Source organism: Trichosurus vulpecula, chromosome X, assembly GCF_011100635.1.
Source record: "Trichosurus vulpecula isolate mTriVul1 chromosome X, mTriVul1.pri, whole genome shotgun sequence".
Taxonomy (NCBI): domain Eukaryota; kingdom Metazoa; phylum Chordata; class Mammalia; order Diprotodontia; family Phalangeridae; genus Trichosurus; species Trichosurus vulpecula.
In genome coordinates, this window is record NC_050582.1 from 45217979 (window position 1) to 45280898 (window position 62920).

At 43.1% G+C, this 62920-nt stretch overlaps 2 protein-coding genes across 2 annotated transcripts in view; one reads left to right on the plus strand and one right to left on the minus strand.

Annotated features, from left to right (window-relative positions):
* Window positions 1-11467, minus strand: part of RAB33A (RAB33A, member RAS oncogene family) — a 13020-nt gene extending 1553 nt beyond the window's left edge. Inside the window, exon 1 of the mRNA XM_036740220.1 lies at window positions 11028-11467. Within this exon, the coding sequence (XP_036596115.1) occupies window positions 11028-11294 (267 nt within the window). The 5' untranslated portion in view covers window positions 11295-11467. The remainder of the gene's footprint in view (window positions 1-11027) is intronic.
* A 17367-nt stretch (window positions 11468-28834) lies between these two features.
* AIFM1 (apoptosis inducing factor mitochondria associated 1) lies at window positions 28835-54828 on the plus strand. The gene is made up of 16 exons (XM_036740101.1): window positions 28835-29080; window positions 36668-36810; window positions 41840-41939; window positions 42676-42800; window positions 42912-43042; window positions 43971-44061; window positions 45514-45598; window positions 46241-46317; window positions 46958-47066; window positions 48051-48158; window positions 49059-49147; window positions 49778-49918; window positions 50376-50518; window positions 52245-52369; window positions 53694-53890; window positions 54553-54828. Exons 1-16 carry the CDS (start codon window positions 28987-28989, stop codon window positions 54622-54624), a joined length of 1830 nt encoding a protein of 609 aa, XP_036595996.1. The 5' UTR covers window positions 28835-28986; the 3' UTR covers window positions 54625-54828.
* The last annotated feature ends 8092 nt before the right edge of the window (window positions 54829-62920 follow it).

Below are 62920 nucleotides of genomic sequence, written 5' to 3' on the forward strand. Positions count from 1 at the left end.
CTTCCTTTGCAGGGTGGATGGTCCACAGAATGGCAGATTTTTTAAAGTATTGATTGGTTTTGCTGGATTATTTTTTTGTCTTTTAAAAAATTATTTGTTATAAGATTCTATGGAAGGGGGGAAATTTAGGTGATGTAAAAACAAGATGTCAATAAAATTTATTTTTTAAAAAATGATTGACTTACTGTTAGCTAATGAAAAAGTGAGATTACCCTAGAATTCCCTCCTTCCCTCCCACCTGCCACCCATTCCCTGGGGAGATCAGTTCACCAAAGTTTCCCTCTATTTTACTTTAAAATCACCTTAAGGTGGATAAGGGAATAACAAGATGCAGGAAATGACTGAAGGTACATGGGTGCTTACTCTAGACTGTGAGCTCCAGGAGGGCAGGAACCAAGTCCCTTCCCTGTCTGGGCCTCAGTTTCTTCTTCTGTAAAATGAGAGAGCTGGACTCAATTATCTCTAAGGTTCCTTTCTGCTCTGACATTTTTGCTTTCTAGAAGCTTATGATCAGCATAAATACATACAGAAAAATACCATTTAGCTGGCTAGATGGTTGGACAGTTCCTAAGACACCCCTCGGAAGTATTTTTTTTCTCTTTTTCTTGACTCTGTGACTTAATCTTGTTTTTTCCTTTTACCTTTTTCTCCTAAAAACTGAGAACTGTGGGTTCATTGAGGGCACTGGTTAATCTGGGTTCTACTCTATGAAGAAATTGTGATTCAGTGGATATGGCCTCAGAAGGATTTTGTTCCTTAGCAATGGTGTCTGAAAATTAGGTCTCTCCCTCCTGGGCCCAAAGGAAGAACCCCCTAGCTGTCCATAAATCTGTATGGAAAAGGGTGAATAGATAAAAGAGTACATTTGTCTGAAAGTACCTTTGGGGGGGTGAAGGAAGTGTGGATCAACCGAATTCTTCTGAATGTGCACTGGACAAGCGTGAGCCAGAAAAGGGTGTGGGCTGAAAGGAGGGGAAAACAAGAGAGCCACCATTCCAGGAAACTGGCAAACCAGTAGCTCTACTCAGGATCTAGAAACCATTCCACTAAATGGGCTTCTCATGTTTACCTGGCACATATTGAATGTTTAAATAAATGCTTTTAGACATTTATACACATAGACGATGTGTTGCTGGGAATATACAGATGTGATCCACTTAAAGCAAATCTGCCATATGAAAATCAGTATTTAGTGAAAACCTCAATTAGGCAGTGATCATTTGCTTTCCAAACGGACTGTTAAATTCCCAGCTTTCCTGCTAAGTATGCAATGGAGTGGAGAGAGTTTAAGATTCGGAATCAGAAGACCTGCCTTTGCTATTTACTTCCTATAGGACCTAAGAGGAGTAACCTTTTGTTTCAGGACTGGAGTCTCCCTATCTGTTAAATACAGGGTTTGGATTAGGGGCCTCTCCACCTCTGAGTCAGCCCTATGATCCAAGTATGACCTCATACCTGGTGCAAAAACACTTTCCCTCTCTAGCATCCCTGAAGGCTTCTGTTTGAATATTCCATGACCCTTACAGATCACCTAGCACCAAGCACCCAATGGGTGCTTAACAAACATGTGGTTAACGAGGAGTCCAGTGCAAATATCCCCAGGGGAAGTCATCCAGCCTCGGTAGTCGATTTGCTTATGACAGCCAGCAGAAGAAAGATTGTGGTCTCTTCCCAGTGGAAGGCCCCACCCACCCCCTCAGCAGTGGGAAAGGCCAAGGGAAGCCCAAATCAGGCTGGGGAGCAGGAAGAGGTTAGCATGTACAATTCTCAAGTAGAAATCTGTGACCCCATTACTTTTTATACTCCAGGAGGCTGAATCCCGAAAAGCCTGAAGGTATAAAGCAGATGCATTAACACTAAGGCTCTAAAAATATCTGGCAAAGGTGGTAAGGGGGGTGGTGTGGAAAGGGAGGGGGAGAAGTATTTGGTTTTCTCATCGTGATACTCTAATTGTGTCAGGGCAGGAAGGACCCCCCTTTCTGGAAGCCTGCTTTGCTTCTTCCAAAATGGCTAGACCCCCCTTGGGGTAGTTGACTGAGAGCACAAGCTTGGGATTCATCAGACCTGAGTTCTGGTCTCACTTCTTATACTGACTAGCCATGATTAAAGACCAAGCAATGTCCCCAACAGGCCTCAGTTTCCTCATATGCCAAATGAATATAACAATAGTTGTACAACCTACCTCACAGGGCTGTGGCATGGAAACTGCTTTCTAGGTTCAAAGTGTTATAGATACACAAGTCACTGTTGTTGCTGTTTGTAAGTCCAGCATGCCAACTTGGACCCTGCCCTGACCCCCAGTTACTTGTACCATCCCAATCCATACAGCAGACACATATATATACAAAAGCACCTGACCAGGAGGCAAGAATCTGAGGGCGTAAAAGAGTATTACATTTCTCTCCACATTTGAAAGTGGGAGGGAACAAGCATTGATTGAGTGCCAACTGTGTGCTAGGCACTGCTCTCATGATACAAAGCCATATGACACAGGATCATCTAGTCTCTCCCCTTCCCAGTTAACCCTTCACACAGCTGCTGCCAAAGTCACAGTCACACACACATACACACACACACACCACTTCCAACGAGATCAGGAAATTTATATCCAGATAGGGGAAACTTTGATTTGCCCAAAGTCATGGCTACCTGCTTGAGGGAGCCAGGATTGGAGCCTGGCAGTTTGAGGAGGGCAGCTTCAAGTCCCCAGGCTCTCCCTTTACCCAGGATGGAGAAGCTCTCCCTGAGCCAACTTGACCCATACCCAGCAGGCTGGGCCATTCCTTATCCCTTCCCTGCTTGGCAAAGACCAACAGGGGAACTTTGCTTTCTAGGTTTCTCCCTGGCGGGGGGGGGGGGGGGAGCCTTCGGATAATGTCCTGGCATCCTGGAGGGCTTGGTTTAGTCCTTGTAAATTATCTTCCAGGCCAGGCTAAGATGCCCCTTTCTTTCCATAGCTTTTCAACAAACATTTATTAGGCACCAGCTGTGTATAGAACCCTGTGCTGGGCACCAAGGACTATACAAATTTAGGTGGAGATCCAGTCCTTGTCCTCACAGTCTAGCAAGGGACTAAGACACAGACACACTAACTAGAAGGCCTAATGTTACATGAGAGTGGAGGGGCAGTATAAAGTTTACTAGACTCGAAGTCAAAGATCCTGGGTTCGAATCCTAGCTCTGTAACTGCCTGTACATCTTGGGGCAAGGCACAGAACCCCTCTGGTCCTCAGTTTCCCCATATGTAAAATGAGACAGCTGGACAAGATGACCTCTAAGGTCCCTTCCAACTCTAAAACTAGGGACTGGTTTTTTTGTATCTTCACATCCACAGTGTCTAGCACAGGGTCTGGAACATAATCAGACATTTAATAGATGCTTGTTGAATCAAATTGACCATCACCAGCTCCCAAATCTCTCTCTCCTCCTGCTGCTGCTAACAATTGTTTCTCTTCATTCTTCACTTTGTCCAGGCTGTAGGAAATGTGAAATGTATTAGATTCACTGGTGTTAACAAGCCTTCTCTTTCAAAAATACAGATAATTTCTGGAGGATTATAGGACTATCAGTCATACTTACCTAAGTATAAATCAGGCCCTTTTCCTCCTAACACTCGGCTGAGATCTGCTTTCCCTCATATAACAGCAGTTCTGATTGGGGTGGAGGTGGGGGAGAAGAAAGGGAGACAATTGCTCCAAGAGCCCTAGAAGACCTACACCAGGAGTACAGACAGTATTGGCTTCTCCTTCAAAGGAAACTAAAGGCTTGGAACGAAGAGAATTATCCAGGGTCACCCAGCTGGTAAGGTCAAACCTAAACCTTCTAAAGCCAAATCCTGTTCACTTTCCACTAACTGAGGGGCATGAGAAGTTAGGCAGGCCTGGGACGCAGGGTGCTCCAGTGGGATGCATAAGGTCACTGGGAGGTTCAATGGGCCATACATACAAAGGGGACGCAGAAAATGAGAACAGCCAAATGCTAATGTCACCTAGCTCCAAATTTTGCCCAGGGCTGGCCTTGAGCCCAAGCAGAATGGAAACTATGTCTTCTTCCTCTTCTTCTCCCTCTTTCTCTATCTTTCCACACCCTCAGTACAGTACAACGAGTACTCCATTTCAGCTACATTGTGGACTAAGTAGGCAGCTGTGGGCTGTCCTGATAATCAAACCAGTCCGTATTACAATGTTTCCATTAAAACAAATGGTTCCAAATTCCAAACGACTGACTTGCAATAAAATTTTCTGGAACATGGATAAGCTGGGGACTACTTGTACTGTGTACAGAATGAAGTATTTCTATTATTTATTGTCAAGGGCAAGTGGAGGTGGGGAGGGGGGAGGAATCTAGAAATTATGAAACAAGGTATAATGCCTACCAAGCTCCTCAACCCACCCCCCAAACCCTCAAAGAAGTGGTATGATGGCCTTGGAATTTCATTTGCAAACCTAACCAGTGTGCCTCCAAGGATATGGCTGGGAAAATGGGCTCTCTAATGCTAGGACTGGGCCCCCTTCTTAAAACACTAATGATGTTGTTTTTGAAGAGTTTCAAGAGCAGCCCTACTTCTCGATGGAAAAACTGATGGAACTGGTTGGCTACCCCGAGAAGTCTTACCGGCTGAATGCTACAAAACCCATGGATGGCTGACCCACGATAGGTTATTATTGGAAACAAAAGTATTTGGGGCACTTCAGATTTATTATTAGCTGGGTGATGTGAGCAAGTCATTTGAGTATTCTGGGCCTTAGTTTCCTCATGTGTAAAGTGGGGAAGCTCTCCCCAGCTCTAAATCCCATAATTCTACTCACAGAAGGACATCCCTGGCCTCCCCCAGTCTTTGTCTGGGTACCCACATCAGAGGTAGAATTCTGGGATGGAAGGGCCAATCTCTTCATTTTACATGAGAAAACTAAGACTCAGTGAAAGGAAGTGTCTTACCTGCCAACAGGAGGCTGATTCAGCATTCAAACCCAGGCCCATTGCCTCTTCCCACTGCACTAGCCTCCCTTCAGACTCCATTTTCAATTCTGGCCACCCAAAGAGTGGAAAGTCCTTAACATCCCTTTCCTGGACCTAAGGACCTCAGGCAGTCGTGGGGGAACAGATGCCCTCTCAGCTCTCAACTTCCAGAGGCATTCTCTCCTAGGAGTGAGCAACAGGACCACTCCTCCCACAAGTCCCCAAGATCTGGGAGAGCAGGCCCCAACCAGGTAGATAGAATGGCAAGGGAGGAGGGGAAAGAGGAGCCTGCCAGGAATCGCTAAAAAAGATGTACACTAGGTTGGAAGAGGGGAGACAATGGGGCTCTTGGTTGCCTAGTAACCATCCCACCCCCTGGCCCTTTTGGGACCCCTCCTCCTCCTTAATACTCCCTTTCCAGACTGCCCCAGGGATTCCTAGCTTAGGTTTCCTAGAGCTCCGAGAGGCATTCGAGATGACTAGGCCAAGGCTTCTCCACCTCACTCTTTGGGCAGTGGCTGCTGAAGCCAATGGCCTCCTTCTCACAATCATGTTTTTCAATGCATAAAAGAAAATACAGAAGATTACAAAGGAAATCAATTTTGTTGAAATACAATGATTAAAATATTTTTGTAAAAAAGTTAAGGGCCCTCAGGTTCAGGACCTTTCTAGTGTACGGTTCCCTCAAATTTTATAGAAAAGGAAATTGAGCTCCAGAGAGGGGATGGGATTGGCCTAAGACCACCCGGTCAGTAAGGGCCAAGACAGGAGTCATTTTACCCAGGTTGCACCTGGCTGAAAACAGTGGGTTGGGCAGGGGTCTGCAGAGGCAGAGGAGGCAGACACCTCCAGTGCCACACCACATAGAGACTGGGTTAAAGACAAAGGACACTTCTTCATATGCTTTTCTGGAAATGCACTCATCTGTAAGGCTGGAAAATCCTGCTCTTTGTGGTCCACTGGGATTTATTTTTTAATAAATCACGTGTGTTTCTCAAAGCCTCCAGGGAACAGTAATACTCAGGGAGCATCATTTTCAAATGTGGAAGGGGATAGTGTATGCATAATTTTCAAACCTTGCCAAGGGCACACAGATGCTGGGTCCAGTCTCGAGGAGGGGGGGAGGGGTCTTCTTCTTGGTTCTGCAGTGCTTCCCTTCCCCCCCCCCCCCCCCCCCCCCCCCCCCGCCATGACCTGGCTGTCAGTCAGGGCTAGGACTCCACCCACTCCAAGAGAAAGCCCAGCATAGCTGAAGGGGGGGGGGTGCGGACTAAGAAAACAATTTCTACAATAACCAGTCTGCTATAAACCAGTCTGATCAATGCTGTGACTGCTCCTGACTTCAGCAGACATCTCTGGGCTCTAACCTCAGTCAGAGAGGTGGAGGACTACAGGTGCAGAATGAGGTGTGCATGGTCAAACATGGCCAACCTGCACATTTGTTTGGCTTGTCTGCCCTTGTCTGTTACATGGAGGGAGGGGTGTCATAGGAAGTGATATTTAGGGGTTTGGTTTGTTTTTTTTAAAGAGCATCAATTAAACAAAAAAAGAAAAGTGGCTTATGTGGCCCCGGGCAGTTGCCTCACCTTCTGCTTCCGGTTTCTCCTCAGCAAAGGGAGGACAATGGACAATGGACTTCCATTCCAAATCTCCCAGGGGTGTTGTCGATCAAAGTGCTTTGTAAACCTTAAAGCCCACAGAAGGGCCATCTATCATCAAATCACTCTTCAACCCTCTACCCCAGATCCCCTAAATGGATGATATACCTGTTATTCTAGAAGGCAGCAGAGGAGAGGCCCAACACCCTGCTCTGGGCTTCAGTGGGAACTGGGACCTCCAGAACTCCTACCCAATTTTCCAATGATAGCCTAGATTTCTTGCTAGCTCTCCCATATTCTGAACTTGTGTCTAGCTCTGTCAAGAGCTCTCCTGAGGCCCAGGATGGCCCTATCCAGCTTTCCTGTGCCCCTCCACCTCCATCCCCTCTTCTGTGAGTTCCCTGCCATGACCCTCAGACTTCTGTTCATTTCTCCATGCCTAGACTTTGATTCCCAACATTCCTATGATTCCTTAATATTGAGGCTCCAGCTATAGTAAACAGGGCCTTATACTCTGGTCCAGGGGTGGGGAACCTGCAGCCTCAAGGCCAAGGCCCCAGGTTCCCCACCCCTGCATCTGGTCTCTCTTGTAGGACTGTCAGCATGGCTTAAGAAGCAGCCAGTAGTATCTCTTACAAAGGAGGAAGCCTTTGGCAGTCACCACCTAGCTGGGTGGTTTTGGCACTCCTTCCTTGAGAAGTTCCAAAGTAGGAGAGTAAGGGGGTAGGGGGAGGGATGGCCAAGGGAATCTCTTCTCCAAACTTCAGAGTACTCTAGCTTGTCTGTTCTCTGCCACCTTCACTCATACATCCTGGCCTTTTAAAGGCCCAGCTCCCCAAGAGGCAAGGTCACAGACTCCACCCCCAGCTCCTTCGGGGACTATGCTTCGGGCATGGGACCCTTTCTCCCCTTATGTACAGATGTGTCCTGCTTACCATCTCAGGCCAAATCCCTGCAATTCCTTAGCATATACAAGCTTTGATGAAGCATCCATGCGCATGTGATTCGATGCTGAACTAGCTTTGTGCCTGGTGACTCGTGCCAGACCTAGGCCCATGCCTTCTGGGGAAAAGGTTGAAAAACTTGGCACAAACCCCACTAAAGTACTTCCTTAGGGCCCTGGGACTGGTTTCCTCCCCCTCTCTGATGGGGGCCTCTCTCTCCTCCCGTGCCAATGTCTCCTGCCTGCCAGTGCCCCCTACTGGCCAGCTGCTGGTACTCAAAGCTAATGAAGACTGAAAGGAGACCAGGACCAGGCCAGACCTTCCAATCACTGATCAGCAACCCTGATATGGAAGTCTCCCCAATTCTAATCACTCTTTAGAGCTCGTTGTAGAACAGGACATGGGCTAGACTTGGAGGCAGTCCAAATTCCTACTCTGACACTAGCTCTGGCCCCACAGTGATGCGACCATTGGCAAATTGTATCTTGTCCTTAAGCCTCAGTTTCCTTTTCTGTAAAATGGGAAAAATAATCCTTGTACACCTTCCTAGGGCTATGTACGTGTGTATGTGTATACACACACACACACACACAAAAGACACTCACGTACACATGATTCAGTTTTTTAAAACATCACTGTCACTTTCCAATGACTCATTCCCCTCCCCATATACACACATACCACCACCACCACCACCACTCTAGAGCCTTCCCTTATAAGAAGGAAGTAACCATTAAACAAAGCACATTAACACACCAGCCTGGTCTGGCAATAGATGCCTCACTGAGCACCTTCAGTCCACCACCCCTCTGCCATCGAGGGCACACTTCACTGTCAGGCCTCCGAGGTCACAGTTGGTCACTGCATTGATCAGAGTTCCTCACAGGGCTATTGTCCAGGAACGGGCTTTGTAAATGTCAGAACCCTGGAGAAACAGAAGCTGCTTGTGCTTTGAGCCACTATGGGAGGTCTGAAATCCTTCTCCTGTGCATGTGTCAGATTCTCCCAAATCACCAGACTGGCTTTGGGAAGAACAATGCCCTGCACTGAGCGATGGGCTTGGAGAACTATCACCATAGTTTCAGCTATAGCAATTGGAACCGTAAGAACAACTCCTATTTCTCCATTGTTTTCAGGCTGACAAAGAATTTCCCTCACAAGCCTTCAGAGGAGTGAGTGCAAAGACAAGTCACCCCCGTTATGGAGAAGAGGAAATTTGAGTCCCAGAGAAGGAAGTGACTTGCTCAGGGTCACACAACTAGGAAGCAGCAAAGCAAAATGAAATGAGCCCCGCCATCCCAAGGAAGTCGAATACAGCAAGGTGCCATATATACATATAGAGCAGGCAAAGTAGCACTTTTTGTAGCAGCAAACAATCAAAAGGAAAATAGGTGTCCATTAGTTGGGAAATGGCCTGACAAAAAGAAATGTAAGAAGGTTATTGCTCTATGGGAAAAAAATGAATGTGAGGAATCCAGAGTAACATGGACTGGTGCAGGTCAAAACAAGCAAAACTAGGAGGACAAGAAACACAATTAACAACAATAAAAAACCCCCACTAAAATGAAAGCTTTGTTATTGTAATGATCAAAGAGGTGGGGGCTTACAGGAGCTGAGTGTTAGATCTGATTCAGATGTGCTGGCTGCTGCGCCGGAGGTTTGTACTTAACTGCTTTTCTTTGTTACAAGTGAAGCCTCAGCTGGGTGGTGGGTGGGGTGGTATGTCCAGAAATGACTATAATGTAAAAATCAAAGTCATCAATAAAACATTGATTTTTAAAGGGGGGAATGGGTTGTCTTGGGAGGTGAGCTCCCCATTAGCGAAGATCTTTAAAAAAGGGTAGGATTTTGTTTGAACAGAGGAAATGTTGTAGAGATTCCTGTTCACAGACAGAACTACCTCTGAGGTCCCTTTGAATTCTTCAGTTTGATAATTCCTTTACCTTGGGTCTGTTTCCTGCTTCCCCTGACCCCCGTTCTAGTCTTGTTTTCACCTTCTCCCACAAGCAGACACACTCAGGGTTCCCCAATATCTCCACAAAACATACCCATTCTCAGTGCTCACTCCCTACCAAGCCACAAACCCTGGAACATCCCTAACCTGGAGTTCATCTCAGATAGATCTCATCTATGAGCTACCTAATGGAAATTCTTTTGGGGAGCCTCCTTCTGCAGAGCCTATGAAACAATACCTTAATCCAAAAGAATGCAACACTGGGAAGCAAGTTGGGGATCAGGAAAAGTTTGGGCACTCAGGGTTGAGGAGCCTCTCAAATGACCACATAAGGCTCCCTCTCTGCTTTGTCTCGGCACAGCAATAGCCGTGGCCCGATACTCTCCAAGAGATACTCTCCAAGAGCCCTCGTGGTTCTTTAAGCATCTCTCAGCCCAGCTAAGCTTCATTCAATTACAATACAAAATCAGGTGGCCTTCTTTGCTGATGTCTCCCATTCTTTCCCACCTGCCCTCCACTCCAACACTGCTTTGCCAAATTGGCTTGTAGCTTAATGGCAGCCAAGGTACAGAAGGAAACCTGCACATCATCTACAAAGTGCTTTGGGATCCATTCCACAGACTGAAAAATACCCTTTGATAGATATGTGCACAAATATGTACCTTAAAAGGACCACACTGTTTGGATTTGTGGTCCTCCCCTTTTCCTTTCAAGAACAATGTATTTTATATCGTTCCCTAATAATGGGGTCTTCGTTCCAGTAAAGCTCAGAGAATCAGTTGTCTACATCTGTCAGGGGCACCGGCTCTAGAGGGGGAGGGGGACAGCTGGCATCACTATCTATGGGGACGGAGAATAGACAGCAGGACCTCTTGTTCGCTGGGCTGGAGACTCTTGGGAGTCCAGAGTGATTTAGGGAGTACAAAGAGTTTTTCTCTTAGGGAAACACCCTTTCTCTGGTGCTGGACAGCGGCTGCACTGTCAGACTAGGGAGTCACTAGCTGAAAGTGAGGCCAGTGCGAGGACCTGAAATCAGGGCTGTGAAATCTCTAGTTGGGTGATTTGGGACAGACTCCTTCCCCTTTCTGGGCCTCAGTTTCCCGACTCTAAAAATGACGAGGTTTGACTAAGATGGTCTCTAAGGCGTCTGCAGTTTTGGATCTTAGGAAGTGGGCTCACGAACCACTACCCCCCTCCTCTAGGGCACTTGCACCAGCCCCCAGGCAGACCTTCGATCTCCATCCCGCCCCACCCCACCCTACCCCCGGGGCAAGTCCGGCCCGCTAGGGGTCGGAGGTCAAGGGCGGAGTCAAGCATCTTTCCAGGCATTCCCTTGGGATCGGGTTGTCCGGACAAGAAAGAATTGGATCCCGAAAACTAACCACTCCCCGAGGAGCCCTAAAATGGGTTGGGGGGGCAGGAAAGGGAGATGGCAAGGGTGGGTGCGGGAACGGTGTGGCTCGGCAAGCTGGCGAGCTGGCACCGTCCCGGTCCCCAAGCCCGAGGTGCAGAACGGTGGTCCCGAGATTCGGCCAGTCGGCCCGGGCCCAGCGCCCTCCCTGCCCCCATCACCTTGATCTTCTCCCCCTCGATATCCACCGTCTTCTCCTTGAAGTCCACGCCGATGGTGGCTTCGGTCTTGTCGGGGAAGGTGCCGCCGCAGAAGCGGAATGTCAGGCACGTCTTGCCCACGTTGGAGTCGCCGATCACGATGATCTTGAAGATGCGGACCTGCACGTAGTGCTCCATGGCCGCCGAGTCGAGCTCCAGGGAGGCCAGGCTAGTGCCGGCCGTGTCCGAGGAGGAGGCGGTAGCGGTGGCGGCAGCGCGATGCGGCATGGCCCCGCGCGCCGGGCCCGAGGGCGGCCTTGGCCGGCCGGCCGGCGGCCGCCACACAAAGGAGAGGGGTCCGCTGCGGCTGCTCGCCGGCGCCTCGGGTCAGAGGGTGTGGGAGTCGGCCCGGGCTTGTGCTGTGCGGGGCTGGCTGTGCGTGTGCGGGTACGCGCGAGTGTGTGTGCGGGGAGCGCGCGCGGCACAAAAGGCGGACGGCGGGAGGCGGCGGCGGCGCGTGGGCAGTGCCGAGTGGGCAGGTCTAACAATCAGGTGGCGCTCACGGCGGCCGCCGCCGCCGCCGCCGAGGCTGCTGCTACCGTCTAAGGCAGCCCTTGCCTCCCTAGGGGCTCGCCGAGAGGGGAGGGGCCAGCGACCGCCTCACCAGATGTCAGGCTCCTCGTGCCAGGCTCCGGCCTCCCCCCTTCCCCCCAGTCACACCGAGAGTTCCCCTCGCCCACGGTGCCCAGGACAGTGCTCCCATTGGATACTCCAGTCGGTTGCCTCCGGCTAGCCAATGGGGGCAAGGCCTCGCACGCGGAGGAAGGGGCAGGGGCGGGGTGTAAGGGAAAGCGGCTCGGACCTTAGAGTCAAGAGTTGCAGGGTCCAACAAGGCGCTACCGCTAGGTTGCTGTAGTACATCAGCCATGAACCTTCACCAGCCTAAGCCTCAGCTTCCTCCAGGACTAGGACCCAGATGTCAGATTCAGATCTGGAAGTAGCCTTCAATTTCATCTGGTCCGAGGCTCACCCTAGAGAAGACTGAGGTGAAGTGGCTTGCCCAGGGTCACCCAGGTAGGGTAGAACAGGGATTTCCAAGTGGGTGAGCTGACTTCAAAGCTAGCAATCTCTTCACTGGCCGTGAGCGCCACATTAGGGATAGCTCATTCGGCTGCCCACTGGGCTAGTGAAGGCTGCGGTACTCAGCTCGTGCCATATAAAGAGTGGGTGAAAATGCAGCCTAGACACTTCTTTGAAGACCAGCCCCCGGCCAGACCTCCAATTTCTATCCTGCCCCACCCCACCGCCGGGGCAAGTCCGGCCCGCTAGGGGCTACATCTCCAATCTCTTGGCACCCAGGTGAATTTCCTTCCACTTTTCCAGGCGCCTTTCCTTTCTTGAACACATTTAACAACTCCGGCTTTAAAAGGTAGTTAGGGAGATAAGATCATGATGGGACCTGTAGACCTCACTTCCTTCAAAGAAGGCCATGAAATCGGTATAAAGGACAGCCTTTATCCTCCCCTTCAGTATCCTCCAAACTCAAACACTAGCAAAGCTTTGTCACTTCCACGTCCCCAATCTCTTAGCTTCTCTTATCCCTCTTCTCCCCTCCTCTTCAGCTACACAGCGCAGCCTCCCCCCCCCCATTCAGACCCTCATCAATTGTCACCGTCTCCCCACAGCTAAAACAGAAAAGGGCAGGCACGTGAAAGTGGGATTCGAGTTCCTTCTTTTTGCCCAAAGAGCTGCAGAGAGGATAATTTAGGCTCAATATGACTCAATTTAAAATTCACTGAACACCTTAGCAAGGCACAAAGCAGGAGAAACTAATCAAACTCTCCCAATCAAACTCTAAGATAGGTTCTCTTGGAAAGCGGGGAGCTCCCTATCACCAGACAAGGAAACTCTCGATACTGATTTAACGGAAATGTTGTCAGGTGAATGCCTATTCGAGTATATTTTGGATTTGATGGTTTCTGAAGTCCCTTCATACTCTGAAATTCTATAAGAAGATAATTTGGAAGGGCCCTGCCAGCTTGGAGAGTAATCTCCGTTCTCTCCAAGGGGGAAGCTGGCATTTGCTGCTCCACCAAAGGAGAACTTTGTTCTCCAGGAATCATTCCTAGGACTCTACTGTATCTCCCAACAAGGGACCCTGTATACTACAGTAGCAAATCCTCTAAAGGAGGGGATGGGGAGGGGGGGTGCAGCTGGGGAGAGAAGGTCCCTTAAGCAGTGTGTTTAATGTAAGAAATTTTAATGTAAGAAATAATGTAAGAAAATTAAATGTAAGAAAACTTTTTTAAATTTTCATAACGAAAACTTTAGTACATAAATTTTTCCACTAATACTACTACTTTTTGGAATATTCTAACAGGTCAATGCAATCATTTATCAACTATTCCTCATACACCCTTCACAAACTTCTCATATAACTCTTGGCGGTACATGCACCCCAGTTTGGCTACTGTGCTCTAACAACAGACAAGGAGAGCACGTGGCTCTTTGTCGCCTTACCTGAACACATAGCCAAAAGCCAATCTCTCTTCTAACAAAGAGATAGAACTGAATTTTAAAAGCCTGTCTCTGCCACCAATTCAGTGTGTGGCCTTAGTCAAATCATTTCCCCCTCGCCACAACTGCAAAATGAAGATGACTGGCTCATCTTTAAGGTGCCTTCCAACTATAGATCCCATGACCTTAGTGTCAGAGCCTCAATTTCCAGGAACTCATATTATCCTTGGAAGACAGTGAATGGGAGCAGCTTTCACTAGGGCAAGTGGCCAAAGCTTCTGGCTACATCCTGGCTTCTGGCCAAGTGCAGCTGCCTTCCCACTTGTAGCCCTGGTCCAGCTGCAGCCACTGCTTTGTGGAGAATTTTCTCAAGGTCCATCACCTGCCCACCCCCCCTTTTTGCAAACATACTTTCATTAAGACACAAGGTTATGGATTCAATCTCCCCATGGGCCAGCTAAGTTTATTCTGTTCCTGGGTCACAGGTTGGTCCCCAGGGGGACAGGGTGAAAGTCACATCAACAGAGCAGTACAAATCACCCCCAAGACCAACAGCACATTATAGACAATGCTCCTGGCTCATCTTTGTAGAGAAAGAACCACATTATTGTAAGCACAAAAAAGTCCCATTTAAGCAAAACAGCTGAAGGATGGGGTGCTCTGGTTAATAAGTTATTTAACTGAGAGTTATCCTATATATGCTGATGAAGAGTTACCACAGACACCATACACAGAACATTCAATAAGCAAAGAATTAGAACACAATAAAATGATATAGAAGAGAAGTTAGTCTTGCTTTGAACAAAACTGTTACTACCTGGATTCTAAATAGAGGGAGTTTGCTCTCTCTGAAGACAGTGTTACTGATGGTGATCACACTATGTAAGCACAAGTGTGGTTGCAAAGATTAGGCCACAATCTCATTCAGAAATCTCAAAGGCAAACCTTAGAACTATAACAATCAAAGGTACATTCTTCCTATTCTCTGTGAGTGACCCTAACATGGGCCTACATTCACCTGATCTCAAAGAGGCTGATTCCTGGGCTTCCCTCCTCTCTCTCGCTCTCTCTGTCCATCTGTCTCTCCCTCCTTCTCTTTCCAACTCTCTCTCCCTCTTTCCTTCTCCCACTGGGCCTGGCAGAATGGTAAATGAATGGGCAGTGTACATTTTTTGTTGCCTAGAGTGATAAGATGTTTGAATAAGGAAAGACAGAGCTGCCAGACTGGGGGAAGGGAAGTACAGGTAACATTCTAGCTGGATGGTGTGTCCTGAGAGAAGCCCCAGTGCAAGCCCGAGGTGATAGGGAGAACTCTGGCCTAGGGGCTCAGGAGCCCTCCATTCCATGGCCAGCTATGCCACATGCCAGCCACATTACCTTGGGCAATTCATTCAAACTCTCTGAACCTGAGCTATAAAAACCTAGGGCTAATAGATATAGCAGAGCAAAACAGAACAATGAACCAGAAAACAAGACCCAGCTTAATAGCCCAGCTGGGGGAAATTACAACTTTTTCTGTGCCTCAGTTTCCATCTCTGTAAAAAGATGGGGTTGGATTAGACCAGGGCTTCTTAACCTTTTGTGTTCTGTACCTCTTTAGCAGCCTAATGAAGCCTATGGACCCTCATAATAATATTTTAAATGCATAAAATGAAATATATAGGAATACAAAGGCAACCAATTATATTGAAATACAATCATCAAAGAATTTTACAAATAAGTTCATGGGCCTCAGGTTAAGAAAGATCTATAGCATAGCTTCTAGATCTAAATCCTTGAATCTTAGGAGAGGTCATCTGGGAAAATAACTATGTGATACTTATTTTCTGTTCACACGTATTTGTCGGGAAGAAGTGATGAGGGAAAAGCCCAAGCAGATGCTTTCTTTCCTCCACCTTCCACTTGCTATTACTGAAACTGTCAGAAGGGGGCAGCAGTTAATAGCCACATAGAACTCAAAGATGCCAGGACAAACCCATTCTCACAGGACTTTGGCTTCCTCCCCGCATCGGGACACAGTTAGAAGCTGTAAGCTGTGTAAGTTTTCAGAACGTACTCAAAACAAAGGCAGACACGAATGGATCTGCATCACTGGAAGTCTTATAGCCACATTAGTGAGATCACTAGTCCATTGCAATACACAATGAAGAACCAAACATAAGCACATTTGTCTAGTTCTTACCACAGGTCACCTCCCAGGGCACAGTACATAGGCCTAGTGGTCTTTTTGCCAGCCATGCCCTGAAATTGTTTAGGCTTAGAAAAATGAGCCTGGCATCAGGCGAAAAGAGGCATGGCTGACCGAAAGAGGAACACAGGAAATGAGTCCCCCAGGCCACTCTCATTGGGAAATATCTAAACTGGAAAGTAGATACCAGAGGGATGAATGGTTGGAGCCATGATCCAAAGGCCTGCAGGCATTCTCAGACCACATGGAATTCTGTGGCAAATTGACATGAACCAGCCAGACTTTCCCAGCTCAGTTTCCAAGGAATATTTCTTTGAACAAAAGGACTGATGATCTGCCAGACACCTGGACCTTGTACACTTGGAAGCTCTCCTAATAGGCTTGGAAATGCATGGACAGTCTGTCACTGACCCCATCAGGGTATGCTCCACTAACTGGGCCTGGAGGGGGACTACTTCCACCTCTTTTCCCACTAAGGAAATGGAGTAGAGAAAGGGATGAGGCCCAGCTGGATCTCTAATTTCATCGATGTACAGACCTCCTGGGCAATGCAAGTCGATACCTTCTCTGCAACTTCCAGTCTTACAAAGTTACCCAAGACACAGAGAGGTCTAGTGACCTGCCTAGGGTCACAGAGTCAGTTTGTGTCAATCTTGAAGCCAGGTCTCTGTGACTCTGAGCCTGGCTGTCTATTCACTAAGACACTGCCTCCAGTAGCACTGAGAAAATAGAGAATATCCCCCCAAAAATGGGAAGCTCCCAGGGGTATTCTGGCTAGTTAAGGAGGCATTTGTCAGCTTCACACTGAGCAGCTTGACCACCTTCATGTCACAGTGGTCACAGTCCCAACTGAGGTCTCCAGCAAAAGGTGAAAGTCATCCATAGCATGAAGTCCCAAGTAGTCTCTAAGGCAGGCTACATTTGTACATCTTCTACACTTTTTGTGGGACCTCCCAAAATCCTTTGGGGTACCCAAGGGCAGGTTGTGTAGGCCTGCTCTAAGGGCTCTCAGGCATTAGGCATGTACTATCCAGTGAGAGTGGACATAGATAAACAAAGTAATAAAGGAATGAATGAATGAAAATGTATTTATTAAGCACTTACTGTATGCAAAATATTGAGCTAAGCCCTGGGGATACAGATAGAAACTGAAGACAGTCCCTGCAATTTAGGATCACCTATCACTGTGTAGGTACCAACCAGGGCATCCAGCCTCACAGCCATAATCTGCACTGGGCCCCAGGGAGCAGGGATGCTCCAGGTTACTTACTAAGGAGGCCAAGAGGGCTAGCCAGTCCTTTTCCAGGCACAGAAGGGCAGGATGTCAGAGAAGTCTGGGGCTGACCACAGTGGGGTCAAGACTCAGGGCACTCTCAACCTGGTGGTCAGGATCTGGAATCTTCTACTTGTGTCCAACAGGCCTAGAAGAAAGATGAAAATTAAATATTACCAAGACCTGTTAGAGATGGTTTAGGTTCCAGGAGCAGGTAGATTTAGACATTTTTAAACATGGTCACTGTGTGAAATTATTTGCTTGACTATGCATATTTTTTTAATTGGAGGATATTTTTTTAATTGGAGGAAGAGATTTTGAAGGAAGAGGGGAACTAGAAATAGGGATGCCAAAAAGAGGACTATTATAGCATTTTAAATGCAAAAATTAGAATGAAAGGAGGTTCAGGAGACACAGACAAGAGGACAGTTTTGAAACTAATATGTCTAATTATATTCTTTTTTAAAATGCAGACTGTATATAATAGAAATTCATGGTTTCACATACAATCTTTTGTTCTTCTGTATATATGGAAATGCTCATGCTTAATGTTTGTCAGGTACAGAATAACAAAAAAATTAAAACTGAAATTATAAAAAGAGCTTGACTGATAAAGATTCCAATCTTGTTTCCTCCTCTGTCAAGTAAGGGGGATGGACTAATGGCCTTTGAGGACCCTTTTAGCTCGAAATCTCGAAGCCTTAGATCTCTTGGAGTGCAACACAAGTTCCATGTACAATCACACAGAAATTATTTAGAATTGTACAGAAATAAACTGTTTCGTTCCTCTGTGTGTGTGTGTGTGTGTGTGTGTGTGTGTGTTTCAAACAAAATCAATTTAACACTTTAAGGACTAAGATGTTTAGTCATTTTAAAATGTTGTATTGAAGCCTTTTGTTTTTTATACCACAGATATTTCCTCTTCTATCCTCCTCCCTTCCCTACTCCTCAATTCTCTCTTGAAACAGAGAAATAGCTCAACAAAAGTGATAGACAAAATGACCAGGTCTGACAGTGAAATTGTACTCCTGAAGCGCCCCCTGCCCCAATTCTCTCATGAGAAGAGGGAAATGCATTTCCTTAGTTCTCCTATGGGACCAATATTGCATTTTAACCATTGGTAATAGAGTTTTTAATTACCATAGAATACATACGTCCATATTTCACTAGAGTGTGCTGCAAAGAATTCAGTGTTTGGGTGACTCCAAAGCATCATAGTGGCATGGTACGGTGGCAAGAGACCTCCACTTGGAATGGAGACCTGCACCCTTATCTCCTGATCCCAGCACTTCCTAGCTGGGTGAACATGGCCAATTCACTTCCTATCTCTGAGCTTGTTTCTTCATCTGTAAAATAGGGATACACAACACTTGCCCTACTTAACTCACAGGGCCTTTGCCCTCCAGAAGGGCTTCCTCCCTCTATTGGGAAAACAAGTCCACAGTTAAATCAATGCAAAATTTTATGAAGTAAATAGAAAGTAATTTTAGAGGGAGGGGGAGAGTGCTAATTGGGGGAATAGGGAAAGGCTTTATATAGAATGTAGGTCTTGAAGTGAGCCATGAAGGTAGCTAAAGCTGAAAAGGGAGAGTTCTAGGCATGGAAGACAGCCTGTGCAGAAGATGAAATGTCATAGACGGAGAATAAGTAGGCCAGTTAGCTAGAATATGGAATGAATATAGAAGAATGATATGAAATCACTCCGGAACGATAGACTGGAGCCAGACTGGAAAGGACTTTAAATGCTAAATGAATTTGTATTTTCTTATAGAGGCAAGAGAAAGCCACTGAAGTTTCTTGAGTAGGGGAGCAAAATAATCAGATGTGGGCTTTAGGGATGCCAGATTTGGTAGCTGTGTAGATGATGGATTGGAAAAGAGAGGTAATAGAAGCAGGGAGACCAATTAGAAAGTAGCTACTGCAATAGTCTAGGTGAGCGATGATAAATGCCTGAACTATGTGAGTGGAGAGGAAGGAGCAGATTTAAGAGACGTAGAGGTGGAATCAACAAGGTTTGCCGACTGACTGGATATGGAAGAAGAGGGAGAATGAAGAGTCAAGGATTTGTACCCAGAAGATTAGCAAAGATGACAAAAGACAGAAATGGTATATGTTACAGTTGCTGCGGGAAGACAGGAAGCCTGGTACACTGTTGGCAGAATTGTAAATTGGTTCTACCACTCTGGAAAACAAATTTGGAATCAAGCTAGAAAAAGTCACTAAACTGCGCATACCCACATGCTCAGGCAGCTGGTGATATAAGCCTGGAACTCAGGAGATGAGGGTCTGGATATGTATATATGGAGACCTGGCTGTCATTTGCAAAGAGATGGTCATCTCTGGAAGCTAATGAGATCACTGTTGTAGAGGGACTGTAAACCATGGAGGAACAGAGCAGATAAAAGCTGGATAGAAGGAAAAACTTTCTAACAATTTAAGCTATCCAAAAGTGGAAGAGAGGAGTTAGCGAGTAAGCCCTCCATAGTGATCCTCAAGCAAAGGCTGGCTGACCACTCCTCAGGTATTTATTATTTATATTATATGCTAGAAGGCATTCTTTTTCAGGTTGGACTCTATGGCTCTGAGGTTTCTTCCAGTTCAGGTTCTGTGTTCTGTAAAGTGACTTTAGAGATCATATAAGTATAATCCACCCACTTTGCAGAAGGGAAAATGAAGGTCCTAGAAAGGGAAGTGACTTATCTAGGCCACACATGTGGGTGGCAGAAATGGAGATGGTATGAGACACAGTGTTGTATGGGCACTGATCTCAGCACTAGCCCTTGAACTCGATTTCCTGGAAAAGACTCTTACGCCCAATTTTAAAATAAAAGATTACGGTTAAATATGAAAAGAAAACAAAGTCTCTGTCACCTTGCTTTTTAATTATTTGCTACTTTCTGATAAAGAGAGTTGGAACATGTACAGTGGATGATCTCTTGGATGGTAACAAGGCCATAGTCTATGGGCACAGTGCTTCCGAATATTAAATACTTAGGCAATACAACAAATGTTTATTTTCTGAAAGATTGACAGACCAAAGATAAATTTTTTAATATTCTTTTTTAAATTCTGAATTCTCTCCCTCTCCCGCCCCTTGAGAAGGCAAGTAATATATTGATTACATATGTGAAGTCATGCAAAACATATTTCCATATTAGCCATGTTGCAAAGAAAACACACACACAAAACCCCAAGAAAAATAAAGTTAAAAAGTCTGCTTCAATCTGCACTCAGAATTCATCAGTTCTTTCTGTGGAGGTAGATAGCATTTTTCATCATGAGTCCTTTGGAATTGTCTTGGATCATTGTCTTGATCATAGGAGCCAAGTCTTTTGCAGTTGATCATCATATAATGTTGCTGTTATTGGTTCTGCTCACCTCACTTTTCCTCAGTTTCCAAATTTTTCTAAAACCATGCTGCTCATCATTTTTATAGCACAATAGTATTCCATCACAACCATATACCCAATTTCTTCAGCCATTCCCCAGTTAACAGGTATCCCCTCGATTTCCAATTCTTAGCCACCACAAAAATTGCTGCTACAAATATTTTTCTACAAATAGGTCCTTTTCCCTTTTCTTTGATCTCTTTGGAATACAAACTTAGTAGTGGCATTGCTGGGTCAAAGGGTATGCACAGTCTGATAGTCCTTTGGGTGCCTGCTTACTGCTAAGGATAAAGTTCTAAGACAGTCTAGTGGTAGAGCAGCTTTGCTATAGTAATAGCAAAGAAGCCCTTGACTCTGAAATGATCTTTCACTCAAAGTACAAAAAGATGGCAGGCTGCAGTGGATAGAGCATTGGTTTTGGAATCACGAAGACTCCGTCCACTTCACAAGTTCAAATCTGGCCTCAGACACTTACTAGTTATGTAACCCTAGGCAAATCACTTAACCCTATTTGCCTCAGTTTCCTCAACTGTAAAATGAGCTGGAGAAGGAAATGGCAAACTACTCCAGTAGCTTTGCCAAGAAACCCCCAAATGGGGTCATGGAGACTGAAATGACCAAACAACATATAAGTAACAATATGTGACCTCTTAACAAGCCTGATTACAATTAAAGGTTCCAATCACCAGCAGTCTTATTTCATGGGATTCTAAACCATCAGCACACGAAGGGACTCGGGGCCATCTCCTGTCATCCTGATCTATATCTTGCTACTGGGCCCACATGGCTCCGGAGGAGAAAGTGAAGCTGGTGACTTTGCATGGCCCTCCCTCACTTAAATCCAATTCACTTGCAAGTCATGACATCACCTTCCTGATGCCATGGTCCTCTTCGAGGATGAAGGACAAATAACAATAATATGAAAGGACAGTCAAATTGCCATTCTGCTAAGGACCATGGCCAAATGGACCATACCTCTAGTCATGAGGACAGAAGCTGCCAAACATGACCAACTAGCCCAGCTAGTTTTATTTATACTGAAAAAATTCTGCTCCAGGCATAAACTGTGCTCAGAAATGCACTCTTTGGAAAACCCATAAAAGTGTTCATGGTTTGCTATTTGTATTTTCTAATGGGTAGCATCGGTTTTTCAAAGTGAGACCTAGCATAAGGCTAAATATAACCAAATGAAACACACAGCAGAGTCAACTGCATTTGTTCATTAAATGAAAACAAAAATATTTTGCTTTTTCAATTAACATTGGGCCAAAGATGGGGGCAACCTCTGCCATTTTCCCTGAAACATTCCCTCAAAATAGTCTACTAGTTGGATGCATTGTACAACAGTGCTCAACAGTTTTCCTTGACTTGGTCTACAAAAACTTTTTGACCCAATATATTTTCTTTTTCTAAATTTAATTTTATTTTTGTCACATTTTAAAGTTCCAAATTGTCTCCTTCCCTCCCTATCCCACACTAGAGAAGGTCACCATTTGACACAGATATAGATAGATAGATAGATAGATAGATAGATAGATAGATAGATAGACAGATAATAAAATGTAAAACTATGCATACTTCTATTTATCAGTTCTCTCTCTGGAGGTGGATAGCATCTTCTTTTATAGGTCCTTTGTCATTGATTTGAATATAATCCTCAGAATAACTTAATCGTTCACAGTTATTCTTCGAACAATATTGCTCTTCCTGTATACAATGTTCTCTTGGTTCTGCTCATTTCACTGTTCATCATTACATCCAAGTCTTTCCATGTTTTTCTAAAATCAACCTGCTCATCATTTCTTACAGCACACCCAATATATTTTCTAAGCCTTGATTTCCAACAACATAGATAACCCAATAACTATATTGATCTGAATATTCCTATGCTTGCCTTTTAAGTCATGTGCTGACCACCATTTTCCTTTTAAAGTTAATATAAACACCTGGCTGGGCAACTAAATGCCAGGATATTAGAACTAAATCCTGGGCTTGGTAGCTGTGTCCCAGGGGGACTCAAAGATAAAAGAAAGGCTTAGGCCCATCTTTTAAGGTTGATGAATAACAATCCCTTACATTTACAGAGTACTTGCTTTTCAGTCCATTTCATGTTCCTCAAAACAACTGCAAGAGAAAGTGGTCCGGCTTAGGACATATCCCTTCTCCTCATCTATAAAATTTGGGGAAAGGAGCAAGGAATTAAAAAATCTTTAAGGTCCCTCTGAGTTCTAAAGAGGCTATGGCTCTTCATTCCCCAATTGAGTATGAACAGATAGTTTTCAAAGGATAAAATCCAAGGTTTCAATATGAAAAAAATGCTTCAAATCACCATTAATTAAAGAAACTCTGCAGATCCACCTATTAGACTGGCAAAAATGACAAAATAGGAAAACAACAAAATTTGGAGGGGCTTTGACATGCTAATGTACTGTTGATGGAGCTGTGGCTTGGTCCTCCCATTCTGGAAAGCAATTTGGAACCATGCCCTCAAAGTCACTAAATTATGTGTGTCCTTTGGCCCAACAATACTTCTACTAGGCCTACATCCCAAAAAAGGAAAAGGACCCCATTTCCTAAAATATGTATAGCACCTCTTTTTGTAGTGGCAAAGAACTGGACACTAAAGGGTTATCCATTAAATTGGGAATGGCTGAACAAATTATGATAGCTGAATGACATGACTAATTAAATACTACTGCACCATAAAAAAATGACTAAGGAGGTGGTTTCAGAGGAGCCTGGTAAGATTTGCATGAACTGATATAGAATGAAGTGAGCAGAACCAGAAGAACAATTTGTACCATAACAGTCCATGTACCATGACAGTCTTTCAAAGTGTCTTTTGATCTTTAGATCTCTGATTACTGAAGTGATCAACCATGATTCCAGAGAACCTATGCAGAATAAGGCATACAGTCTGGGCCATAGCCAGCATGGACATTTGTTTTGTTTGATAATGGGAAATTGTTACAAGGGTTTTGTTTTTCTTTTTTTCAATGGGGGAAGGGAAATAGCATTAAATCAAATTTTTAAAAATTAATCATCCATGTCTCTTACCTTCTGCTCTTTACTTTTCAAATAAGTTTAGAATTTCTATAGTAGGATGGCTTCCTCAATACTGCTAGTTCTATTGTACCCTCAGGATCGTAGACAAATAAAACTGGAAGTAATCCAACCGCATTATTTTATAGATGAAGATACTGAGGACTAGACAGGGGAAGAAAAGTGACTCCTCCAAGGTCATACATCTAGTAAGTGGCTTAGCTAGGTAGCTCAATTGATAGAGGACTGGGCCTGTAGTTAGGAAGACCTGAGTTCAAATCTGGCCTCAGATACTTATTAGTTACATGACCCTGGGCAAGTCACTTCATCCTGTGTGCCTCGGTTTCTTCATCTATAAAATGAGCTAGAGAAGGAAATGCAAACCACTCCAGTATTTTTGTCAAGAAAACCCCAAATGGGGTCATAGAGAGTTGGGCATGACTGAAAATGAATGGACAACAACAAATGCCTCTAAGTGCAAACACTCTTTCAAAAATGTCCTGCAAGGAGAAAGAGGATGTCTTAGAAGTACAAGGCACATAAGTATTTTTAGTAGTCGCTGTGACACTTCATGGATATGAATAGAAACCTTTGCACCCAGGCTTTAAGGAAAATAATAATAGCTTCCATCTCTATAACATTTTAAGGTTTATAAAGTGCTTTCCTCATAATAGCCCTGTGAAATAGGTAGTTGTAAGTGTTATCCCCATTTTACAGATCAGGAAACTGAGGCTCGGAGAAATTAAATGACTTACCCATGTTCAAATAGCCACCGTATCAGCTCCCATTTATATAGGCCTTTCAGGTTTACAAAGCACTTTCCCCACAACAGCTTGCAAGTAGTACAAGTATCAGCTCAATTTTACAGATCAGGAAAGTAGAACTCAGAGCCCTTCCCCAAATGATAAAAGATCAAAAGAACAGGCAGTTCCCAACGGACGAAATCCAAGATACCAATAGTCACATAGGGGAAAAAATGCTCCAAATCACTAAGAATTAAATAAATGCAAATTCCAGAAATTCTGGGGTTCTACCTTATACCTATCAGACTGGCAGAGATGACAAAAAGGGAATATAACAAATGTGGGAGGGGCTTTGGGAAAACAGGCACATTAGCACACTGTTGATGAAGCTGTGGCTTGGCCTTCCCATTCTGGAAAGCAATTTGGAACCGTGGGCCAAAAGTCACCAAACCTTACATACCCTTTGGCCCAGCCATACTTATACTGCTAAGACTATACCCCAAAGACATCAAAACAAAGGTGAAAAGAATGAGAGGGATAGTTTCAGAGAAATGTGAGAAGATTTGTGTGAAATGACAGCCAGGGAAATGGGCAGAACCAGAACAATCTATACATTAACAACAATGGAAAAACAAATGACTTTGAAAAACTTAAGAACTCTGGTCAATGCAACGATCAACCATGATTCCAGAGAACCAGTGATGAAGCAAGCTTCCCACCTCCTGACAGAAAGATGATGGCCTCTCAATACAAGACAGGGTACAACCTACACAGGAATTTATTTTGCTTAACTATACACATTTGTTATGAGGGTTTTTTTTGTGTTTTTTTTTTCTTTTAAATGGAAGGAGAGGTAATAAGGGAGAAAATAAAAGCCTGTTAATTGAAAAATAAAAACAATAAAATAAAAATAAAAAATAAAAACAACAAGCTCAGAGGGAAATATCTGCCCATGTTCACAAAGCTACGTACCAGAGCTGGAGTGGTCCTGACTCCAAATTCAGTACCCTTTCTCTGACTCTATCCTTGTGATTGATGCTGTAGCAGATAGAAGTATAAGATGGGTCCCTTCACTTGAGAGATTGGGGGAGGAGGGAATATGCATTTATTATGATCTCATTTGAGCCTCATAACAACCCTGGGAGGTAGGTGCTATTTTTATCCCCATTGTACAGTTGAGGAAACTGAGACAAGTGACAGGGTCACACAGCTAGTGTCTAAGGCCAAATTTGAACTCAGGTCTTACTGCGGCTAAGCCCAGCACTCTAACCACCATACCACCTAGCTGCCTGAGGGGTAGCTTTTGATCTAGTTGGAGAGATCAAGAATAATTATATTGGATTTTGATATGCTCACTAGATAGCTTGTGAAACACATGCTGAAGTCATAATAATGGGCCAGAGTGGCACATTTGATTACTGAATGGGTCTTAGATGAATATCTAGAAGTGGTGGGAAGGCCTAAAGAAGCAGCCTCTGACTGATAGCAGGTCCCTTCTGAGAACCCCACTGTTTTCCTCTCTCTAAAGGGGCAGGACCTGCCTTGTTGATTGTAAGGCCCATAATGCTTATAGAACATGAAGACATACTTCATGAATTCAAGAACCTGGGATCCAGGATCGAAACGGGATTAAAAGGAACTAAGCTCAACAAAATCATGCAAGGTCAATTTCTAATTTCCAGACCAGAATCTAAACTTTAATTTAATTTTTATCCAATTACATCTAAAAACAATTTTTAACTTTTATTTTTTCACAATTTCGAGTTCCAAATTCTCTCCCAACTTCCCTCCTCTCCCCTCCCCCCTCATTGAGAAGGCAATTTGATAAAAGTTATACATGTACAGTGATGCAAAACATTTCCATATTAGTTATCTTGTGAAAGAAAATGCAGACAAAAAAGAAACAAGAAAAATAAAGTTAAAAAAACCCCAGTATGCTTCTATCTGCATTCAGATTCTATCAGTTTCTTCTCTAGTGGTAGATAGCATTTTTCATCATAGGTCCAGAATTATCTTGGATCTTTGTATTGTTGAGAATAACTAAGTCATAAACAGCTGATCACTGCACAATACTGCTGTTATTGTGTACGATGGTCTCCTCATTCACTTCACTTTGCATCAGTTCATGTAAGTCTTTCCAGGTTTTGCAGACCAGGCTCTAATAGAACATAATCTCCAGAGTATATTCAAAGGGTATCCCTCTCTCCCATTCGCATTAAGTTTTTCTGGTCCTTGGCCTCCTCTATATTGATTTTTTGCACATCTATCTCAATGGTTATCCAACTTTTTGGTCTTAGGACCCCTTCACACTCTTAAAAATTATTGAAGCCCTCAAAGAACTTTTGTTTATATGTGTTGTATCTATCAATATTTACCATATTTGAAATAAAAACCGATACATTTTAATTATTTATTAAAAGCCCGTTACATATTTTCATGAAAAATAATATTTTCCAAAAAGAAAAAAGTTAATGAGTGGCATTGTTTTACATATTTTTGCAAGTCTCTGTAATGTCTGGCTTAATAGATGACAGGTAGATTCTCATATCTGTTTCTGCATTCAATGTCATATGATATGTCATTTTAGTTGAAATACATGAAGAAAACCTAGCCTCACACAGATATGTAGTTGAAAAAAGAAATGGTATTTTAATAAGCAAATAACATTTTAGTATTTATTATGAAAATGGTTTTAATCTATTTTTTTGGAGGGGGGAGGGCAGGGCAATTGGGGTTAAGCGACTTACCCATCCTCGAGTGTCTGAGGTCGGATTTGAACTCCTCCTGACTCCAGGGCCAGTTCTCTACTCACTGTGCCACCTAGCTGCCCCTAAATGGTTTTGATCTCAAGGACCCTCTAAAAGTGTTTAGGGGACCACCAGCAGTTGGTGGACCACACTCTGAGAACCACTCTTCTAGTTACTTTGCTTGTATCGAAAAAAAAACATTTCTCAAATCCAGATCATAGAAAAGTAAGCAGTGTCTACTCTCCAAGAACACTGAGATATATCATTCATCTGTGATCCCTTCTCAGGGTGTCAAGGTGATCATTCTCAGTTAAAAAAAAAGTACATGTCACAAATATAATAAGAGTCAGTGTAGAATACTTTGTACAGCAGGCTCTAGGGTAGTGTTAGGGCACATTCCCTATGAACTAGCCTGACAGATACAACCTAGCTGGTAGGATAAACCTTCTTGGTATGTAGAGTCTGTGACTATGGGACAGAGGAAAGAAAGCTACCTGGCCAAAAAGGGAGATAGAATCTATGATCTTGTTGAAAGATATTCTAGCATATCAATTCAAGAAACTGAGCACACACCTATGTACTAGGGACCAGAAGGTACTGTAGCATGGTTTACTTTAATACTGGCTCTATAGTCAGAGAGAACCTGGTTCAAAGACTGCCTTTAATGTTTAGTACCTGTCTCACCTTGGGCAACCTCCCTGGGCCTGTGTCTTCCTCCCTAAAACAAAAGAGTTGGACTAGAATCTAGTCCTTAGGGGTGGCCTTTTGACTGAGTCGAAGTTTTACAGAACAAATCCTTTTATTAAGGGGATTTGTTTAGTGAAGTTTAGATTCAGTCAAAGGGCTGCACTTGAGGACCTAGAAGGCCAGGTGTGGCCTTGAGGCCAAAGGTTCCCCAGCCTTGGACTAGATGGTCTCTAAGGATCGTTCCAACTCTAAGATCTATGTAAAGAACACAAAGATAAAATGCATAGTCCTTGTCCTTAGGATGCTAGAAATCTAATTCTGGAGACATGAAGTCCATTCCTAAAATGCTTAAATAGTGAAACCTACTACTTACTAATAGTATTTGTATTTTTCTTTATTTTCTGTGTAGCTCCAAAGACCAGCTTCCCAATTTTGCTTATATTCCAACTGCTTGGAATATTCATTTCCATTCAGCTCCTCTCATTCTACACTTCTGAAAACAGAGCCAAGGGAAGCCAAGTTATTGTTGCTGGTGCTCCCAACTCCATTGGAGGTCCCAGTGACAGGAGAGGGTTGGAGCATGGGTCCAGAGTCAGGGACCTTGGAGTAATCATAGAGGCCAACCTCATTTGACTTAGAGGGAAACTGAGGTTCAGAGAAAGCAAGGGAGTTGCACAAGGTAATAATAATACAGCCAGTTAGAGGTGCAGCAGGATGACACCTTCATGTAAGGAAAATGGCGGAGGGGAAAGGCTGGGTGCTGCAAAGGCGGAGAGCCGCAGGTCCAGCCTGCCAAGGTCACCAGGGCCTCGGGAGCCCAGGAGGGCCGGCTATGACCTGTGGAGAAGCGGCTCAGAGTTGTTGCTATGGAGCCTGGGCGTCCATCGGCAGAACCAGATGGGCCCCCGGACCTCGGGAAGTCCCGCCACCGCCGCCGCACCTGACCTGGAGTGGGCAGCCGTACTAGAGGGATAAACTGTCAGCCCCAAAACAAAAAGGAAAGTATCGACCTATGCTCCCAAAATGCCACCCTGAAGCATTACCGCCCCGGGCCAGAGTACTGACACGTGCGCGTGCGCGTGCGCGAAGCAGCTCCCCCACCGTCGCTTTCTCAGCCAATGGCTGCGCAGCTCTAGGAACAACGCAGGTCTCACCCTTCCACTATCCAATATCCAATTGGAGGGCAGCGTCTGCGCAGGCGGTTCCATTGGTCCAATGAGAATGCGTCTCTAGGGAGGCCCCGCCCGCGAGGTGGGGTGGGATGGACTAGAGTGGCACTTGGAGGCGGACTGTGGGTAACGGGTCAGTAGCTGTGGAGAGAGCCGAAAAGGGGAGACGGCGGGGCGGCTACAGGCGTACTTGGTGCGGGACTTCCCGTCGTCTTAGTCGCCGACATGTTACGATGTGGAAGCATCGTCGCGGCTAGGTTGGGGCAGAAACTGGCGCCTTTGGTAGTCCGTGGCCCGAAGCAGAAGAGCCGGCTTCCAGGTAAGTTAGTTCCCTGAAGCTCGCGTTGCAGTTTTCTGCCTCTTCTCCTCCCTCCACCCGCCACGACCCTGACCCTCACCCCGGGGAACCCCTGCCCGCCCCCCCCCCCCGTCTCTCCCCACCCCCCCACCCTCGCAGCCCTGTCCTCCGCAGCCAAACCCCTTCCGCACGCTCATTCCCGCCTTCTTTTGGGAGCGCTCCAAACTCTTCAGGCAGGACTCGCCGGCCTGACCTTCAGAGGCATCAGCTTCCACCCCCACCCCCACCCCCCAGCCGACGGCTTGCAAGCTAGGATCCCTCCAACCCAGCCCATGCGGTCCGGGCTGGCGTTCTGGCTGCCGGGATCCTAACACACCCCCACCTCCACCCCCTTCTTTCCCCGCCTCGAAGCGGGATTCTGGAGACCCACGTGCGCTAAATACTATTTAAACCCGGGGGAGACTGGAAGATGAATCAGAAAGAAGTCCTAGCTCCAGCCTTTGGGGAGCCTATCCAGTAGGGGAGATCAGTGAGACTCGACCCCGGAGAATGGATAAGAGAGGGCAGAAAGCAGGAAGTTCCAGGACAAAAAAAGTGGCGCAAAAAAGTACTGAGAGTTTAAAGGAGAGAGGAATGTTTTCTGTTCGGGTGGGAGCTGGGAATACTTAATGGGAGGAGGTGGCGTTTTACCTGAGTCCCAAAGAGAAGGAATGAAATTTCAACTAGGTAACAGGAAGGGAATTTCAGAAATATTGGACTATGAAAGCTGGGAAGTCTAATGGAAAAAACCGTGGATCTCTGCCATTTATTATAGCTGTGACTTAAGCCATGTAATATAGTTTTTCCCTCAGTTTCGTCACCTGTAACAGAGATATCATCTACTTTAGCTGTCTTAAAGTTGAGAACATAGATGTGAAAGCACTTTGAAAATTCAGAAGTCCTAGCTATGTCGAATATCATTGAAACAACTGTAAATATAAGTCATGAGATAAATACAAAAGAGCTGGGAGGGCAAGCAAGCCAAAGGTGAACTGAAAAATATGGTCAGTGTGACTTTGTGGTTGGCTTCAATTCCAGTTTTTAGAGTTGTTTTTTAACCAATGCTGTGTCTTCTATTAGAACGTAAATAATGCCGTATCTATGTTTTGTTTAGCCTAATACTTTGCTCTGATGCTAGCACCTGGGAAAGTAGGATATTTGTCTTTCATGAAGTTGACCTAAAAAAGTTAATAATGGTGACTTATCAAAAGCAGCAGGCTGAGAATTTAAACACCCAGGTTCTAGTCCTGGTTCTGCTACTGATACTAGTTGTATAACCTTAGGTAAGTCATTTCACCTCTGGGTCTCAGTTTCATCTTCTGGAAAATAAAAGATTTGTATTAAATCTATTAAAGTCCCTTCCAACTCAGAATGCTATAATCAAACACCCCTAAATTGTGCCCTTACTAGTCCATTATGCATATGCCATCCATGAGTTTATCAGAACATTTCATGGACTTTACTTATATATGCTCACCCCATGACCTCTTGTACAGCTTGACCTCTTGTGGTAGTAAGTTACCGGTTTTTATGAGATGCAATTAACCTTTCTTTCAGCAGTCTTGAGTTCTTACTAATATCAAAAGTAACATGAAAATGATTCCCTAAGTTTTTGCACTATTTTCCTGGAGCCATTGCCTCAACAGTGCTTCCTGAATGAAGTTTTAGTGTTTAAATATCTTGAGTGATCTTACACTTGGAATCTGAAGGCTTGTCGGGAATTTTAAAAATAGTTTTTTAGGGCAGCTAGGTGGTGCAGTGTATAGAGCACCAGCTTGGAGTCGGGAGGACCTGAGTTGAAATCTGGCCTCAGACACTTGATGTTTATTAGCTTTGTGACTGTTACCTGGCAAGTCACTTAACCTTGACTTCTGGGGGTGGGGTGGGGGTAATAAAAAAAAAGGTTACTTTTTGACAAATAGCCTGGTCTCCAGACATCTGCACGCCAAAATGATGGCAAGTTACACAACAGCTCCTAGACGTAATTTACGTATAACCTTTTTGCCCTTTCGTAACTTTGACCTCCACCTTAAAACATCGTTGCTTCTATCTGTGGAATTAGAGACTCCTTGGAAAATGTCTTCTTAATACTACTTGTTGCTTATGCTGTTATCTTGACTTACACTTGAAAGCGTTTAGTGATGTTAATGCTAAAAAGAATTGGCTAGTTTTATTTTGCCTCCATTAATAACTTGTTCAGAGATAGGCTGCTATATTACTACTTCTGGTCTCTTGACTATTTGCTCCTTCTTCATAGATTTATATAATTCATAGGATCTCTGAGGTGGAAGTGATCTCCAACACCCTGTGATTTAACCCATACCTAAGAAGAATCCCCTCTAAAACATACTCCATAAATGGCCATCCAACCTTTAAGCCCTCTAGTAAAAGAGAACTTTATTTTTTTTTTCAGTTTTTTTAATTAATTAATTTTTTTAGTTTACAGCACTCAGTTCCACAAGTTTTTGAGTTCCAAATTTTCTCCCCCTTCCTCTCCTCCCCCTTCCCCCTCCCAAGATGGCATGTAATCTGATACAGGTTCTACATATACCTTATGTATATTTAATTTTTTAATTTAAGTTTAATATACATTAAACTTATTTTCCCAATAATCAAGTTGTAAAGAAAAATTATACTCAATCAAATGAACCATGACAAAGATGTAACAAAACCTAAAATAAAATAACAAAAGAAAAAAAAGTGAGAGCAAATAGTTCGCCTCAATCTGCATTTAGATTCCATAATTCTTTATCTGGATGTGGATGGCTTTTTCCATCATGAGTCTTTTGTAGCTGTCTTAGAACCTTGCATTGTTGAGAAGAGCCAAGTCTATCAAAGTTAGTCATCATAGAAGCAATGTGTGAAAGAGCTTTCCAAGGCAGCTCATCTCCCATTTGGACATACCTCTGATAGGAAGCTTTCCTTTACATTAGAAGGGAGTGACTTCCCAAGTAAGAGAAATCTGACCCAGCCTTTCACACGGCAGCCTTTCTGATAAATACTTGAAGGCCGGTTCTGCTCCCACCCCAGTCATCTTTTCTCCAAGCCAAACAGCTCCTTCACCTGACCCTTACTTTCATCGCATAATCCCCCAAATGGCACAGGCTTTCTTGGTCCCCTTCATCTGTATAAGCTTGAGCTTTTCTGTGACCTTCCTGAAATATGGGGCTCCAGACTGAACACAGTACCCCAGATCTCCCCTCTTCTTCTGGACACTCTTCTCTGCATTTGGCTCAAGATTGATCTCATTAGTTTGGGGAGTTAGCATTTCACACTGTGGACTCCTATTGATTGACCTTTCTGGTGTGCTAAAACCCCTAGAACCTTTTCACCTATACTTTTTTCTAACCACACCTCTCCTATCTTGTATTTTGCAGTTTATTTTTAAAAAACAAATATAGCATTAATTTATCCCTATTAGATTTGGCTCATCCTTACAGCCTATCTTTTTGGATCCGGACTTTTTCATCCTTTTTTTTTTTTTTAAAGATTTCTCTCGGGTTTTTTTTATCATTTGCACATTTGACGATCTTGCTCTCGTTTCAAAAATCCATAAAACAAACCATTGATGTAAAAGTTCTTTGGCCCCCAAAAGACACTACAGTAGACCATTATTACTAACATTCTTGCCCGAGGTAAGCTCTTTCACCATTTTCTTAATATCTGTTATTACTAATAATTCACATTTTGGTGTTGCTTTAATGTTTACAAAGAATTTTTGTCAGAGGAACCCTGTGAGGTTAGTAGAAATGTTATTCCCATTTCACAGAAGAGGAAACTAAGCCTTTTTCTTCTGATAAGACACTAGAGTATGTAAACACTGAATCTCGTTATTGGGAAGGGACTTTAAGAGGCAGTCTCTTCCGATGTCTACATGAATAGGAATCCCTTCTACAGAGTATCTGATAAATCTTACAGCCTCCAGTTGGAGACTTCCAGTGAGGGAGGACTTCCCAAGGCAGCCAATTCCACTTTTGGACAGCTTGAAATGTTGGGAAAGTTTTCCTTAATTAAGAAGATTTTGCCTTTCTCCAACATTGTTCCTAATTTTGCCCTCTAGGGCCAAGCAGAAAAAAAGTCTTAGCCTTCATTCGAATGAAAACACTTGAAGTGAGCTATCCTGTTCCCTATCCTTCTCAGGTAGTAGCTTTTACTGCATCTTTTTGGTGAGAGACTTGCTTTTTCCATAGAATATTCCTTTCCTTGGTCAACATTGGGTAGAGGATCAAAACATACTGTCTCTTTGTCTTGCTTTTAGACATTGGGTGAACCTGTTGTTACTTGAAATGATTATAATCATAACTGACATTTTAATAGTGTTCTGTACCTCTTACCAACATTAGGTTAATTTAAAGTGTATTAATGCTAAAGCAAGTCTTGTGCTCAACATCACAGTCTTGATTAGTTAGTAAGGTTGTGAACCTCAAACAAGATACGCAGAGCATCCATTTCTTGCTAGTGTCTGAGTGCTAAAGACCTTCTGGGTCACACAATGGAATTTGACTTCTCTTCTGAAATATTTTGTTTCACTGCCAAACATGCTGCCCATGTGATCAAACTGACCTGAGGTCCAAAAGTTTAAGTGGTTTTCTGTATTATTCATATAAAGATCTTTGTAGTCAGCCTCACTTTAAGAAGTGAGAACCACTAGATAACCTTGCAGGTAAGGATCTATACTGTCGTGTTTCTAGTATTTTTTTCTGCATTTTATTGTGTTTTTATTGATTTTGTTAAATATTTCAAAATTACATTTTATTGTGGTTCAGGCTGAACTTAGGAATTTTGTGGGCCATGTGCTTGACATCTCTGCTCTTTTCCTTCCTTCTATCTTTCCTTCTTTCCTTCCTACCTTCCTTTCTTGATTCTTTTCTTCCTTTTCCCTTTCCTTCCATCCTTCTTCCCTCCATCCTTTTCTTCCTTCCTCATTGATTTTTTTTTAAACTAGATAACAGTTTAATCTAAAAAAATAATTCTGTGGGTTTTAGTGCTTTGCAAAGTTAATATGAGCCAACAATATAACATGGCAGCCAAAAAAAGCCCATGTGATTTTAGAATATATTCAGTGTAACATATTAAGCCCTTATTAACTTATTTTTAGCTTTCAACATTCATTTCCACAAGATTTTGAGTTCCAAATTTTCCCCCCATCTCTCTCCTCCCTCCCACCCCAAGATGGCATGCATTCTGTCTGTCTAATATTTTTTAAAGAATGGGCTTCTCTCAGATTTTCTAAGGGAGAACTTTCATACTCAAAACAGAAGGCAAGTTAGCTTCTTTTTATTTATTGTCCTAGGATATTGCATTTTTCTAGAAATATTCCAAGATTTCATTTGGTGCTTTGGATATTGATCTCTTTGTTTCCTACTATCTATGTTAGTTTTCTTCTGGTTGCATAATGACACCTCTCTGTCATCATCCTTGCCTAAACATTAAAAATCTAAACTCCAGAGACTGATGACATAATCATTACAGTCTTGGGGCCAGAAAGGCCTGGGTTCAAGTCCTGCTCCTAATACATACTGATTTCAAGACCTGGGACAAGTCATTTAGCCTGGTAGTATCCTCAGGCAATTCTTTTTAAGACTATAACTTGCTGTGTTTGATCTACCAATACAGACCTAACAACCATTGATTGCTCTGTCTTTGTATTTTATCATCTTTCAACTGGTCGTAGTCCTCCTGGATACATCTCTCTCTTATACCTAATTAATTGCTAGTCTTTGTAGAACATAATCATTTGATTCTTCTTTTCCCTGAGCATATTCTTTTTCTGATGTTTTCACTGCCTAACACTGTACTGCATTCATTTTCTCTCAAATTCTTACTCAATTCCAGTGAAATTAAAAAGTATTCAGCATTTTAGTTAACTTCCTAGTTGAAATTCCATTGGTTTAAATATTTTATGCCTACTAAGGTGACTTTCTCTATGGCACATAGCTAGAGTAACTCCGAATTTACTTGAAGTATTTTTAAGATGGCTGTACCCAAATTCTTGCTATACATCGATATATACACAAATCAGCAAAATGTATAAAGTCATACATCAACCATCAACACCAAATGTGTCCCAGCTTTTGATGACATTAATTGGTATTAAATTATCACAAATAATAACACTTTAACATGCTTTAAAAAACAAACAAAACTATTGTTGGATAAATTGGTGTTCACGTTTCATAGAGGAAGCATGTAGTGTGGTGGATTCCCTAAAGAGTCATTCTTTTTACGTCCAAACGGGGTTTTGTCCATTTCATACTTCATTCTAATACCAGCAGGTCCCAAAATTCATTCCCATTATCCCGGATGCCTCCTGTCATTGCAGAAAAGCTCTCAGGAGAATGAACCCCACATGAATTAGCAGAAGGCTTGGTGAACATCTTTAGTTTGCAGGCTTCACTATTTTCTTAGTGCTACTAGTCTGTGATAGTACAAAAGATATTAAGCAAAAGTGAGGCAACTGGAAAGAAATTCTCTTTAGGTAATTGATTGAAAAACAAATTTGTCTAGCATAGGAACTTTACTTTTCTCTGTAATCTAGACCCTGGTTATGAGCAGGAAAAAAAAAATCATCCCTCAGCACATATGGCCTGCCTTCAGTGAGAGTACTTAATGATGGCAACAAGCCATCGAGGTGTGTGGTTCAGATTTTCTAAGTTAGGAAGTCAAGTATATCTCTGAGCAGGTTTCCAAAGGAGCCTTCTCCAGTAGAAATATAAATTTAATGAACATTTTAAAGCCATGAGGTCAGAAGTTGAATTATTTTGCCCTCTGGCTAGAAAATAAAAGGAAGAAGAAATCTTAAAACATATCCAATTATCATAAAGCAGAAATAATAAATGTTAAGGTATAATTTTTTTCTGGTCATAGTTAAAACTTTACTTATTTGAATTGCTGGTATTTTTATAGTGTTTTATTTATATTATCTCATTTGATCCTCACAATAACCCTGTGAGGTAGGTACTATTATCTTACAGATGAGGAAACTGAGGCTAGTGGGGTTAATTAACTTACACAAGATTCTTAGATTTCTAGGTTAATGTAATATTGTCTCGGGTGAGTGCCCTATAGTTAGCATTATGGATTGTGTCAGTAATCTAGCCTGGGGCTTTTTAAACTTTTTCCACTCCCAACCCCTTCACTTCTTAAACCCTGGGTCAAGAGCCCATATGGGGTCGCAGTGTACAGTTTAAGAAGCCCTCCCCATATTCACTCAGTTTTACTTGGAGAAAGTGTGAAGGAAGATTGGTGAAGTGTCCAAATATTTACTGTTATTTTTTCTGACCCAAGTTTAGACTTACTGAGAAAGCTGCTGTAATTAGCAACCTCTCGGAACATACTTATTAAGTATAGGATCATCTCATAATACTAACATTAAGTGGTACTAGAAATGTAGATGTGGAAAGTCAGATGCCAGTCTTAGAAGGTTTAATTCTTATTTTGCATGTTGGTTAGGCAGCAATGCATGCTGTTCAGCTCACTGGCCAGCAACTTAATCAATATGGTTCATTGACTTACAGTTATTAATATATTCATAATTTTCTATGTTGTTTAATATAATGTGTCTCCTAGGCAACCTGTTGCAGCGATGGCATATTCCTGTAAAGCTCCAGATGACAAGACAAATGACCAGTGCTGGTCCTTCAGGGAACAAAATGGATAAATCGATGTTAGCCCTTGTTCTGGGCTTATCAACCATGGGAGCTGGTGCATATGTAAGTAGAAAAGCAGCTTATAAAAAGAAGCTGCCAACTTCCATTAATAGCTGTTCTCTTAGTTTTATTTTGCTTCCCACCTGATACAATTCCCTTTCCTCCTTTTGGAAGGCTTTCCAAAAACCTCCTTTAAAATACTTGCTATCTAATATCCCATGGGGACCGATTTGAGAGTTACTGAAATTTAACTTCATGTTGTCAGCCCCTTATATGATTGTTGTCTCTTTACTAGATTTGATATACTGACCCATGAATAAGATCAGGAATTCCAGCAGCTTCTTAGCCCAATCTGTAATTTAAAGTCTCCTTTGCCAAATCTTCGCATAGATACTAAAAACCATAGCACTTTATGTAAGACATTTACCTTTGGGGGGGGGGGGTTGGGGAAAATTCCCCACCCTCACTAGAAATTTCCAAAGCAGCCTAAAGTGTGCCATATTTTTTTTTAGGTTAAAAGTTTGTTTGAGGTGTTTCATTGCAAAAGTAGAATTGGAGAGTTATCGATAATATAGCTGCTTAATTGCACTCTCATCAGTCAGAGAGAGAGAATTTGGCAGTGATTGTAGTGACTCAGCAGATCAGTAAGGTAAGGGCACTACCCAAGCTAGTACCTAGTGGTGCCCGTGCTTGAAGGAAGCCTTTTATTTTCTCTAAGAACAAATAGCTCGAAGTCATTAAGATTCTGTGCTTTCCATTGCTAGTTAAGTCAATGAAGAATTATTCTTCTGCCCGGATCATTAGGGGAAATCCAAACTAGAGTAGTGTGCCCACATCTTCACACACTAACCTTCAAGTGCATGAGGAAGCCAGATTACTTTCTAGTTGTGAGTAAAATGATCATAAGGAAGATAATAGGATCCTTAATCTGTTATCTAGGAGGGAGAGGGACTTAAGAGGCCATCAGATCCAGCCCTCTCATTTACAGATGAGGAAACTGAGGCCTAGAGTGAGTCAGTGATTTTTGCTGGGCTTGGGCCTCATCCCCTGGAGCAGTCCCTCCCCACCCCACCCCTTTTTTTTTTTTAATTTTTTTTTTTTTTTTTGAGAACAAGGTAACTGAAAATTTAAAAGTTGCCTTGTTTGCTCCTCCCTAAAGGGCTTCGTAATGAAGTGTTCTCTTAATCACGAATTTATTAAGTGCTTGCTTTATATCAGGCACTGTACTAAGTACTGGAGACAACCAAGAAAAAGCAGAAATAGGTCTTGTTCTCCTGGAGCTTCCGTTGTAATCGAGGAGGCAGCACATGTTGGTGAAAATGTAGCAAATCAATAGAGTCAGTGGAGGTGTGGTGACCAGAAAAGCCTTTTCATGAATATTTTGTACTTGTCCTGTTTCCTGTCTTTGTCTCTGGACCTTGTCTTTACCTAGAGTTGTGCAATGTTATCAGCTGAGATCCCCTTCTAGGTTACTAGATGCTTCTGGGAAAGATGGAAGCATCCTAGTGTAGGTAATATTTAATTGTAGGAATAATTGTCACTGGGGCGGGAATTTATAAAAGATGTGTGCCCTAAATTCATTTCAGGGGTTGATGAGTGACACCATTGTACTAACAAAAATTGTAGACCCATCTTTGGTTGATGGGGTACAAAACACGGTTGACAGGTTGCAACATGGCTAATATGGAAGTATGTCTTGTGTGATTTCACATGTATAATTGCTATCATATTTCTTGCCTTCTTAATGGGTGGGGGAGGAAAGGACAGAGGGGGTTTAGAACTCAGAGTTTTTCTTAAATGAATGTTATAAATAAATAATAGATGGGGGGGTGGGGGGCGGGCAGCAGAGAAGAAACATAACAAGCCTCAAGCTGGAATATGCACTGGGGCCACAGACAGAATTGCATCTGCCCTTGTACTCAAGGGGCTGCCCATTGACACTTTCATCATTCTAGGGAGATGACATTTCTCTTTAAGGTAAATCACTATTTATTGTGCATATGCATTTTATTGGGTACTTCTGAGCAGATTTGAAAATTCATCTTCCTCCTCTTTTTTTTTTTCCCAAATTGACACTTTCCCTTTGGCAGCACTAATCAAAGCTGTTGGTTGAAGTGGTCCGCACCAGTGGTGTCAGACTCAAGTAGAAGGACCTAAGGATCCCTAGGGCTGCACACGGACTTAGAAAGCCACATGTTGACGTCATTTGGGTTCCATTGTATTTGTATGTATTTTTTACATATTCCCCAATTACATTTTATTCTGGTTTCTGCACTGGACTTTGACATCTGATCTAAATTAAACCAAATGCAAAGTAACAGCAAAATATTTTCCTAAACGGCTCTCTTCATTTTTCACAGCAGACCTTTGAATCTGCAATTTTTGCATTTTCACATTTCTCATTCATTTTTCCTTTCTCATCTTATCTCATTCTTTCAAAAAAAAAAAAAAAGGAAGAGGCATTTCTAATGTTTGGATTTCATATATATTTCTTTGTAAATGCTTCTGTTTACTTTTAGATACTAGACCGCCTTTGCTTCTCTAAAGGCCTTGCCCTAAGCAGGGTTGGATAACCTCCACCAGGCCAGACAGGCAGATTCATTCTTGGGCTGCCAGGTCATTGAATGTTGTATTCAGGGACAGCAAGCCACTGTTACCCTATCCCTTCCTGGAAAAGTCCGGTTCCTGCAGGCATTTTTGTAGGCTCCTGGGTAAATGCTTACCTGTTCTCTGAGGTGGTTGATGGCATAATCAGATGTGACCCTTAGGTCAAATGATGAGCTTTTGTTATTTGTCTACTTTCAGCTCTTATGTGAAGGTGCTTTTGTGTTTTCATATGTAAATGTTTAAAATAATATTTAACTTTTAATTTTACTTGAGTAGAAATATAATGCACATCTCAGAAAGGAAACTTCAGTCTCAAGAACACTCTCCCCTTGTGACCAATCACATTTGTTGAGATATGGCCATTCAGTGTTTCCTCATAATTTTCCCCCCAAATAGTTCTTATTCCCCAACTTAGACATTGAAAGTCTTTCTTCCCACCCCACCCTCAAACGGAAGAAACTGTTCTGAGGATTAGGAGGAACTTTGCTGAAATTTCTATTGGAACTCTGTGGTTTAAACCTAATGCTTCCTAGACTGCACATTTGAAGCCATGATTGGCAAAGATGTGAGTTATCATCACTGCTTTGCCAGTGACTTTCTGTGGGGCCTTAGGCAAAGCACTTAACCTCGGTCTGTAGCTGCCATAGGCCCATAGCTACTGATGGACGGAGCCAAGATTTACAGTGCAACTGATATTTAAGCTTTGGGCCCTGAGTTATGAATTGGCTCCATTTGTCTTTGTTGAGCTGTTGTTGACAGGAATTGTTCACGTTGTCTCATACTGAAAATAATATGGTTCTTCTCAGGGGCCTTCCTCAAGTTGAATAGACTCTAATGTATGCCTCTAGTCTTTTTTCCATAACTGCCATTTACCCAACCTGCCTTGTTTATGTCCCTGATTTGAAATGCACAGATTAGCAAAGTACTTTGTAAATCCTGTATAAAAGTATTTATTATTAGGACTTTTTTAAACTCTTGGAAAAAGTCACTTGCTAGGTTAGCTCTCTGTAAACCTCATTTACAGCTTCTACATAAAAAGAAAAGCCTTGTTTCTATTTTTTCACCATTAAACTTCCAAGATTTTTCTCAGGCTCGGGTTCCACTGATACGTGATTCTGGAAGGAGGTTTGAGTTGGACTGGGGCTATGTTCAAGTGGTTGCCTTAAATCTGTGCACAGCCCAACAAGCTTCTATGTGAGTTTTTTTTGTTTGATCTGGCCTTGTGTCACTCAGGATTAGGATTTGTTAGATACAATCCTCTCACTGAGAAGAAATCCATTTAAACTGTTAAAAAGTAGCTTATTTGATTTTTTTTGGCACCTTGTCATAAACATAGGTAAATCTAGTCATCACAACCAGTCAACAAGCATTTATTGAGCACCTACTGTGTGCCAGACACCATGCTGATTTTTCCAAAATTAATGTACGAGGAGAGGTAAATTAACTTATTGGAGCTAACTGTTAATAATACTTCTTTGTATTATGAAATAATCTTGGGAGGAAATTTATGATAATTTCTTAGATGTGGTAGTCTTAATAATTTCCTGGAATCTATTGATATTCTGAATAATTCTAAATAATGTGAATTGCTGCTAGTGGACAGAGAAGAGCAGAAGGATTGTAGCCACAATGGATGGCAAGAGCAATGGCCCATTTTTTAGCCAGAAGGATATAGTACATGTGTAGTGGAGTGCTTGAAATAGATACCTATTTGTCCCTCACTTTATGAATTTCTGTTCATGAAATCTCTTGCTTAGACTCTGTTTGACTTGTCCTTTTGGGGGAAAAAATATCCCATTTAGGAGAAAAATGAGTTATTCTTTGAATGAGAAGGGTGGTATGCAGTCAGTTATGTCTCGAGATACTTGTTTTCTATCTAATTGCCCTGATAGCTGGGAATTCTGCCAGAAAAAGATATGACCCAGGTTCTGAACCATTCCCACCTCTGATGTGATTTTTCAGCCTCGTATCTCACTTATTCCAAGACCCCTTTATATCGCAAGTACTTTCCATTTACTGACTCTGAGAGTTCATTTCCTCATTTTGTAAACTAAAAATCATAGCATTTGTACTACCCAAAGTTGTTAATGAAGAAAAAACACTTTGGAGATGTTAGATTGCTGTAGAAATGTGAGATGCTTTCTACTGTACCTCCCAGTGTAGGTGATGCCTTCCCTTTACTTGGGCCCTCCCTGAAGAACAAAATACCACATTGATTTGTGGCTCTAAGATATAGCCCAGGAAAGCCTGAAACTAGAAAGGTTTTCATTTGTTCACAAATCTTCTCTTAACATCCAGAATAGACCTGGTGCTTTATTTCTCTTTGCTTATGAGAAAATGCATTTTGCCTCAGTGCTTTTAAGTAAAAGGAATTGGCTCAATATGTACGAAATCTTATCATTTAGTTGAAATGTAACAGTACTATGTGAATAGTGCAAGCTAGCCACATGGCAGAACAATGTTCTCACTATGTTTGGGTCTGCAGGCCTATATGACGGTGAAAGAGGACCAAAAGAGATACAGTGACAGACTTTCAGGATTAGGACTGTCCCCAGAAGAGAAAGAGAGGCGGGATAGCATAACTGGTGAGTACTTGATCCTTTGGACTTAAAACACAATTAGAAGCGCAAACCATTGAAATGAAATATCAAAGCCATTTGGTTGCCATGTTTAAGGACATCTGGTGACATCAGCGAGATTATAAACCTCTAGAAATAGTGGTATGTTTCAGAACTGAAAGAGAAATGTGATTGTAGAGCTTAGAGAAAGTTTAGGTTCAAACATAAAATCAGTGAAGCCTATGGTTGAACCCAAGGAACTTTGAGCCTTTCCGCTCCTCTTTTTGGCCCTTAGGTGGATGATCTCCATCGCTTTCCTCAACTCTCATATCTTTGGTCCATGTTATATTGCCAGATTGGAAGCCTGGTTTTATTTTCTCTACCCACCCAGCTGGCATAGGGTGGAACTAGGAATCTCTTATCTACCTTTCCTCATTAGGGAGGACAAAGCTGAATATACATGGTTTTAAGTATACTTCTGAATTTCCAAGCTAAGGTTCAAGTGCAAGACAGATTCACCTTAAGAAAATCATTTACCTCCTTTACCTCCTTGTCATTTTCTCACCAGAGAAAATAAAGATGAAGCCTCATTTCCTTTTCCCATCATTACGTTGTGAGGTTTAGTAAGATTAATGCATATGGCATACTTCATTGGGGCAAAAGGAGTAAAATAATTGTCAGGTGATGCTTTTACTGCCCTTAGCAGTAGGGGGCCCATTTGAGTCTCTTAGAAGATTCACTGTGTATGGTCTGTCGCTTACAGCTCCAGAGAGAGAACTAAGTGCCCAGATCAAGGCACCAGCTCACGCTCCTTTCCTGCTGATTGGTGGAGGTACAGCAGCGTTTGCTGCCGCCAGATCCATCCGAGCTCGTGACCCTGGGGCCAGGGTAAGGTGCATCTTCTCCTGCTTGGCACAGATGTCCCTAAATGCCACTTAACGTGGGTACTTCAGCCTTGAAGTGCCTTGGCACTTATAAAACTTTTTTGTCTGTCTAAAGGTCTTAATTATCTCAGAAGATGCTGAACTGCCATACATGCGCCCCCCTCTTTCAAAAGAGCTGTGGTTTTCAGATGATCCAAATGTCACAGACACACTTCGCTTCAAACAGTGGAATGGAAAAGAAAGGAGGTATGTCCATTTGAGTGTCTAAAATGATTGTGGCTGGGAGGGGGCTAGGCAACTAGACCGTACCCCACAAAGGATAGGAGAGCACTGAATTGAACTTGTGGAAGTGGAAGGTGGGATGACTTGGTAATCTGTTAAGAGTCATGGTCTAGCTTAGAATGCAGTGTGGTTCAGCGGGTGGAGCATTTACAAAACAGAATCCAGAGATTTAGATCCCTTTAGATCCAGCAATGATTGGCTGCCTGATGTCTTGTCTTCCACCTTTGGCCTTTGAAATATAGTACCTCTGTGAAGAATCATATGACCGCGGTCTTTTGCTCATCCAATTGAACTGGATGTATATAGAATGTCCTGTAAGAACAGTAGAAAAGCAACTAAAAGGTCCATTTCCTCCAAACCCTAGCAAACTCCCCAGAATTGTGAGGGCTCTGCAGAGAAACTCCAAAACCTTAAGCACATGACAGCATGTGGCTCGGACCACAGTGGACTTCCTCCTCTACCAGAGTCCTGGGGCTTCTTGCTTTATCTTCCATACCAGGACTTCCAAAAGATTTTTTACCTGTGATCCCTTTGCCACATGCTTAAATGCCCCCTCTTTCCATTTTTAAGCTGGTCACACAAATTGTAATTTCTCTCACCCAGTGTCACACAGCTAATGCCTGGAGTCCAAGGCAGTCTCTTGGACTGGCTGCCTCTTGCCATTGGCTTGCAGCGCTCAGGACCCTTTTCCATGGAGAAGATGGGCTTGTTGCTCTGGTTTGGAATGATTCTGTAAGCTGGGCCCAAACTTCAGCAGTCCTGGAAGGCTTCTTGTGGCCTTCTTATGACCTAATGAACAATTGAGCAACTGCTGGAGGTCATGGGAAGTCAGGGGAAGGCTGATAGTGAATGTTTTATAACTCCGTGTTCTTTCTCTTTTCTCCCTCTCTAGCATATATTTCCAGCCACCTTCATTCTATGTGTCTGCTCAGGACCTGCCTTTCATTGAGAATGGTGGTGTGGCTGTCCTTACTGGCAAGAAGGTCGGTGTGCTGCAGCCCTCATCGGGCCCCCTCCCCTGCCCTTTCCCTGTTTCCTGCCAGGATGATCACGTCCACTAAAATGTCTCTGTGTTGCCAGGGTCCGCTGCTTACAGGTTTGGGAGTGGGGGGGAGCTGCTATCTAACCTGGAGACAAAAATCATCCAGGCCATCCTGAAAGTTGTCTCTCCCAGCTCTTGGGCAGATCTTGGGGATTGTTGATGAGGAGGGATTGTCAAAATGCAAATTGCCCAGGGCCAAAGAATGTCTTAGGCACAGACCTAGATGAGAATATGAATCAAGTTCATGAAGCTCACCTTCTGACTTCACAAAGAAATATCTGTGGGGAAACAGCCCCTAGATCTTCCCATATGTATATGTGCCCACTCCACTGAGATGAGGGTGTGTGACTAAGCCCACATGGCAGAAACAGTAGCTCATTAATACTAAGGCAGCTGTCCTGTCTGCTTAGGGGCCCTGAGTCATTCTGCCCCAACCCTTATGAAGTAGAGGATGGGCCCAGAAGGAGGTGAGAGATATTCCAGGACACGGGGGAGCTTATTATCAAGTTTCTGAGACAGTTAAAACAAGGGACAAGATCTAGGTACTGGGTTCCCCATAAGTAATGCCAAATATCATGTGATTATGCTTTAGTTACATTTGGATCAGTAACCTGTACACTCTATGAACAATTCCCTTTTCTATGCTGGTAGGGCTTTTGTTTTGTGTTCATAGTTCCCTTTGAAAAACTCCAACCATGTTTCGGCTGCACTCCAGCAAACATTTATACGCGCCTACTGTGTGCAGATCACTGTGCTAGGAGAGATTTAAAATTTAGATAAGCTGCAGCATGTCCTAGTAGGAGGAAAAACAATTTTTCTTCCCTGAAGTCAGAGTAGATGGAGCATATACCCCTAGGAATTCGAGTGGGGGAGAAAGGTGGGGTGTGGGCCATAAAGAAAGAGCTGACCAGGTATTGGACCAGTTCCACAGTCTGCCAAGCTCCAGGGGACTTGAGACAGAGTGAGTGGGAACCCAGGAGTGGTAGCATTGGTGCCAACTAGACCCTAGCATTTTCTTGCCTAGCTGATAAGCAGAGAATCTCTCTGCTTATTTTATGGAGGAGAGAAGTGTCTTGAGCCTGATTTCCCATTACTCAGTTTTCCCATACCTGATTTTCAATATTGGAGCCCTTCTCTTTCCCCTGAATCCTTGTGCATATGTGTGTGCGCACACACGCACGCGCGCGCGCACACACACACACACACACACACACACACTTCCAGCCTGCTGTTAGCTTAAACAGTTGTTGGCTGCTCTGGGAGTTCAGAACACCTAGAGAAATGTACATGGCCCAAGAGCTGGGTTCCAGGAGGTTATCACTGAAGTAATGCTTTTAAGTGAAAGGCACATCCACATCCATCTATATTTCTTTCTCTGTATTGTGTATGCCAGGTGGTACATCTGGATGTGAGGGACAACATGGTGAGACTTAATGACGGCTCTCAGATAACTTTTGAAAAGTGCTTGATTGCAACAGGTTAGTGTTCTGTGATGTAGCTTCCTTTCTTGGCACAACTCATCCAAGGTGCGGTGATGGGCCTTCTCCATAGAAGGCATCATTTAATTAGTCAGTCATATCCAAGAAAAGTGCAGTCCAGATCCTCTACCCAGAGAATACAGATGTCTCAGAATAGCAGTATCTCTGAATTACCTTTGTTGTTCCATGTAAGACCATGTTTGTTGCTCAAGGAAGTTACCTTCCTTCTCTCTTAGCATAGTCTGAAAGTTACATGGTCATATGGCTTCATTAAAGATTCAAATCAGTATGATAGGGGAGATGAAATAATTGCTTAAACTAATATGGCTTTAGTATCTAGCAAACCCTTAGGGAAAACTGTAAGGGAACCTGTGAACAGAAAGCTTTTTTTTTTAATTTTGGGAATAGGTGGGGCCCTGTGAAGAGGAACTCTGCATTTTGTAGACCAAGGGAAAGAAAGTGATGAGTCTGCTGAAAGATCAGCCTGGTACAGGACTCTCGTGTCCTGTTGATGTACCTGTGCTGTCAGCAGAGGGCGCACACACCTCAGTTCTGAACAAACCTTTGTGAGATGGGTAGTTGTTTGGGCCTAACTACATTTTATTCAATTCTTAAAAAAGAATTTTTCTCCCATTTTTCCAGGAGGCACTCCAAGAAGTCTTTCTGCTATTGATAGGGCTGGAGCAGAGGTAAAGAGTAGAACAACACTTTTCAGAAAGGTAAACTATCTGCTTCCATATTTTCTATCCCTCGCATATTTTGGAAGAAGTGGGATGAGCTTGTAGTCTCCTTATGATCTAGGCATGGGAAGATTCACATTTTTCGATTTCTGGCTCTTCTGCAGCCTTGCTATCTGACCTTGGGCAAGCCATTACCCTTCTCTGCTCAGTGGCTTCAGCTCCTCAGAAAAAAGATGCCCTTAGTGGTTTTTGTTATTCGCCGTTGTTCCTGCCCGCTTCCCTTCCACACTTGCCTTTTCCTGATGGCTTAAGTCACCAAAACTGCCCCTAGCCTCTTTATATTTCTCTTTGGAAGTGTTAAAGAAACTTTGTGCCCAGACATATAGCCAAAAGGCTGCACAGTTCTCCCAGCATGCTTTGCCAACAGCACTAAAGCCACAGTAGTAGCTGTTCAATAATATTAGTAAAATCTTTGGGGTTCTTGATAGAAGGGTTTTCTAGGTGGGGGCAGGAAAAAAGTTGACATTGGGAACTTTGAAAGTATAATTTAGCTTTTTGTATAAGGGCATACTTATAATTATAAATGGTTTCTGTAACAATTTGGGAGGAAAATTATTTCCTGATAACTTCATTTGTCCCATTTGGAAAATTATTGGACTCAGTTGTTGTAATTTTACAGATTGGAGATTATAGATCCTTGCAGAAGATCTCAAGGGAGGTCCAGTCAATTACAGTTATTGGTGGGGGCTTCTTAGGTAGTGAACTGGCTTGTGCCCTCGGCAGAAAAGGTGAGTATCCTACGCTAATTTCCATTTCTTTTTATTAGCCAGAAAGCTAATACAGAATCCTCTTCCATCTTTTCACTTCCCTACTTTTGGCAAGCATCACAGAGATAACTTTGCTGGTACCCCAGGGGGAAAAAAGAGTTCTGTTTGGCTTGGGAATTTACCTAGTGACACTGAGCATGAGACTAATTCCTGTCTGTGATCCCTAGCTGACGGGCAAAACTCAGCAAGAATGCTCTCTTTCTCTTTGGATGGCAGGCAATATGGAATCTCCAACTTTGGCATATGGAATATTAATCATCTTTTTTTCCATACCACCAGTCCTTGGACTGAGTCTCTCTTCGAAGTAAATTATTAAGGAAAGTTGGTTGTTAAAAGAGTTGAAAGGGAAATGTGGAAGACAGAAAAATGTCTTAGGCCTCTTGCTCAAGAGCTTATGTGTGCAAAACATACCACACTGCTTCTGACAGATGAATAGGTTTGCAGATTTGCAAGTCTCTGAGCTCAAATCTGAGTGATTTCTTTGTCAGTTGATCTGATATTTATTGAGCACCTACTATGTGCGCCACACTGCTAGTGATGGAAAAATAAGATGTGGCCCTTGTCTTTTTCTCTTAACATGGAAACTCTGTGAAATGAGGACTTTGGCCCAGAAATGGCATCATTCAGGAGCCCCACGGCAGTTGTATTGGGGACTTTTGCCCAGGTCTTCAAGTGTATTGTCTGAGTTCAGGATACAGTGTTGGCCCTAGTGACAGCTCCATTGTGGCAGCCTAGTGTTCAACTTGTGAATGAACTCTGGCACCTGGTACTCTGCACCCTACAAATTTTGAAGCTTCTCCCTATGTTTAATTCAGTGGCTGTGAACACTGTCTTACTGATCTCTCCTCTCCCAGCCTCCCCTGCCCCCGCACACACACGCACACGAGGTTGGCTCTGCTCTGCTAATCAATCCATTCTCAGCTTTGTTTTGTTTTTGTTTCCCAGCTCGAACTTCGGGCACAGAAGTAATTCAGCTCTTCCCTGAGAAAGGAAATATGGGGAAGATCCTCCCAGAGTACCTCAGCAACTGGACCACAGAGAAAGTCAGAAAAGGTAATGAAGAGCTTTCCAGAGCACTAACATTTTTTTTTTTGGTTGTCGCAAGGGAGGGCTCCCTGGGGCATGGGGTTAGAGGGAAATGGAGGGTGAGGGCCATGTGTTGGGAAGTGACTGCAGTGTTAACTCCCATATGCATCCATAAAGCATTATTTTTTTAAACAAAGCTTCAAAGTTATTTCCCCTTTTTTTTCTCGAGAGCAAAAAGTAGCTGGTAGTCTGTTATAATGAGAAAAAGCCTGCATTTAAAATAGAGGACCTAGGATCAAATCTGTCCTGGTTCTGCTGCCTACTACCAGTGTTGCCTGGGGCAAGTCAATTCCCTGTGTTTGCCTTGTGTGACTCAGTTGGCTAGCCAGTGTGCTACTATAGAAAGAGCACTAACTTCAGATTCTAGCTATGTCACTTCTCTTTGGGGCCTCTCTGAGCCTTAGTGTCACTACCGGCCAAGTGTGAGGGGCTTGGACTAAAGGACCTTTTGGGTCCTTTCTAGCTCAAGATCTCTGATCCTCTAATTCTCTGTAAAATGCAAAAGTTGGACTAGATCATTTTGAAAGTCCCTTGTAGCTCTTGATCCTATGATTCTCTGTGGTACCACTTTCAGTTATTACCAGGGCCCCCTTTGGGTTGGGCCTGAGGCCTTCTTCACTTCTTTGTGTTGCTTCCATGTGTGTAAGCCATGCTTGCCCAGTGTTCTAGACTCTCCCAGGTGACCTGGAGGGCGGATGCCAAATTCTCTCAAGTGCCATGAATTGAGCTATAGGTTTGGGCTGGAGCCTCCCAAGGCCACCTTCTTGCTAATGACTCACACCAGTACTGAATGAGATCTCATCTCACCTACCTTTATACTTCCCTTGGTCATTGGTGCCACTTCAAGGCTGTTTCTTTCCTTCACAGAGGGAGTTAAAGTAATGCCCAATGCAGTCGTGCAGTCAGTTGGTGTCAAAAATGGCAAGTTGCTCATCAAACTGAAAGATGGAAGGAAGGTAAGAAAAATGTCTTCTGCTCATGTACTTCAAAATTTCATGTGGAATAATCCACATACTTTGCAAGTACGGATCACAGCCTCCACCACACCTTACCATTAGTCTGGCCAAAAAGTATGTCCCCTTGTGGCCAACCCTCTTAACACTTTAGTTGCCCCTCAGGTGACAGCCTTATTTAGGAAGGTGGCACTCTCTAACAGAGCCTTTGAGAAACCATGGTCACCTCCATAGAGGGAGAATTTAATGTAGTTTCCACCTCATGTACCAGAGCGGAGTGGGGGGTGGGGAGAGAAGAGAGAGAGTTGTGCTCTTGTCCTTGCTTTTTCTTTCCCCCTTCATTTAATGCTAGTGGAATGGTTTCTTGGCAGCCATGATTAACCTTCCATAGTTTGCTCTGGAAGTGTGCCTTCCCAGTAAAAAAAAAGACATACCAAGTGAGCAGGAGCCACTTTCCCTTAGCTCCTCTCTGTCTATATTCCATCTCTCTGGGCCCATACTGGCTAACAGAATTCTCTTAACCGTCTCAAGTGTGTTTACAAGTGAGGAGTCGGTGATTTGGTAAAAAGCTTTCATCTTGGTTGACTGTGTATGAAAATGCATGAGATTGACCAACTCTTCTTTCCCTTTTAGGTAGAAACCGATCACATTGTTGCAGCTGTGGGCTTGGAGCCCAATGTCGAATTGGCCAAAACTGGGGGCCTGGAAGTAGATTCTGATTTTGGGGGCTTCCGGGTAAATGCAGAGCTCCAGGCACGCTCTAACATCTGGGTGGTAAGTATATTACACCAGGACCAGGGAGGGTTCAGCGACACCAGCCTATGAGTAAGTCTGCCCAGTCATTATTTGATTCTAAGCAGTCACTTTAAGCACATGAGGGATTTGGGGTATGAGTGTAGCAATAAATACTTAAGTGAGCTTAAGGGAGACAGTGTGGTGTAACGAAAAGGCTACTGGATTTTGGAGTCACAAGATCGAAGTTCAAATCCTGGCTCTACTGCTTAACTACCTGGGTAACTTGACCTCTTGAGACCAGTTTATCTGCAAAATGAAAGAGTTATACTCCTTGATCTCGTCCGCTCTTAATTCTTTGATCCTGAGTATACTTCTTTCTGCAGGGGAGAAAGACAAATGAGATAGATGATTTTTCAAGGGGATTTTGGATTCCCAAGATCCCATAGGTACACTATACTTTTTCCCTCCCCATGCTCACAATGTGTCTGTTTCTAAGGCAGGAGATGCTGCATGTTTCTATGACATCAAGTTGGGGCGCCGACGGGTAGAGCATCATGACCATGCTGTTGTGAGTGGAAGATTAGCTGGAGAAAATATGACCGGGGCTGCCAAACCATACTGGCATCAGTCAATGTTCTGGTAATGTTTGTGTGTTTGGGGAATTCTGGGCCAGTTAGATCAGTTGGTTAGAATGTGATACCAGCCACAGGGTTAGAGATTTGATCCTGGTATGGACCACTTAGCATTATACTAAGGAACGATTCAGTCCCATGATCACCCTGTGCCAGTTGTCACAAGGTAGGCTAAGGAAGCGAGTACAGATGGTATTACTGTGCTCTACGTTACAGCGCAGAGTACAATAATCCCACTAACGTCCATCTTTATGAGTACTAGTCTAAAATTCCTAAAGGCAACAATAAAAACAGCTTGTTCTTATAACCTTTAAAGCGATGAAACCAAGTAGAACGTAATCAGGCACGTTGGGTTGCACAGAGATAGGATGGTAATTGTAGACTGTCATCAGTTTTGAAATATTAAAGAAATTAACATTTTCTTAAATAATGTGGAAGTTGGAATGTCCCACTGAAATCCTTGGAGTACAGGCGACACTAGACTGTTCCTGGTAGTAAAACACCCACCTTAGGTATCAAAGCAGACAAGAAAAATGTGTGGGAAAGCAAGCAATCACTTTCCTTTTTTAGGCCTCAGTTTTCCCTATAAAATCTGGGAACAGAACTAGATCTCTAAGGGTCCTTCTTAGCTCTAACATTTTTTTGAAATTTCTATAAACTTTAGAGGCAGGGGGAATTCAAAAGTATATTTAGGGGCTCCCATTAACATAAGTTCAATATGAGTTGGGATTGTTTCATTCATTCTATTTGTATTTAGCATGGTGCCCTGCACATAGTAGACAATAAATCTTTGTGGATTGATTGACCGTACTTCGTGACCCAGAAAAGGAATCCAAGAGTCACTGTAGACATTGCCACTGGGACAAAAAAAGGTCATTAAAAGATAGGGTGTTGTCTTGAAGGGAGTTGGAAACAAAGCAGAATCATCTCCTACCCTTTCTCAGAACCATTGGTACATCCTCTCCTGGAATGCTGTGTGTAGTTCCAGTCCCCCATCCCTCAACCCCCGCCCCTTCCCAAACCATCAGTAAGGCATGGCAGAGACTTGGAAAACTTTGGGCAAAGACCAATTTAAATGGTCGATGAGATGAAGATTCTTCTGAACAAAGATAGAGTTCTTTGAGCACAGTGCCTTGCACATACAGAGTCTTAATAAATAAATACTCTTTGTTTTTTAAAAGGATTTTTCCATTTGTAAAGACAAAGTCAAGAGGGGATAGAATCAACCTATCACTTAGTGTCTACTTAATTGCCAGCAGGCAAAGAAACAATAAAACAGCTCCTGCTTTCATGGAGCTTACCTTCTATTGATAAATTCATGAATTAGTGTGAACACAGCTATATATAACTTGGGGTTCCCTCTTGATACATGAAGGGCAGTCTTAGGACAGTAAATGGAAGCGTTTTACAAAGTGTGTGATAAGCTTAGGGGACTCATTACCCCCAAGAAGTGGTATAGGCTAAAAACATAAGATTCAAGAAAAACTAGGGCAAATTCATGGATTAATAACCTGTAATTAGTTAAGGGAAGTAAAGACTACTTGAGGACATGTCCCTAACCCTTGAAGGTTGTCATGTACAATATATATAGCTGGACTTTTCCACAAGCTGAAGTGGATGGACTCCACCACTAGTCTGACCTAGTGTGACATTTGTAAAGCCACTTGGCACCTGCACTACATTTTTTTCCTTTGTAATATCTTAGCCACATACCTCCTGTCCTCTTCCCGCAGGAGTGATCTGGGCCCTGATGTTGGCTATGAAGCTATTGGTCTTGTGGATGGTAGTCTGCCCACAGTTGGAGTTTTTGCCAAGGCTACTGCAAAAGACACCCCCAAATCAGCAACTGAACAATCAGGTAAGGAGGTGGCAACCCTTTGCCCCGAAATAGCATTGGGAGGCAATATGATGTGGTCTGTACGATACTGGATTTATTTCCCCGCATCACATTTCCCAGGCTTTCTCTGAAAAGGATTTACATATCTCCAGTGAAGAGCTATCAGTGGAATCATCTCTTTGTTTAAAGCTAAATTTTACAGGAGACCAGGTGACAGATCTCCAAGTCATTGGTGGGTCTGAGCTCAACAAAGTGGTTCAAATGGTGGAACTGCCTTGTTGGGTTAGTAGCTAGGGGCCTAGAAATATGGGTCTCCAGCCTGGGCTACCAAGGCTTTTGTCACTTCATCTCCCCTGTCGTATTATGTCAGGGTAAAAGGAAAGACCTGAGGGATGACAGAAACCAGGCCTTTCTAGGCTGTGTAGTTCCACATCTGGATTCAGTACCCAGCAACCAGACATAGGAACTTCTTGTGTCTGCTGGCCACCAGGGGGCTCTGGGCTCAGAAAAAAAAAAAGTCGTTACTTCCTGGATGGCTTCTTAATCCCTCCCATTTGTCAGATCTGCTGTCAGTTTTTCTTTCGATGGGAGACATGTCTCTTGCATGGAGGTCTCTTCCCCAGGGTAACTCTCGTTAGCTCCTATATCTTTACTCGTGCTCCCTGCTCTAAGGTCCTGACTGGAGTTGCATCTACTACATAAAGCACAGCTCTGTGTGTTCTAAGAATGGCAGATTTGTTTCTGAAGAGAACAAGACTATTTGCTTACTTCTTTTTCTGGGGAACTTGAAGTACATTTATATCGGTGATCCTTGATTCTGACCTCTTCTCTCCCACGAGGGAGGAAGACAAGTATTTTATATTGGCAGAGCTAGAAAAGGGGGCTGGGATTACTGGATCCCAGTTCATTTCTCTGCCCACTGGGCAGGAGCCTAGGAACTCCCAGGGGATGGAAGCCATCTGCCCCACCCCCATTCTGCCTATATTTCCCTGCCCTGGCACAAGCATTCCCAGAACGTTTTTCAGGCTCCAGTGGCGTCTCCTCTACAATTCATACCTAGTATAGTGCCTTACACATAGTACATATACGCTTAGTAAATATTTGTTGAATTTTAAAAAAGCCAAAGATGTCCACAGCAGAATTGTAAAATGAACTAGCAAGTAAGAGCGAGTTTAGCAGCTCTTGAAGCACACCAGAGATGGCAAGGCAGAGCTTTCTCTGGCTTTGGTGACAAAGAAGAGCTCTTAACAAGGATCACCCATCTGTGAAGCTCACTGGGGCAAGTATCTAAGAATACTTCACTTCCAAAGTGTTCCCCGATCACCTATGGGTGCTTTTGTCACAGGGACTGGTATCCGTTCAGAAAGTGAGACAGAGTTGGAAGCCTCTGACATTGAGATCCCTGCCAGCGATGCCAAGACCCCACAGAGCCCCATAGTGGAGGAGGATTTTGGCAAAGGTGTCGTCTTCTATCTCAGGGATAAAGTTGTGGTGGGGATCTTGTTGTGGAACATCTTTAACCGGATGCCAGTAGCAAGGAAGGTAGGTATCTATTTAAGCCTTTACATGAGAGGGGAGAGGAGGAAGTGTAAGCTAGGAAACGCTCCCATAACTTCATCAAGCTTCCTGAAAAAGATTCTCAGTCCACACATTTCTAAAAGATCTAGGATTTCACTGGTAATGAGTACTTCCCTCTGCTGGCGTAGATTCAGGCCCCTTTGATAGACCTTAGTAAACAGTTTTATGAATTTGTCTAGCCAGTGAAATCCATTCTCTGGTAGCCAACCTTCTGGACGATGAACCTCCTTATTTAGCTAGCTAGCCTGGTCTTCGGATAACGGTCTCCATAAGCCTTTACTGAACAGCTTTCCAGCTTTCCTTGAGTTTGTGCTTAGATGATATAACCTTCAGGAACTCAGTTTTGCCTCCAAGGCGTTAGGAGGGCACTTGGGTTGAGGCAGAGCCCATGTGGTCTGCACATATAAGTAAGACAAAAGCTTGGTCCTGACTCTTGGCCATTTCTTCTTTACCCCCTTGGTCTGGTAGGGTAGGAGGTGACAGACAACTCTGGGTTAATTTAAACCCATTTGCACTAGTTCTGCACCATTTGTTATTGGGGGAGAATGAGGATGGCTGGGTTCTCATAGGCCTGGACTGAATTCACATGGAGCTGGCCAGTGACTCGGTGTTCCTTTCTCCCTCAGATCCTTAAAGATGGAGAAGAGCATGAAGATCTTAATGAAATAGCCAAGCTCTTCAACATCCACGAAGATTGAAGTTACTGCAGTAAATGAAGCAAGTGGTACTGGGGAATAATGAGTAATGGACAGCATTGGTGAGATGAGCATTTTACATTCAGCTCACCCCACCATGTCATCTTTGTCCATATATATGTACCCCAAGCCCATTGTGAATTGTTTGTCATACAGAAAAACTCTGTGAAGTATTTGAACCACGAAATAAAGTTTGTCTCTTCTCAATTCGTTGATGTTCTGGGTTTTTTTTTTTTTTTTTTACCAAAAATCATTAGAAAATTTAATTACTTAAATTCCTTTTACATGAATATAGTTTTGTGAATTTTAAATAATACATTTAAAATTTTAAATTTAACAAGCTAGGACATTATGCTTTGTGTGTCTCAGACTGATAGATTGGTAGAAAGGAGGTCCTCTTGCTTGGGCACTTTGGTCATGTGTGCTGTCTTCATTAGACTTTTCCCTTATAGGATCACATCAAAACTGTGTTATATGCATTAAAATTTCATTCTTTGGATAATCTTTTTTTAATAAGTTAATTTATTTTTAGTTTTCAACATTCACTTCCATAAGTTTTAAATTTTCTCCCCCTCCCTTTCCGCCCCTTCCCCAAGACGGCATGCAATCTGATATAGGCTCTATATAAGCATTCCTACTAAACATTTTAACATTATTCATGTTGTGTAGAAGAATTAGAACAAATAGGAGTAACCATGAGAAAGAAAAACATAAAAAAAGAAAATAGTCTGCTTCGATCTGCATTCATACTCCATATTTCTTTTTCTGGATGTGGATAACATTTTCCATTGTGAGTGAGTCTTTTGGAATTGTTTTAGGTCCTTGCATTGCTGAGAAGAGCTAAGTCTTTCAAAGTCAGTCATCAAAGAATGGCTGTTACTGTGTACAATGTGCTGGTTCTGCTCACTTCACTCAGCATCAGTTCATATAAGTCTTTCTGGGGTTTTCTGGAGTCGGCCTGTTCGTCATTTCTCAGCACAATAGTATTCCATTACACTCATGAAACAATTTGTTCAGCCATTCCCCAATTGATGGGCATTCCCTTGATTTCCAGTTCTTGGCCACCACAAAAAGAGCTGCTATGAATATTTTTGTACATTTGGGTCCTTTTCCCACTTGTGTGATCTCTTTGTGATACAGCCCTAGAAGTGGTATTGCTGGGTCAAAGGGTATGCATATTTTTATAGCCTTTTGGGCATAGTTCCAAATTGCTCTCCAGAATGGTTGGATCAGTTCACAACTCCAGCAATAATGAATTAGTGTTCCAATTTTCCCACATCTCCAGCATTTATCATTTTTGTGTTTTGGGGTTTTTTTGTTTTTTAGAGGGGGGAAGGCAGGGCAATTGGGGTTAATGATTTGCCCAAGGTCACACAGCTATTAAGTGTACCAAGTGTCTGAGGCTGCATTTGAACTCAGGTCCTCCTGACTCCAGGGCCAGTGCTCTACTCACTGCGCCACCTAGCTGCCCCATCATTTTCCTGTTATGTTGGCCAATCTGACAGGAGAGATGTGGTACCTCAGAGTTGTTTTGATTTGCATTTCTCTAAGCAGTAGTGATTTAGAGCATTTTTTCATATGCCTATAGATATCTTTAATATCTTCCTCTGAAAACTTCCTGTTCATATCCTTTGACTATCAAGATTGGGTTAATGTTCTATTTTAAAGAAGAAAATCTAAAGGGCAAAGGAAGGGAAAGCAGTATACTTGGGTGGGCATGCAGATGAAAGCTTTCAGAGCAGGAGCTGCTCCTGGAAGATTATTGGGACTGACTCCAACTGTGGGCCTGCTCTTATTTTATTAGGTAGTTTATTTTTTAAATTTGTTTTAATCAGCCAAATCCACCTTCTCACCTTCCTATCCCACTCCCAAACGAGAACACAAGAACAACAAAACTCATTATAAACATGTAAAGTCAAAATAAATTTCCACGTTGGCCATATCAAAAAAAAAATTGTCTCATTCTGCCCTCTTGAGTCATTTACCTTTTTCTCGGGAGGTGAGTAGCATCATTAGTCCTCTGGAATCATGGTTGGTCATTACACTGATAAAAGTTCAGAACAATAGTAAGTATTCTATCATATTTTATGTGCCATAACTTGTCCATTCCCCATTTCATGGATACTCCCTCAGATTCCCATTCTTTGCCACCACAAAAAGAACTGTAAATGTTTTTGTATATCCTTTGTTTTGCTTAGTACTAAATCCTCCCTTAATATTCTTTCCCCTTTCCCCCTTTCTCTTCTATTTCCCTGTTAAATGAAATGTATTTCTGTACCCAACTGTGTGTGCGTGCATGCATTCTAACTTCTTTTAATCAGTTCAGATGAGAGTGAGGTTCAAAGGTCAGCCACTCCTCCCTACCCCCTCCTCCTGTTTGTATAGAAGTCTGCTTGGGCACCCTGATTATGTATGGTAATTTCCCCTTACCTTCCTTTCCCTTTCCTCTGAGTATATTCCTCTTTTTCCTTCTTTCCCTCTCTTTCCATTCCTTAAGATCATCAAAAGATAACAGAACTACTCCCAGGCCTTTCTAATTAGACTCTCTATGACCCTTGATGATAGGGTTCAGAGGGGACATGGATCACCCCTCCCCATATTTGAATTTAAGCATTCTACACTTTAGTCCTTTATCATCATTTATGTTTATCTGGTTAAGTTATTCTTGACTCTTAAGCCCATATATTTTGCCTTTTGGAGTATCATATTCCAAGTCCTCTGTTCCATTTGAGTGGTGGCTGCTAAATTGTGTGTGATCCTGACTGTGGCTCCTTGTTATTTGAATTCTTTCTGCCTGCTTGCAGCATTTTTCCTTTGACCTGGACCCTGGATTTTGGCTATGATGTTCTTGGAAGTTTTCACTTTGGGGTTTCTTTCTATTTCCACTTTGCTTTCTGATTCTAAGAAATCTGGGCAATTTTCTTTTAAGATTTCTTGAAATAGGTGTCTAGATTCTTTTTTTTCTTCATTGTGGTTACCGAGCTCAGATAGTCCTTTGAAGTCCATTGATTCTTAAATATTTTCTCCTTGATCTGTTTTCCAGGTTGGTTGTTTTTGCTTTGAGATACCTTCCATTTTCTTCAGTCTTTTCAGACTTGCGACTTTGTTTTAATATTTCTTATTGTCTCATGAAGTCATTGGCTTCTGTTTGGTCCATTCTAATTATCAGGGAGTTTGCTTAGACCATGTTTTCCACCTCTTGTGCCAAGCTGTTAATTCCCTTTCTAATTCTTCCATAAAGGCAGGTAGGTGGCACAGTGGATAGAGTTCTGGGCCTGAAGTCAGGAAGACTCATCATCCAGAGTTCCAATCAGGCCTTAGACACTCTGGCCTTTGTGACCCTAGGCAAGTCACTTAACCCTGTTTGCCTCATTTCCCCATCCCCATTCATGAGCTGGAGAAGGAAATGGCAAACCACTCCACTGTCTTTGCCAAGAAACCCCAAATGGGGTCACAAAGAGTTGGACTCAACATTTTGAAATGACTGAACAATTCTTATTTTCCAATTTTTTTCTCAAGTACTCTCACTTATTTAAAAAAGATAAAAGCATCTTAAACTCTTGTTTCATCTCTTCCAGGACTTTTGAATTTGTGTCCAAGATGTATTTTACTTTGAGGCTTTCCTTGTAGATGTTTTGAAGTCACCCTCTTCTGGGTTTGTATCTTGAGCTTCCTTGCCACCATAATAGTTCTTTATAATGGGATTCTTTTTCTGTTAGCTCATTTTTCCAGTTTCTTGATTTTGAACTCAAGAGGTTCCCAAGCCCATTTGGCCTACTGCCCCCTTTTCAAAAAAAATATTGCTCAGCGCCCCACCCCCCCCCCCCTTTGGAAATCTTTCTTTAACCCTTTAATGGGTTTTTTTTTTTAATTTCCATCACTTAAAAAAATATATAATTTTTTAAATGACGTATCTTAAATTTAATGATTTATTTTAAGTTTGTGGGTTTTTTCCTGCATTGAAATTTTGATGATGCAATATTGTGTCATGTAACTATATAGTATTGTAAGCAAGTCATTACATACACATATTCCTGCTGATGCTTGCTGGACTTCCGACAATGTGCTCACCTGCCAACACTTCTTGAATCTCCGTCTCTAGTGGCTCCCTGTCCAGGTGCCTACAAACAGAAGTGCCTAGCACTCAGCACAGTGCCTGACACAGTGGGCACTTACTACGCGCTAGGTGACTGACTGTAAACTTGTTCAAGTCTCTCTGGCCTTATCCTTAACCTTCACCTGACCTCATTACCCCTTCAATTCATTGTGCTGTATCTCTCAACCCTTTCACCATTGAAGGCCCAGAAAGAATAATTACTCAGTGTCTCCACTTTGCCACATGCTCATTTCTCAACCACTTGTAATCTAGATTCTGACCCCACCAAGGCACGAAAATCACTTTCTCCAAGGCTACCTGTAATCTCAACTGCTAAATCCAATGCCCTTTTCTTCAGTCCTCTTTGACCTCTGAAGCTTGTCTCCCTCCTTCAGGACACTCTCCTTGGTTTCCATGACACTACTATCTCTTGGCTTTTCCACTTAATTCTTTTTTCCTTCTCAGTCTCTATTGCTGGCTCACCATCCACTTGCATGGGCGTTCTCCAAAGCTCTGTTCTCTCTACTCTTGGCTCAGGAATCTCATTAGCTTCTAGGAAGTTCAAGTATCATTTCTATGTAGATGACTTTTAAATCTATATCCAGCCCTAATCTCCATTCCAGTCACTCATTGTCAACTGCCTGCTAGATATCCCCTTTCAAACTTTATATGTCCCTTCCCTAAACATTCCCCTCCTCCAGACTCCTCTGTTTCAATTGAGGGCACCACCGTCCTCCCCCTTGAGTCCTCCATCTCTATCTCTGTCACTTGGTTGCTAAGTCGTATACCGTCTGCCTCCCCACAATATCTCATTCATTCACCTTTTCACCCACATGGCTAACACTCTCTTTACCAGACAATTTTTGATAGTCTTCTACCTGGTCTCTGCACCAAGCCTTTCTTTCCCCTTATGCCAATCCATACCCCTTCCCAACAGGGTTCTCAAATTTTTTGGAGGAAGACTTTTTAGAAGTGTAAAATAGGATTACAAATGAAACCAATTATGTTTAAATCATAATTTATGATTTCATAATTTACTAATCAGATATTTTTAAGAACAAGTTTACAGGCCCCCAGTTAAGAACCCTTGCTGTAGTATCATTCTGACCATCAGTAACAAGCATTAGGTACTTAGTATGTGCCAGACACTGTTTTAAGCTCTGGGGATATGAAGGCAGAAATGATACCATCCATCCCCTCAAGAAGCTGACATTCTAATGGGGGAGACATGAACATGTTTAAGTATATGCCTGATATATACAAAATGAATACAAGGTTGTTTAGGGAAGGAATGCACTAGCAGTTGGGGGTGGGGGTGGTTAAGAAGAGCTTCACATAGAAGGTGATTCTCGATGTAACCGGTGATTCCAAGATAGCCCTCTCCCTCAAAAACCTTCCATAGCTTTCTATTGCATATAGATTAAAATGCAAACTCCTCAGCCTGACATGGAAGGCCCTCCACCTTCACTCCCACCTCCTTTTCCAGACTGATTATTTATATGTCGTTTTTACAGATGACATTCCAGGAAGACTGGGCTACAAGCCATTCCCCAAATTAGAATACATTAGGACCAGCATCTTGGGCATTTTCGTAAGGCATCCCCCCCATGCCTGAAATTCACTGAGACTCCTTGTCTTCTTCCAAGGTTCATCTCTAGCACTGTCCCTTCAGTGAAGCCTTCCCTTTTAGCCTTAGGCAGTCATGAACATTGTCCTCCACTTTCCTCATACTTGATTTTGTGTATATGCTCAATCCTCTTGATAGAATGGAAGCACCTTGTGGGCTGGACAGGACTGTTCCATTTTGGCATCTGCATTCCCAGTACCTAGTACAAGAGCTGTCTAGCGAATGTCTGTTGAGTTCAGAAAGTAGTGTATTCTTGGAGGGTAAAGAGTCGTCATCCTGCCACTAGTTTCATCTAGCAAAATTACCCAGGTTTGCACCAATGAAACAAAGCCTGCTTCTCACCTCAATGACGCCCTTTTTTAAGAAGCAAATGCAGAGCTGGTCGAGGGTGGGGGGTTGTGTGCTTGAGTGGGCAAGCCGATGGAAGTTTCTGAAGCAGGTACTGCTTCTCCTGAGCAATTGAACCATCCCTAGAGAACAGAACACTTAGAGAAGTCCCAAGTGACAAGGTTGAGAAGGCAGGCTAGCGCCCCAAGGTTTGACAGACTCAGTGCCTGGAGTGTTCAGCAACAGGTGTTTTCAGAGCATTACCAATGGCAGCCCATTCCAGTCCCACTCCATTAGATGACTTGACCTACCCCCAGCACAGGAGATGGGCAATCATAGCTCAGGAGTGCATTGAGAATCTAATACTATCTCCTCTTCTGTCCGATTCCTGGTGGAATATTGTCTGTCTCTAAGGCCAGCTATTTAGCAGATGTGATAAATCTGGGTAAAAAGGAGGGACTGGAGAGAGAATGGGCAAGTGAATAAAGGAGGAAGCAGCTGTTCAGGGTTTACAAAGCACTTTCCTCACAACAACCTTTGAGGAGATTATAGGCAATGCAAACGTTAGAAGGAGGGGAAATGACTTGGCTAAGGTCTTACAGCTAGCAAGATTTGTCTCCTGGACTTTGGCCTTAGAATGACAATGGTCCAAGTTCTTATCACTCCTCCCCTGGATTATCGAAAAGGTCTCCTAGCTGGTCCCCCAGCCTTTTGTTTCTTCCCTCCTCCAAGCCATCCTGCACATGCTGCCTAATCTTCCCCAAATCATTTTGCCTGTTTCTGCTATATTCAGAACCTTCAGTGGCTCCCTATTATCCATCAGATCAAGTCAAAACTCCTCTGTTCAGCTTATAAGGTCCTCTGTGATTGAGCCCTATCCTTAACTAGGCTTATATCTTCCTCCTCCCCAGTATGCGCTCTCTGCTGCAGTCAGAACAAACTCATCGTGGAAGCCCACAAAATGTCCAACTCTCAGCTCCTTGATTTCATGATAGTTCCTGACTGGAATATAGTCTTACCTCCCATGACCTTAACTGAGTAATATAAGAATTAAGGTTTACAAAGCACCTTACACCTCTTGTCTCATTCAACCCTGTAAAGAGGATCAAATGTTCCTCATCCCTTTATGGGTGTAGGTGTTATTCCCTTTTACAGATGAAGAAACTGAGGATCAGGAAGCCTAAATGATTCGCCCAGGGACCCACAGCTAGGCCGTGTGTGAGATGGTGTTCAAGCCTTCATTTCTTCAAAACCAATAAGTACCCCTAGATCTCTCGCTTTGGAGGAACTGCGATTTCACATGAAATTCTTTCATGTGTCGTATCTTCCCATCCAGATGGTGTTACCTAAGGACAAGATAAGCCTGTATCAGCTGAGAACATAGCAAGGACTTGACAAAGACTGATGAGCACCAAGTTCCAGACTTGGAGAGAATTCACAGAAAGATACAGCTAAGGTGATTAGGTTCAGAAGGAGGCTAATGAGATCATGGGTCCCTGGAAGGAAGGGTTGGCTGGAATCATATGGTTTAGAGCCAGAAGGGACTTTGGAAATCACTCACTTCTAGGCTGTGGTAAAGTGGAAAGAGTGTCGGATAGTTCCATCACTGGGTGACCCTGGGCAAGTCACTCTACATTTCTCAGCCTCAGTTACCTCATCTGTAAAGTGGAGATGATAATAATAATACCCCTACTTCACAAAGCTGTTTGTTGTAAGGACCAAATGAGATATCATATGAAAAGTACTTTGTAAACTTTAACTGGCTATGAAAAGATTATTATTATTTAGTCTTACTATTTTACAGGTGAAGAAACTGGGGCCCAAAGAGATGTGACTTGCCCAAGGTTACTCAGTTAGCAAGCAGCCGAGATAGAATTTGAACTCAGGGCTTCTGGGTCCAAGTTCCAGTGCTGTTCAAACTACACCTTAGGGCTGATTGGTTTTCTTGTAGTTTTGTTATATGTGCTGGCAAGGTGTGACAGAGGAAGGAAGGCATGAAGCCTTCCAAACTAAACTCCACTTGACTCATAGGACAGTCTGGCCCACTTATGGACTAAGTTCACATGTCCTTGGAGATAGAGTGGTGGGGTCAGGTCAGTGTTCTTCCATCTACACAGCCAGCTTCCTGAGGGCAGGACCTGTGTCTCCCCCAAAAGACTGGGGGGTGCCCTCTAAGGACAAGGTTTTTGTATCTTCCATCATATTGGGGGGGTGCCTTCTAAGGACAAGATTTTTGTATCTTCCATCAT

Coding starts and splice junctions, on each gene's coding strand:
- AIFM1 (XM_036740101.1), top strand. CDS start 28,987: ATGTTACGATGTGGAAGCATCGTCGCGGCTAGGTTGGGGCAGAAACTG. Junction 41,940..42,675: donor GAGGCGGGATAGCATAACTG/GTGAGTACTTGA, acceptor TGTCGCTTACAG/CTCCAGAGAGAGAACTAAGT. Junction 46,318..46,957: donor GAACAACACTTTTCAGAAAG/GTAAACTATCTG, acceptor GTAATTTTACAG/ATTGGAGATTATAGATCCTT.